Below are 72089 nucleotides of genomic sequence, written 5' to 3'. Positions count from 1 at the left end.
AGAACTAGTACTTATGCATATAGCACCGTCGCTTCCAAGTTTGTTAAAAACTACTGGGTTGATAAAAGTAAAGTAGGAAGCCTAGGAGTTGCAACATTATTACTGCAATAATGGAGCTCACCAAAGATTGTGCAAATTTTACTGAGAGGTTGGGTGAATGGCCTCCAGAAGTGCGCAAAAGGTAGTATGGGCTATCTGGGAAGTGGGAATTACTCCTAGATCTGCGAAATGCGCAATCTAGTCAGGCAGTTGGCTGCTGGGATTGTGCAATGTGCAATCCCGGCTCGGAAGGACTGCTGGCCTAGGTATAGATTTGCGCAATTTCTTGGGCCAAGCAGCCATTGTCCTCCATAAATGTATAACACAGTCTTGGTGCCGGGTAGGAATGTGCAAATCTAGAGAGGAAGGTGAGCCTTCCTTTCCTAGATTGTGCAATGCAACCTTGGTGAAGGGAGAGCCCGAGCCAAGTTTGGCCCGACTCGCCGACAGGAAATTGAAAGAAAGTAAGACAACGAATGCATGGCCACACGAAGCGATAGCATAAGTAGTTAATATTTCATGAAAAACATGAATGAAAGATTCAGCAAACAGATCAACATCCATGTAGGTGAGGCAGTTTGTCGATCCGATGAATGTCCATGCAAAACAGTTTTAAGCATGCGAAAGTAGTGAGATAGCCACGAAAATTGAAATAGAGCTTGGAAAAAATAGTATACATGCAAACAATAACAAGCATTCAAATAAATCAAGCAAACAACACTCACACAAGAAAATACACAAAAAGTGACAAAAATGCTAAAAACGACAAGTTGAGGCCACTTACCTGTGAATAGCTAAGTCGGATGTACTGAAGATTCCTCGATATATTGTGGGATGGAAGATCTCTAAGATCAATGTGAATGAATGAGCTCTAATACGAAAAATAAATAATTTTGGTCGTATGATGCGCATGCCTCAAATCTAGGAAAAAGTGATACTTGGAGGGAAACTTCTAAAACAACTTTGCATGTAACCCCCGACTGCTAAAACTAGCTCCCTGAATCATGGGATACCCTTTGCTTGTTGTATCTTGCTATTCCGAGAAGAGAAAGTCATGGATGCATGCAAGTCAAGTTTCCTCAGTCCTCGCTAGAACTAGTCAACCAGACTACCCATGTATGCAGTTGCTCAACTTTTTGGGAAAAATTTGCATTCCTGATTGTGAGCTGGGCTAACTACCCATGAGATCTACACAATTTCTGTGCAGAGCAGCTGATTGATGTCCATACTTGAAAAAATCCTGGGCTGAGCAGACTCTGCTAGGAAAATTTGCACAAATCTTGCTCGGAGTGTTGGTTGGTAGGATTGCACAATCTTGAATCCGAGGAGGTTGCCAGAGAGGATTGTGCAATTTTTTGAGGGAAGGCTTGTTTCCCTCTGGAAATGCACAATTTTCAAGGGGAATTTGCTCATCCTGTAGTTGGACTAAGTCTAGGTGAGTAGCCTATGAGGGGGAATGAATCAAATGTGATCGACAAGCAACCTTTATGCGAGGAAAACACTGAAGCTTGAGTACTTGGTGAAGCAAGACAAACTGTTGTGTAAGGTTGATAGGGAGGCTCCAAAACAGGCCAAGGTAAAATTTTGGAGGGTGGTTGTAGCCTCTACAAAACTTCGCTACACCATCCCTTAGAATGGGTCAATTTTTGTTAGTAAATGTCACCATTTCACCATAGAGTACTTTTACAAAAACATCTTGTCATCACTGAATTGAATTAATTATATATTATAAATAAAATTTATAACTTCTAGATTTCAAAAAATAAAATTTTATTTTTTGAAATTTATGTTTAATAATATTATTAATAATTAAATTTTTTAGATGATTCACTTGGACCTCTCAGATCGCGAGCGGAATGGTGAACCCTAGCTCCCCCGTCTCCTTGCCCTCGGCCGCCGTCAGCTCCTGGATTGAGATGCGTGAGAAAAGGTTTGAGAGATCGGAGCATAGACTCCGGGGCTGTCTCTCTGCTGCAGATCAGCAACAAGGCCACGCCATTTTCAATGGCTCGAACCCCAGCTTTGATGCTTCCAGGCCCCAGGCCGCCGTTGGGTCACAAATCGCTCCGGCCGCGAAGGGATTGCAGAGATCTGGGCAAAGATCATGGGGTCTTCTCTCATCGGCAGGTACTCAAGATCTCCATGCCATGATCACTGGGGTTGTAGATCTAGAAGAGCCTGCTATCCTCTTATCGGAGAGCTCCGGGAAAACATGGCCCCGTCCCCCTGCTTCCACGGCGCGACGGAGCAGCCCCCTTTCGACTGCTGAAGCAGTGGACAAGGAAAATCGTGTGGCTCCCTTAGCCTATCCTCGGATCAGCGCTTCCAGAAAAGAAGGGACGACACTAATCAGATGCATGCCGACCCTGCACACTAGACCAAGGCCGGATTCGAAACTCTATCAAGGCATCTGCCTTCCCGCTCCTCAGATCGATTGGGGAAACAGGCCTTCAGAATCATCCGCAGCTTTCCAGATTCAAATCAGGCTTCTTTCAGGAAAAACTATGCTTCAATGGGTTTGCCCGGCGGATCCAGTGCGGAATCTCAAGCATGCATTGGACATCAAATTGGGAATCCCTTCGGCAGATCAACGGCTGCTCTACCAAGGTAAACATCTTGAGGATCTTTTTCCCATTTCCTTCTATGGCATTGAGAAAGATGCATCTATTATCCTTTCCCTTCGTCTTAGAGGAGGAGCTGGGGGAGAGCCTTCCTCGGCTAAGGTTTTTTCGTACAAAGATGCAGTCCATGGCAAGCAGGCTGAAAAAACAGAGCCACCAATACAGACTTCACCCAAGCCCTTTTTGGTTGACAAAGTGGAGGAGATCCCAACAGTTGAAATCTCCTACCCTGATCTTGAAGACGATACCCAGAAATTTGCTGAAAGAGCCATCATCTGCAGATTCAATGGGCTCTGGCCGCGCTCACAGGATCTTTATGACTGGATCAAAGACAACTGGACTGATCGTTGTAAGGTTTATTTCTGTGCAAAAGGATATTTCATAGTGTTGTTCGATGACCTAGAGCATTGCTACAATGCCCTAGACGAAGGCCCTTGGTTCATGGGTTCAGCTGGTCTCTTCCTAACTCCATGGTTTCCTGACTTTGACCCAGCTTCAGCAGTCATCACCAAGGCTCCGGTATGGATCAGGCTTCCAAATCTCCCAGTTCACCTGTGGCGTACAGAAGTATACAGGCAAATAGGCAATGCCCTAGGTAGCTTTTGGACGGGAGACTACCAGAGAGAGAGGCAGGGTCTCTATACATACGCCAGAGTTTGTGTAGAGCTTGATTTAAGTAAGGGATTGCCAGAGTACATCAATCTCAAGATCAAGGACGCTATCTGGACCCAGTTTCTAGAGTACGAGAACACTGCCTTCAGATGCCGTCACTGTCACCAAACAGGGCACCTACATATCTCTTGCCCATCGCTATCAGCAAGAGCAAAAAAGGGCCTCTCTGCTCATACTAAGCCCAAGCGTTGGGCCCCCTGCCCTCCGCCGCCAACCAGAAGCTCCAGCTCCCCTAGTATGGAAAAGGCTCCAAGTATGGAAAAGGAGGAAAATCAGTCAGAACCAGATCAGATGCCGCAGACGATGGATCCGCCCACGAACATTATGGAGCACACCCATGTCTCAGCAAATTCTCAGAAACGACCCCATGAGACTTCCTCCTCTGATTCAGAGAAGGAGTCCCCAATGATAGAGAACTCCAGTCTCCAAGTTGTTCTTGCCCATCCTCCTCATGAGGGCTGGACAACAGTTAACAAAAAGAAAGGGAAAAAACATTGTGGTGTAATCACTGTCCCGCTGGGGTAGCAGCCTGACAGTTAGTATTTGCTATCGAATCTTCAGGGGTAGCAGAGTTTGTTTCTTCCTTCCGAGACCGAGGTTGATGAATTTATCATTTCCGGTCTGTCGGTCTTTTGTCTTTCCTGTAGCTCTGTGATTGTTTCTCTCTTCCGGGACCGAGGTTGATGTACCTATCATTTCCGGTCTGACGGTCTTTTGCCTTTCCTGTTTGTACCATATTGATTTCTCTTAATAGATTTAGTCTTTACAGATTAAAAAAAAAATAATTAAATTTTTTAATATATTAATAATAAAACTTTATTCATAATAGAAACTTTTGGATTACATTTTAAGTATAATTATTCCTCTTTATTAATCTATATAAAAAAATATTTAATTTTTAACATTTAAATGAACTTTTAATTCTTTACTTTCATTGCCTCCTAAAACATGTTTTAACATCTCATTACCATGTTTCAACAAAATTTGAAAAATTTCTCTATTAAATCTCTTTTTTTGGTAGGTAAGCACCCACAGGGGATTTGAACCAATGACTTATAGCAAAGAGTGCCTTAAAACTGCACTCATCCACCATAAACCCAAATCCCCATGAGCCTCTATTAACTCTCAATAACCTATAATTTTATTACTACTTTTATCATATAGATAGTACCAATGAAAATTAAATAATATGCATTTAAATATATTAATAAAATTTATAATTTATTAAGCAAATTTTCTTAATTATTATTGAAATATTAATAATAAATGGGAAAAAATTTATATTAGTTTATAAACTATATAGTTTTCCACTTACCTTGAATCACGACTTCATAATTGGAAAGTAATTGCATACAATTATTAATGAACAACTCTTAATTACACCCTAAAGGTTTCCCTTTGAGAAAAACTTCCCCCTTGCCCACCTGTGATCATTTTGCCTCATTGGATTATATGATTATATGTTAAACTATTGGAGTGTGCTAAACCATTTTATTATCACCGACTAAAAGTAGTTAGCATGAAGGGGTTATTAAGCCATAATCCCTTTACATTTTCTTACAATTCTTCTGCTTATTTTACAGGTATGCGGAGGAATATTGGATCATATAACATGGTTCACGTTTCATATCAAATTCGGGCTTAACAAAACACCTCGTTACCAGTCCGGCCTCCTTACAGTTGCGCATTGGGTTCAAACCATTTCCCCTTCGGTACCGAGCCTAAAAAGACTGGGATGGAACTCAAGTCCCTACTATTCACTAGTTTCTAATTGAAAATCTCATTAATTCACTTACCTTTAGTCTAAATCCATCACATAGATTTAGTCTAACTCTAACATATTTCCGTAGTACATTCACCATGTGGTTATAAATGATTTAGTGGCTTTCTTGTGGGGTCACTTAAGTTAATATTGCACTGGATAACTATCATTTCTCTTCACAAGAACATAGTCTTTTATGAACCAATTATTTGTCATTTAGTATATTGACTCATCTTTTTCTGTTTTATCGCTTTCCCCGCTCATTCTTTTTCTTCCATCTTTCTTGTTCTTTTTCTTGAACTAACATAATTTACGTTCTATTTCTTTCCCACTCATCATTTTCTTGCATCTTTCTTGTTCTTTTCTTGCATCTTTCTTGTTCTTTTCTTGCAGTAACATAAACTTCCCCTAAACCGAGCGCCTTTATCCTCATAGATTGTTGTAGTAGTTAGCATATTCCCATCTAAACCGCTACTTTTGGTATGCACCTAATGGCCGAAGAAATATATTACTTATTTACTATAATTGCTCGCATAGTATCATAAGTTTGAACGCATTCATCAGTTCTAAAAAATTATCAAACGTCTCAGAAGATCTTTTCATCTTGTTTATCATTGTTTAAAATCTCATAAGTAGTAACAAGCATCCCCTATCGTTCATATTAATCTAAATACTAAAATTTGTAAAATTACGAATTTAATTTATATTTTTAAAATATTATTTTCACTAAAATTCACCAAATTAAATATCTCATATGAATTAACTGTCCCCATTTTGAAAAGACTAAATTTAAATATATTTTTATATACATGCTTGTAAAATGATTGGGTCAAATAATGTCCATAGGTACAGATTTCCTTGTTAAAAGGCTAGAGTTACCTATGTTTACCAACCCCTGAATAACCATTTATTTTAACACTAAACGAGCCTTGAGGTTGACAATAGCGAGACTTAATCTTCTTCTTTTTATTATATAGGAATCAAGAACTGGAGCAGCCTCGCAACTCGCGTAACACGGAGTTGATTCTCACTGCTACCACTATAACCCCTCGGAACTGCGCTTGCCCCTCTCCACAGCTCCAGGCTACTCTGGGGGATTTGAACTCATGACCTTCAGTACAGAGCCAGCCTTTCTAAGGAACTTCACCGCATTGTGATTACCAACTCGCCTACCCCGTGGGGCTGCAAGACTTCAATCTTCATTTTCAAGATAGTCGTGAATATATTTGTTGAACTAGATTCATATTCTTCGTCCACAAAGGTTACACAAAAGATATCGACGCTAAACCAACTTCTGGAAAAAGGCATGACAATTGACCGTAGCAAACTATTACATGTGAATCATGAGTTTCATCAGTCTGAATTTTGAATGAACAATGTTTTTGTTCTTTTCGAGAAGACTTGCTTTTGTACTAGTGTAGCTGATCAGATTGATATCAACTATGAGGTTTGGATTTAAGTAGGTGCTTATCAGGAAGAAATATGGAATCGTAATCCCCTTTATATTTAAATGGAATAATATATTTGTTGACTCCCCGTTAATGGCGGTGTAGAAGGTCAATGCTCCTTGTATGTTTCGTGGCATGTGCTTAAATCTAGCCATGTGTCTATTTACTAACACCTGCAGGTTTTGGTGTAACGACAATAGTGACTCCAAAAAGTGGTATTAGAGTGAGATCTCTCGAGTTCGAAACACATTGGGCTCACGTTGGGGGGGAGATTGTTGGCTCCCCATTAATGGTGGTGTAGAAGGTCAATGCTCCCCATGTGTTTCGTGGCATGTGCTTAAATCTAGCAATGTGTCTGTTTACTAACACCTAGGGGTTTTGGTGTAATGACAATCATGACTCCAACAATATTGTACTTTAATAATAAAAAAATTATGAGTCCAATAAAGAATAAAATCTTAACAAAGAATAAAACCTTTTAAAATATTAAAAGAAAGTTATGACAATTAATTTAACTGTCAAACTTCATCTTTGGATCCAAGGAATACCCTTCGAACAAAGAAAAGGTAGGATGTTTTAGGAACATTTCAGCTCATGCGATACTTTAGTCAAAATCGTTAACCTTTAATGAGCCTCTAAATATTGTATGGTTGTAGGGGGTAACCAAGTTGTGTGTAGTTGAAAAGTCAACAAAATCGAACCCTTTCAAAATGTTAAACCACAAAGATCGAAAGGAAGAGGAATATTGCATATAAACAAGGCTCTCCGTTGTATGCATTTTTATAGTTTAATTGTAACATTTTTTTTTGCAGAGATGCCCACCTCCTTGAATGCTTCTCAAAATAAACGAGTGAGAGCTGGGTATTAAAATAGTGGATTGGCTTTCCCTAATGCAAAAATAACTAACAGCCTAGGGTCAGTGCAAGGTAGTAATACCATGGATTTACGTAAGAAAATTGATAATATGGATTTTATTAATGATAATCGAGATGAAACCCATAGTGAGATTGAGCTTGATAAGGAGAGGCTAATTGGGGTTATCAAATCTCTAGAGGATGAATTCGGCTTTAAGGGACATGAATATGATGTTCATGCGAAGGGGAGTACTAAGATCGATTCAACTAAACAAATCATCGACCATGATCCTAAAGATACCTTGGTTTTCTGATACACTACACATGCATTCATATGTATATTTGACATATTACAACGAGGTTCTTCGTGGACCTATTGTGCTATTCAACAACCTCGCATTGATTTATATATAAACGTCTTAGGAAATTATTATATAAATAATGGGGACCCTTTAAATTCTTAAAACATAGAAAAATAAAACATTTTTGTGGTTTAAAAGGATAAATTTTAGCTTATTTGAATAGTAAATCCAAATTTCATTAGCCTGAAGAACTCAAATGAGCATGCCTTAAAGAAATCTCAACCTTATCGCACTTCGCAGGTCCCAATGAGAAATTCCCCATTTTATCCTTTTGATATTTTCAATGAGATAAAGTACCCCCCACCCCGCGAGAAAAAATACATACTTAAATTTTAAAAATCTTAATTATTTTTAACATAGTCACTTTAGAACACAGCTGATCCACATCACAAATCTTATAAGAAGCATGATATATAAAATCTATATAAAATCCATGAGGACCACTCCAATTCTAATATGTGATAAACCATCGAGACCCAACATAACAATTAATGCACCACTATAGATATAGCACTTCCAGATGAATCGCAAATTGGCAGAACGCAAGCTGCTCCATTCACTTCTGATCTTCTAATTGCAATGAAGCTCTTTATTAAAAGGCACAATTTTAATAAAATAATGACAATGAATAAAACAAAGGAAAAACACAATTAGTAAATCATCAGTCGAGCCCACTCCAGTGCCACATCATTCCTCGCAAGTTCACTATCACAAAAGGGGTTAGGTCATTTCGATTATCCTTCACTCCAAACCCCCCTTGCGATATTATGATCAATGCATCGCGGACTTTCGATACCCAAACCGCCGATATAAAGGTATCGCTATCGCATATCGGGAAAAAAGAGGGAAACATGTTTTAGATTACCATTTGTAAGGTTCTTGTGATGCAAATCTATTAATGGAACAATAAATTGTCACGTGAAGCCATGATTTCAGTTATTAACAACTTCTAACATTATTTATGATTTAGAGACCCAAGGTGATTTAATGGTCTATATATAGATATTTCATATTTTTCGCATTTAAACTATAGTCTCCATCATTTCAAACCTTGTATGTTCAAATGCTCCCACATTTCAAACCTATTGTTCTTCATTCCTCTTTTATTCCAATTGTAGGTTAAACATGAGAAGAAATAGTGTAACACCATCACCAAAGCAAAGAAAGGAAATAAAGCCATGGAAGATTCACAACCCACATGTTCTGCTTTCGATGTAACAGAAATGCCCCCACTTTTCTTGGACACTACGTGCATGATAGAAAGTCGAACATACTCATGGGAAACCATGTATCAATTGATTGAAAGTGAAGGACCCAAGGTAATTCAAAGAGTGATGATAGCGGACGCTGCTTCATCTTCTGAAGCCTCCAACTATGAAGATGCCAGCTCTTCTTTTCATAGGATCGTTGCACGAGCCAAGATACTTCCCTTTACCAATATGATGAAATGGATAATTGAGAACATCAATATCACCGATAGGACATTCCTCACTTTAAGAAAAAATCATCGGGCCTTTTACAGATCAAGATTTGAAGAAAATGTACCATATACCCAACCCACATAAGATGTATTACATAGATTTCCTCCAACATTTTGCAAGCGAGAATGAGGTGGAGTATTATCCAACTAAGAGATGGAGTCCTACCCAAACAAACACAAACATGAAAAGTTGGGTATGTACTCTCTATCTTCTCTAGCTCGTCCCTATTCTTATATCGCAGCTATGATGTTAAGGTTGTTTGACTACCCTAATATAGCTAAATTTTCAGTTGAATGGGTTCCTCTTATTGAGGAAGTGGTCGATTCTTATATAATGGATTGGGGCTTTATCCTTTCAAACAACATTTCCTCTCGAATCTAAGAATTTAGGTGAAAATGGTATGTTACTAATAGAGTATTTCCACGATTCTTTGTGAGTGCATATATCATGGATGTGGTCTGTTTCACTTCAAATTTCCCAACCATGGGATGGAAATGGACCATTCAAGGCCCCACTTCTATCCATATATATCATAAAATCCCGTGGGAATCTAATTTCCAAGCCCATTTTTATAAAAATTGCCAAGGATTCATGCTACCAATACACTAAGACATTTTTTATTAAAGAGCCCAAAGACTGTACGAAGGGCAAAAATTGATTTCATACCAATAGGAAGGTGGTTTGGTTAAGAGCTATTTACCTATGTTAGAGTCTATGGAGGTCTACCACCTCCTCATGTTCTGCCATTATATCTCCCTAATAAACTACTCCCTAGGGAGATTTCTTATCAAACTATAGGGGATGGATTGGCAAAGACCCTAAAGGAAGCCAAGAAATATCCTTAGCCTTCATTCCCTACACAATATGATATTACATGTTTAAATCTTGATACTATGCCTAACAGATAGTTCAATCTAAATAAATTAGCACAGAATGTCACTACCACAGTAAAAATTAGGCAATTCAGTCATGAAAATGATGACTATGATGACCTACCTTAACTTTATGAGATATTTTCACAAGTACAACACTTGGCTGCATTGAAACTGAATCAAGAAATGGTAGAAAAATTAATAGAATATACTGAAAGAAGACTGCAAAACATCCCTTTGGATCCGTTGAGGATTCCTCAATCGATTTCCCAAGAAGAGCCAGATTTAGAGAAGTGTTCAGAGCAAGGTTCAGAAGAGGATTTAGAGAAAAATTCAGAGAAGAATTTAGAACAAGACTCAGAGCAAGTTTCTAAAGATATTTAAGTGGAAGATAAATCCACATAAATTCATACTGATAAAACACCCTTCAATAATGAACTGGATGAAGCTTAGAAATAGTTTGATCAACAACTTAAAGTACAATAATGGACATAGAATATTAAGATGTAAAAAACATTCAGCACGGCCCAGAACACTTGACAGAGATCATTTACTATTAGGGATTTTGATAAAGATGTTACTACAAAAGAAATTGAAATCATCTCGGCATTCCCTTCACACAAAATTGTCCTTAAAGTGGAAGAAATACATCCTCTTGAGGTGTTTTACAGTCCCAAACATCAGGTTGTTACGAAAATACATAGGAAAAGAAGAATAAGAGAGCCATCATGAACAATCATTCCCAATTATATACCAATGGAGATAGTATGGAAGGATACACAAACTTATCCTTCACAGAATTTAACAAGGTTGTCATAGTTTGCATGTGCTTATGCATCTGCTACGATTGATAAAGAAGCAGAAATTTGACAACTAATCAGGGAAACGGAAGAAATAATTCAATAGTTGGAACAAAAAATGGTAGAGGAAAGGCAAAGTATTGATGAACAAGTCAAGACACAATTGTCTCAACTCGAGTAGAGCTTTCATAAATTAAACCTCCAACATCAGGAAAACATTAGTACTAAGGATACTCAAATCCAGCAGCTCCAATTTTCACTTGATCAGATGAAGGACTATCCTAAAGTGGAATACTTTATAAAGGAAGCATTATAATTAAACACTCTATTATCAAACAAAAAAGCGATTTTCTGTGAGATGTTATCAATCATCAATCCACTATTTGTTAAAAGTGATTCATTGATGAATCAATCATCCGATCTAATGATGACTTTCAATGAAATTGATTAAAAAATCTCAAGATTTATAACATGGAAGGATACACCAGAAGGCATAGCAGTAGCCCTTTCCAAAATAGATGAATCTCACTAGGAAATCTTCTTTACATATTGGGACATTCAGTTGAAAAAGGTAGAAAGAGCAGTCTCCAAGGAAAATGATGATGCTAATAACATCATTGAAACATCAATGATAACCTACATAATTCAAAATTGATTCAAGAATTACTACCTTGTAGTATTCCTGATATTAAAGTTCTAGAAAGGAAATGGCAGGAAATTTCAAAAGAAAAGGAAGAAGCAATTAAAAAGTTAACAAAACTTGACTGGGACATGTACTGGAAATATCTAGTGGAAACACACAATCAGTGGCTAATGCTCTACTTCCTTGATGACTCATCCACTCATATGCTTCCTACAATTTCAAATGCAGTGTACACTGGACAACTATGTATGAGGACAGGTCAGCCCCTTGAAGTTAAGCCAATGATGGATATTTATGAGCTCAAGTAGCAAATGAAAGAATAGACACAATTTCATTCATGGGTTCATCATTTCAACAACTTCTATTTATGTCCTATCTTATTTTAAGGAGAGTTGTTGCAAATTCCTCATCACTTTTTACGTATTGTCTATTTTTATACTTTATTTTTTATATAAACCCTTTCATGTCGACAAAGAACGGGTCTCCAAATTTTATAAGGAAATAATTTGGGAGATTTCACTTCTATACTTTTAAGTTTATCTTAGTATAATGATTAGATCAAGGTCTTGAAATTTTGTAGAGAAGGCTTTGGAAGATTGAACGTTTTTACTTTTGAAACTATCTTAATGAGAAATACTAGACCAAAACTATTTCTTTGACGAGCAGAGTAACATGCATCGTGTACTTTTATCATTGTATTTATGTTTTGTTTACGAATTGATACTCATTTCTTTTTATATCGTTTATTATATGTATCCTTTCTAAGGCAGTTTTGCATTAACTCACTTATAAACATGTTATAATTGTCATCTTTAATACATAGAGAAGCGATTTGTTAATGTTATTTTATTGCGATACAATTTCATCAATTATTTTGATTAAATATCTAATCAAAATAATTATCTTAAATTCTTTTCATTTTTGTAAGTGTTTGATTAATCTTTATTATCAATGCGTTAAGGACAATCATTTGAAATTGCATAAACATAAGTAACTGTTATCGGGAAAAGTGTCTATTCAGAACGACCCTATCCCACTGGGTTGTGACAGAGACCTCAGAAACAAACAGGGAAAACTACTCTTGTTTTCTACTTTATGAACTATTAACGAAGAGGAATAGGATGAACCAACTTGTGTCTTGCGCTAGTCCTTTGATCCAATCTCTCTTCTCTTTGACAGCTTCCAACTATCTGGTCCCTTACTTGCTCAGTGTCACCAAGTTCCTGCAAGATCACAGAAGAAGGAAACTACACAAAGACATGGATTTATGTTCATAAAAAGATTAGGATCAGATTTAAGCTAAACATACAAATATAACAAACATCAGTGATATACAAGCATGTAGGAGAAACTCAAATAGTTTTATTGATAAAAAAAGAAGATCCAGGAGGAGTTACAACCGATGATTCCTGATCCACCATCAACCTCCTAGCATAGAATCCCCTCTTCACCTCCAACAAAGCATAAATCACCCAATACTCTGATATCTATCTGAAAACCAACAACAATTCTCTGCAATGTACAAAATTCCATCCCCTGGATCTCTTGGTGAGGGATCCATATATAGATGTATGCAAAGAGGATGAGTCAGCTCATGAATTGATTAGTGGCTTCTCTCTGTCAGTTCTTGCTTCCACTTGGAGACTGAGAGCCTCTTACTCATCACTGGTCGAATTCAGTGAGGCAAGTGTCATTGGGGAAGATTCTGGAAGCTTCCATTGTCTCTCCACCTCGTGGAATGACTCTCCCACTTGTCATTTCCCGCTCAACGCACCCTGGTAGTGCATTCAAGTGCGTTGCAATGCACCAAGCCAGTGTATTTGGGTGCTTTGCAACACAACTAGCTAGTGGAGCATCTGAAATGATCCTGATTTGACTAGTTTTGAGTAATTTCTGGTGGAGAACTTCTGGGAGAAGCTGTAATTTGTTGACCTTGTTTCTTTAGGAGCTGGAACAACACTTTTAGGGACTTAGGATCCCTTGGTTTATGGAAATTTCATGCTTATAGCTGTAAGGCACAAAAATGTCTATAACAGTTTCCCCCTAAAGTATGAGGCCGTTTATCGGGTGAAATGCTTTATTAGGAGGATCCGAAGTTCTTCTAATGTTGGGGAGGAGACCTGTAGTAAGATACAATACGATACATTATCTTCATACTGTTTTCATGATCTAGCTGAGGCGGGCATTCCCATGCTCAGCTTTATAAATTCATTTTCATGTACATAGAACAGACAATCGTCTGATGGTAGACTGATGATTCTGATGAAGTCATCATCCTTTCGGTAGGATGATTATCTGTGCTGCAATGTTGTACATTTCAATGTCTTTATTTTTCCTGAATATATATCGCAGCCCGGATGGATGAAACTAGATCCGGGGTCTTCAATCTCGTCCGATCTTCACTCGAAGTACAAGTCGACCCATGTGAGAAATGTTTTGAAGTCGAACATGGAAAGACATCGCTTGATTACCAGTCAATGATGTAAACTATTAACATGCGCGAGAGGAATCACCGATAATGAAAATGACCCTCAAGGTACTGCAGTACAATTCACGTGGTGTGAATAAAGGACTTGGCGTCAAACACCACGCAAAATATTTCAGTCGAAGGTCATTGATGTATACCTGTCGCCGGAAGTGAGAAACTTGCCATTGAGGCATGCAAGCTTCAAAGTACTGAATGGGGTGTTCCTAGATCAACTTCTTGGATAATGAACTGATGTCGACAAGAAGCGATCCATGAAAGGAGGGCCTTAATGAATCCCACATCAATGACACGGAACGAAGCAAATGATTTTGATGGAGATGAAAACGATCTGGTGATATGGTTCAGGGTGGCGGTCATGAAAGAATGAAGTATAATGTATGGTAGTGGATGGGACACGAGTGACTTCTCTGGATGACTTCTCTTGAACATGTCAGTGACACTTATTTGATGGATCGGTAGCATTTACCCCAAATGTGGATGGTATGGCGTGACCATGGTGATGTGACCGGTGAATGAAACAACCCAACCCGACTCAGGCACGGAGTGGAAGTGTCATGTTCAAGAACGACTTGCTACCAATAAAGTTTCTTTGAGTTTTCTTCCCAATTTTTCCCCAGTCATTGCTGACCAGTACCTCTTTATTTTTGTCAAGCTTGAGGAGGATAACATATGCTTGTTCTATAATTTGCCCTTCGGGCAAACCCATCGCTATGTTTTAACGAGCCTAGCGATAGTGAAACTCGTTCTCGCCTAAAGACAAGTTTGTCGCTATTAATCTTTTTAACGAGTCTAACGACAAAGATAACTCGGTCATTTTCATTTTTAGAGAGTCTGAAAAGGTAACTCTGGAATTCCTTTTTCATCATCTAATCCCTTAAGTCTGAAAAAGTATAAAACAATACAGAAGGGATGAATTTTCGATAGTTTTAACGAGCCGAACAAAACAAGCGCTCGATCTTTTTGTGCAATAATCCCTCAGGTCCAAAAAGATTAAAATCTAGAGGAGGGATAGCGCTTCCGGTCGCTTTAACGAGCTAGAAGGCCAAAACTCAGAAATCTTCTCATATTTTACGAGTCAGATGAAAAGAGCTTAAAGAAGACTCGTCTTTTGAGGAACAAGTGATAAAATGGGTAGCAGCTGATTCCAGGTAAGGTTTGGAATTTTCCAATCACAGCAGTGTCACAAGGATGGCTAGTGAAATCACTCTTCGCAGCTGTTCCTCAAAATGGGTAAACAATCAAATGGAGGTGAATGATCGTCCAATGGAAAAGTGGAGGTGACGGTGCAAACACGACCAAGGCTTTAATAGCTGAAATGCTTCATTCACGGTGGTTATTTACCGGGGAATAGTTCATTTTTTAATGAGCTTAAACGCGGGTGGAAACATTTGCTCGGTCCGGGTTTATTTTTTTAAACGAGCTTGAACCTCGCGGTAAACACTGCTCGATGCAGGTTTATTTTTTAACGATCTTGAACCCTGCAGTAACATTGCTCGTGATAAGTTTGCATGCCCCCAGCATAATAACGCAAATCGAGGTGCATGCCCCCCAAGCTTCATTGCATTCAACTTGGTGGTTGGAATGAAGGTTTACCTTTGAGATTTGGAAAGGGGATTTGTTTCATTTTTTAATGAGGTTGACACGAGACAAGAACCATCCTCGAGATTCCTTGTTTCATTTTTTAACGAGGTTGACACGAGATAAGAACTGTCCTCGGAGTCCAAATTCATTAGATATAGAAGGTTTCATATTCCACTGTGGCCACTTCCGCCAGATTACTAGGAGGCGGTAGGGCAAAAGTACCCATTATGGCAGGGTCTTTTAGGAGACCTACTCCGATATTTTGGAGCGAATGATTGCTTCCATGGATCATTGGAATGCTTCCCATAACTTGTGGACTATTGGGGAGAAATGTTTGTTGGTCGACGACTGTAATTCCTCCTTGGAAGGGAAATGCAATCTTCCTGAAGTAGGTCGACACAACTGCGGCCATGGCATATATCCAGGGTCTTCCCAATAGGATGTTGTAATCAAGGTTTCTGTCGATTACTTCAACATCAATTTCTACTGTTTTCCCTCCTAGTTCAACTTTCAAGTTACTTAGGATACCATATGGGGTATATGTCCTTCCGTCGAATGCTTTTAATGTCATCGAAGATCGCGACAAGGTTGGAGATCCTAAAGTTTTCCAGCAACTCATCGACATAATGCATGTAGATGCCCCCTCATCAATAATTGTTCGATGAACAGTTTTGTTGAGGGCTTTCACTTGAACAAGGAAAGCTAGTTGAGGTGGTAACTGAGGGTCATATCCTTTATGATCAAAGGCCACAAGATTGGAATCCATTGGGTCAATCCCACCTATTTCTGATAATAAAGCTTGCTCTTGGGAGAGGCAATTTTGCGGTACCTCAAGTGTCGACATAGCGGACGGCAATTAGGCCAGGTCCTCTATTATATTATAATTTTGTGTTATTTTTGCACGAGGATTAAATGTCGATTTGTCTACTACTCTCTTTGGCGACTTTATCATTTGTTCAGGAATGATGGGTGGCACAACTTCGGTCAAAGTTGTCATCGAACTACTAGGTTGTTCATTAGCCTTGTTATTCGACAACTGTGGATTCTCGTAATCTGTATTCCTTGTCAAAGCATCATTTTGATGCTTTGAGATAGACAACATAAGCACTTGGGATCTAGAAGCATTTTGATTAGCAACCAGTTTGGTTCCCGGGTTTGGAAACGGATCAGTCAATATTGCTGAGGTTTTTGAACTCTTAAAGAGTTTCTTAACTTCAACTTTATGTGGACAATCTCTCGTCCGATGATCCTCATCGCATATATGACACCCTGCAGGGGTTTCTTTTTTCTTCCTTTCTTTTTCTTCTTGCCCCCTGGTTGCTTCAGTTGTTTGCCCTTGTCGGCCGACACGGCATTTACTTCCGAGGCAAGAAGTTCCTCATTTGCATTATGACTAGAAATCTTACAGGCCTTTCTAGATGTAGCCTTTGTCGATTTCGTGTCTATCGTGCCAATCACGCCATCGCCGGCATGAGAGTCTTTTTTTGATTTAGGAGGAGGAGGAGTTGAGAATTCCGATCTAGGGGCGTCATGTATTTTGTCGTAGAGTGTTGTTGGGAAAAGTATCCAATACAGAATGACCCTATCCCACTCTAAGCGTGATAGTACCTCATCAACAATCAAAGCAAAGCTATTCGAGATTACTTCTTTATGAGATGTAAGAGAGGGGAGAAAGAGATCCACTAACCGTTGTCTTCCGCTAATGATTGATCCAATCTTCTCTCTTTGCTGCTTGCTCCCAGCTCCTTGCTCTTTCACTGGCCCAGCTACACCAAGATCCTGCAAAATAACAAGAGAGGGAAACTACAAGAAGCATAGATTCATAATTGATTCAAGGATTAGAATAAATCAAATATACAAGTATCAATACGCCATTGAGACACGTGCATATAGAAGAACTTCAAATGCTTTATTAATGGAAGAAGTAAAGTTCAGGAAGTGATACAACCATAATAGGCCCAATCCAGCATCACCTCCCAGCATAAAGAAATCTCCTCTTCACCTCCTTCAAGCAAGTCACCCAATAGTTCTATACTCAAACCAACAGCACTTCCTTACATTCACAAGATTCCAGCCTCCCTAGACCTCATGAGAGAGCTCTATATATAGGAGTTTTGGAGAAAGGATGAGTCAGCTTGAGGCTGGCATGAAGCTGACTAGTGTCCTCTCCCACTTCAGTTATTCTTCAGTTCTTGAGTCCACTTGGAGGTTCTTGCTTCCACTTGGAGATCTAGACCCTCTTACTCATCACTAGGTGAATTCCCTGATCCAAGTGTCATTTTGGAAGCTTCCTGGGCATTGACACCTTGAGGAATGACTGTGCCACTTGGCCAAACTCGCCCAGCGCAGGTAGCCTTCATTACAGTTGACATTCAGCAGAGGTACAGAGTGGAGCAGTTGACATTCAGTGCAGATGCTCAGTGGAGCAGTTGACATGATCCAGAATTAGCTTGTTTTTGAGTGTTTTCAGGTGGAGAACTGATATTCAGTGCTGTGGTTTGCTGACCTTGTTCCTCTAGGGGTAGGAACAACATGTTTAGGGACTTTGGATCCCTTAGATTATTGACATTTCATGCTTCATGCTGTAAGGCACAAAAATGTCTATAACAGTTGCCCCCTAAAGTATGAGGTCGTTTATCGGGTGAAATGCTTTATCAGGAGGATCCGAAGTTCATTCAATCGCTGAGAGGTGACCTGTAATAAAATACAATACAATACATTATTTTTCATTCTGCTTTCATGATCTAGCTGAGGCGGGCATTCCCATGCTCAGCTTTATAAATTCATTTTGGTACATATAACAGACGATCGTCTGATGGTAGACTGATAATTCTCTGCTGAAATTATCATCCTTTGAGTAGGATGATCATCTGCTGTAATGATGTACATATCAAATGTCTTTATATTTCCTGAATATATATCGCAGCCCGGATGGATGAAACTAGATCCGGGGTCTTCAAACTCGTTCGATCTTCACTCTAAGTACAAGTCGATCCATGTGAGAATTGCGCTGAAGTCGAACATGGAAAGACATCGCTTGATTACCGGTCAATAATGTAAACCGTTAACAAGCGCGAGAGGAATCACCGATAATGATAATGACCCTCAAGGTACTGCAGTACAATTCACGTGGTGTGAATAAGGACTTGGCGTCGAACACCACGCAAAATCTTTTGGTCGAAGGTCATTGATGTATACCTGTCGCCGGAAGTGAGAAACTTGCCATTGAGGCATGCAAGCTTCAAAGTACTGAGGGGGTTGTTCCTAGATCAACTTCTTGGATAATGAGCTGAAGTCGACAAGAAGCGATCCGTCAAAGGAGGGCCTTAATGAATCCCACATCAGTGACACGGAACGGAGCTAATGATTTTAGTGGAGGTGAAAACAATCTGTGAAATATGATTCAGGGTGGCGATCATGGGTGGATGAAGGATAATGTATGGCAGTGGATGGGACACGGTTGACTCTTTCTGAACAACATCTCTTGAACATATAACGACACTGATGCGATGGATCGGTAGCATTACCCCAAATGTGGATGGTTTGGCGAAGACCATGGTGATGAGACCGGTGAATGAAACAACCCAACCCGATGTGATACGGAGGAAAAGTGTCATGTTCAAGAGCGACTTGCTACCATTAAAGCTTTGAGGTTCTCCCAATTTTTCCCCAGTCATTTCTGACCAGTACCTCTTTATTTTTTTCAAGCTTGAGGAGGATAACATATGCTTGTTCTATAACCTGCCCTTCGGGCAAGCCCATCGCTATGTTTTAACGAGCTTAGCGATAGGGAAACTCGTTCTCGTCTAAAGACAAGTTTGTCGCTATTTAATCATTTTAACGAGTCTAACGACAAGGAAAACTCGGTCCTTTTCATTTTTAGAGAGTCTGAAAAGGTACATAAAGTTAACTCCAAAATTCCTTTTTCGTCATCTAATCCCTTAAGTCCGAAAAAGTATAAAACAATACAGAAGGGATGAGTTTTCGATAACTTTAACGAGCCGAATAAAACAAGCGCTCGACCTTTTTGTGTAATAATCCCTCAGGTCCAAAAAGATTAAAATCTAGAGGAGGGATAGCTCTTCCGGTCACTTTAACGAGCTGGAAGGCCAAAACTCGGCAAACTTTTCATATTTTTCGAGTCAGGAGAAAAGAGCTCAAAGAAGACTCGTCTTTTGAGGAACGAGTGATAAACAGGGATAGCAGCAGATTCCAGGTACAGGTTGGAATTTTCCAATCACGGCAGTGTCACAAGGATGGCTAGGTGAAATCACTCTTCGCAGCTGTTCCTCAAAATAGGTAAACAATCATATGGAGGTGAACGATTGGCCAAATGGAATGGAGGTGGCGGGTGCAAACACGACCAAGGCTTTTTATGGCTAATAAATTTACGATCACAGTGGTTATTTACCAAGATGGGTTCATTTTTTAATGAGCTTGAATGCGCCAAAACACTGCTCAATGCTTATGTTTATTTTTTAACGAGCATGAATTCCGCGTTAAAACTGCTCGGATCTCGCTTTTCTATTTTTTAACGAGCATAAATTCCGCGGTAAAACTGCTCGATATACCAGTCATAAGATAAGAAATGTCTCCTGTGAGATAGCTATTTTTTATGGAGCTTTATCTCACGAAGCTATGCTCCTCATATCCTTTCTTCATGCAAGTTCGGAAACGGCTAATCTAAAAAACAGATAAATAACCGCTCTTAGCTTGCACTCCAAAAGGTTTGCATGCCCCCAAGTATAAAATACAATTTCAAGGCTGCCCCTCCTCTCCTAAACTTCTGCTTTTCTTTGGGTGTTCACAGCTACTTGTCGTCTTGCTAGTCTAATGTTAACGATACTTGTCTTCTCGTTATTTTTAACAGGTCTTATGCGGTACTTGTCTTCCTGTCAGCCCAACTTTTGACAGCTCTTTTCAAGATCGCAAGAGAACAGCTACTTGCGACAAGAGAGCAGCTACTTGCGACAAGAGAAGAAAACTACTAAAAGATAAAACATTGGTGTTATTGAGGGAGGCTTGCCTCTTTCTGGTTACCCAAAGATTGTTTTGTTAACACCATCAAACGAAAACATTTCCTCGGCATTGTCTACCGAAGTAGACAATGGTGAATGACCTTTGTCAAACAAGTAACCTTAACAAAAGAATCTTGTTCTAGAACAACCCCTCTTCCATCCACGGACGGGGTACGGACTAGTCATATTCTTTCGCGGAAATTCTACCTTATACCCAAGGTTTCCTCTGCCCGAAGCAGACCAGGATGCATGCCCCCTGGGTTCCAGTCCCATCTTTCCGAATCACTCGCACTCATCGGGAAGGAGGACTGGGGGTGGAGACATTTCTTGGTGAATAGACCATTGAGGGTTGGTATGTGACTATTTGCGATGCGTGATCCCGGAAATGAAAGTTGGTCTACGAGCTTGACCATTCTTCCTTCGTGTGGAAAACACATTACTCTAAAGAGTGAGGAGACTATAGCTCCCATGCAATATATATAGTCTCGTCCAAGGAGTAGGTTATAATCCAAGGGTCCTTGAATGACCATCACGTTCATTTGAACGGTCTTCCCTTTCAATGTAACAGGTACATTGGGGAGGATCCCTAATGGTCGACTGGTTCCTTTATCAAAACCCGAGAGATTTCTTATCTCAGGCAAAAGCTCCGGGGAACCCAGTGCTTTCCAAGCAATAGAGGAAAGGATACTCACAGATGCCCCTTCATCAATGATAGTTCCAGCCATTACCATTCTATAAATTTGGACTATGATTCTGAATGGTATACTGGCTGGCAACCGGGGTCTGCCTAGTTGGTTCCAATCAAAGGACACAACCAGGTTGCTTGGTGGTGGGACCGAATACACGGCCGGATATGACCCTGACGATGTTCCTTCCTGCGATAAAGGAATGGGCGCATTGCCCTGATGCTCATCAGAATCTGTGTTGATGAAAAGAATCTGGATGGTGTCATCCTTATTCTCTTCAGTGAGGGTGTCATTTGAAGATGAATCTTCAGTGACGGTGTCATTTGAGGATGAAACCTCTGAAGGAAGAACCGGGTCAACTGCCGTATCGACCTTTAGACTTTCGTCTGGTCTGGATTCAGTAGGTTCATTTTCAATGACTGACGCTTCAGCTGACCACTTGAGCGGGCCAGCTGTATTTTCAACCAACGAAGGACTTGGCACGAGTTTTTTGTATCCAGGAGGAAGTCTCAACGGTGAAACCGGGCGATCTTCCAAAACTCTCTTCGCTTCGTCTAAGAAGGGACAACGGTGGATGGCGTGATCGCCTTCACACAGTTTGCAGGGGGATCTTGCTCCCCCTCTTTGTCTTGAACCTTCACTTTCGCTGGTTGACGGTAAGCATTCAACATGGCTATCAGAGGTTGATGCTCCCGAATTGTGCAAACGAGGGGACCAGTCCCTTAGTATCCGGGGAATACAGGGACAATCTCTATGGAAGTGGTCTCCTCTACATATGACACATGGCGATTTAGGCCCGGTCTGTGCTGTGTGTGGATTTTTTTCAGATGTCTTTTGCTTGCCCCCAGTCGCCTTAGGCTCCTTCTTCTTCTTCTCTCTCTTCTTCTTCTCCTTCTTCTCCATGGGAGCTTGGCTTTTGCCGGCTCTACCTTGCGAAGATGAAGGATTGGAGGAAGAGTTATAGGAAGTAGAAGGCTGGTGGGCAGCTCTAGACTCATCTAACTGTTGACTCGACTGTTCAGGAACCATGGTGTTCTGAACTACATTGGTTGAGAATAGCCAAATAGGCAGGCCAATTGTCAGTCCTGGAAGCGACAATGTGGCCATGTGGGGCGCACCAACTTCTCCCCAAGAGGAGAAAGGACTAGGATTTCCATCATGTGGAATTCCTTGGTTGGGGCGTTCCATGTTCTCAACCTACAGATCAACGCAGGAATAGGAGGTGATTATGTTCCGTTTAAAATAAATTTTATAACGACGCTTTAGACACAACTTGCTTTTTCACTTTTTAAGAGTCGAGAAAAAGCTAAAGATGACTCTAGTCTCCTTCGATGTTTTAACGAGCCCGAAGTGACAAATGCTCGGATGGACTTTTTCAGTTATAGAGTTTGAAAAAGGCCAAAAGAAACTGCTCTGGAGTTCTAGGCAGAGGGTGTGCCAAACTTTTCGCAAAACCACAGAATACGTTTTACGGTACGAGTGGTCGATCTTCGTGAATGCTGTGTTCACTGCATTGCGATCAGTAGGGCGGCCGACACGGTTTCCTATGGATAAAGGCTTTGTTCCTATAGGGGTCTCCCAATATATACGCGACGGTACGTGGGAGCACAAGTCCGTATTGATACTTATCGCTTCACCGTGGAGGAATCACCCAACCACTCAACGCTAAGATATCACGTTTAACGACGCCGGAACACGTCTCTAGCTTAGACCTCTATGTGTTTGCGTTATGTTTCAATGCGTTGTTATGTAAATTCAATTTATTTTAAGGTTGATCTTGTTTAGCAGTTTGCCTTTATGGATCACCACGAGATGTATAGTAACACTCCTAAATGCAGTCTAAGATGATAAGCAAGCTTTTCAATCTTTCAACTTTGAAAATCTTAACTACTGAGGGAAAAGAAAGACAACATCTTTTCACACAGATCATAGAGCACACACTAATGCACTTTTTCCTAAATCAACATGCAAGCTGTCAAAATGCACATGCACAATGCAGGTATTTCTTTTCTCTTTCTTAATGTTTGTGCGATACAAAAAGAAAGCTGTTGTATAACTTTGAATTCAATTTCAAGTGAAAGCAAACAAGCTTGTCCAAAATCAAAAGACACCTTAAGATTTACTTGTTTCGACACTAGAAATATATAAATTCAAACCATATGACGAAAGAAAAAGCTCAATCAGCTATGAACAGCAAATAAACTAACTCTTAAGATCAAAACGACACTTTATCACAGGTCTAGATCTAAGAGGCCACAGCAAGACTAGTTCACTTTCGTTATGGGAAACTGTAAATGATACAAGAAATACACAAAGAACAAATACAGTTTCTTTATACAACCGAGGCGGAATAGTGGCAAGGAAAGTTGGTTTCAGATAGGTACATTGACTGGTAACAGGCTGCAAAAACAAGGGTGAAAACAGGGCAATGAACAGCAGGGAACCCCAGTAGCACTAGGCAAGACTGGTTCAGCGCAGGTGGTACACTGTCAGTTTGACATTCAGCGCAGGTAGCCCCTTCGGGAACTGCGCTGAAATGCAGACATCCTTCACACAGCCTGCACTGAAGAACGAAACTTTCGTTTCTCTTGGTTTCCGGGTCACAGATTGCTCAAAAATTCACAGTTTTTGGCCAAATCAGAAGCTATCAGTCAAGTACACACTAAGGGATGAAAAGGAGGATGAAAAGCTATCACTAAGAGCTATTTAGAGTCCTTGTGGATCAGCTCTTCAAATCATAAACTTGCCCAGAAACTGAGCTAGAGTAGCTGCCCTCTACTTTGCATTTGAAAGATCCAAATGCAGTTCGATTCGGTACTCCCTTTGTTTATGAAATGAATAGAAAAAACACAAACAACCAACAAGATACGATCCCCAGCGGAGTCGCCAATTTGTTGTTGGGAAAAGTATCCAATACGGAATGACCCTATCCCACTCTAAGGGTGATAGTACCTCAGCAACAATCAAAGCAAAGCTATTCGAGATTACTTCTTTATGAGATGTAAGAGAGGGGAGAAGGAGATCCACTAACCATTGTCTTCCGCTAATGATTGATCCAATCTTCTCTCTTTGCTGCTTGCTCCTAGCTCCTTGCTCTTTCACTGGCCCAGCTACACCAAGATCCTGCAAAATAACAAGAGAGGAAAACTACAAGAAGCATACATTCATAATTGATTCAAGGATTAGAATAAATCAAATATACAAGTATCAATACGCCATTGAGACACATGCATATAGAAGAACCTCAAATGCTTTATTAATGGAAGAAGTAAAGTTCAGGAAGTGATACAACCATAATAGGCCCAATCCAGCATCACCTCCCAGCAGAAAGAAATCTCCTCTTCACCTCCTTCAAGCAAATCACCCAATAGTTCTATACTCAAACCAACAGCACTTCCTTACATTCACAAGATTCCAGCCTCCCTAGACCTCATGAGAGAGCTCTATATATAGGAGTTTTGGAGAAAGGATGAGTCAGCTTGAGGCTGGCATGAAGCTGACTAGTGTCCTCTCCCACTTCAGTTATTCTTCAGTTCTTGAGTCCACTTGGAGGTTCTTGCTTCCACTTGGAGATCTAGACCCTCTTACTCATCACTAGGCGAATTCCCTGATCCAAGTGTCATTTTGGAAGCTTCCTGGGCATTGACACCTTGAGGAATGACTGTGCCACTTGGCCAAACTCGCCCAGCGCAGGTAGCCTTCATTACAGTTGACATTCAGCGCAGGTACATAGTGGAGCAGTTGACATTCAGCGCAGATGCTCAGTGGAGCAGTTGACATGATCCAGAATTAGCTTGTTTTTGAGTGTTTTCAGGTGGATAACTGATATTCAGTGCTGTGGTTTGCTGACCTTATTCCTCTAGGGGTATGAACAACATGTTTAGGGACTTTGGATCCCTTAGATTATTGACATCTCATGCTTCATGCTGTAAGGCACAAAAATGTCTATAACATAGAGCGTGCTGGACTGAGTGTAAATCAAGTCCAGATATTGCGCACGAGCGATAAATTTCTCTTCTGTTACGACTCCCCCCTTTGCCACATCTTCCGTGATGGAAGGTAATAATGACTTGATAAACCATTCAGCTAAGAGCTGATCGAGGACGTACGTTTTTACCATCCTACGACGACGTCACCACTCATGTATATGATCAGATATGTGAGTGTCTGTTTGAAGTTGGTAAGAAGTTCTGTTCCCATTTCGTACCTTATTGGTAACTGAAAATGGGTTAAAAAGGTTGTGGCTAAGGTACTGAAGTTGTCGAACGAAGCTCTAGGCAATTCGATGTACCATTTTGCCGCCGGACCTGTTAACGTCCTCTGAAATAGGTGAAGTCTTATCGAATCATCATTTAGGCTGTTTGATGAACACCACAGATGAAATGTCATCACATGATTCGACGGATCTTCACCAGGATTTCCATTAAATTTAGGAATATCTGACGGAAGTTTATGCGGAATCGCTGGCCACCAAGGGGCATAAGAAATTGGATCATTCGTCAGCCGGTTTAGATCTAGTAATTCTAGAGTTTCTACAAAGGGAAACTGTTGATTCAGGTTAGGCGAAGCATACCCAGGATAAGATGGAATCACCTGAGCAATGGGTCTTTGCATACCAGCATAATGTATTTGATGTTGGCAACTTTGACAAGGTTGATGGGCATAACCATCATAATATGGTTGTTGATAACTGCTTTGGAAATGCGGTTGCCAATTACTTACAAAGACTTGTTGCTCAGGTCCTTGATATGATTGCTGGAATGGCGGTTGTTGAGATTGAACCAGCCCTGGTTGTTGGACCATTTTCTGTTGTCCGATACTGGATGATTGACCAAGATGAGAAGTCATAGTACTTGTTTGAGCCTGAGTCGTTCCGAATAAGGAGGCACTAACCTGAGGTTGTGATTGAGTCATTGAGACAAGAGGTTGTTGTATTGCAACATGAGGCTGTTGGGGTTGACATACAACACGTAGCGCTTGTACTTGCGATGCAGTCACCATAGCAGGTATAGTGGGAATATTCGACACAGGGTGGACTCGTTGCATTGAATATACAACCCTTGGTTGTTGAGGCAATATTGGTACCTAACCGCTGGATGTAATTCCAGTTTGACCTAAAATTTGTTGTAAACTCCCATATGGTTGTTCTCCGGGAGGGAACAATGAAAAGGCATATTGCCCTCCATATGGTGGAAATCCAGTACTCAAAGGGTAAATTGGCCTTTGAAGACACATTGGATCAGTTTGTTGAGTTTCAACATAAGAAATATCAGATGATAATCCAGATGAAGAAATAGGAACAGACCATGTCGTCGAGAGAGTCCCTGATTGGACTCCGGCTTGTTGTTGATAACTTGCCGGGACAGATGGTATACCGCCGAACATTGTTGGAGTAGCAGCAGGAGGTTTTGCTGCTGCTGTGTCAGATGACACAGTCCTAGATGTCGAGGGTTGTTCAGACATATCTAGTCTATCCAAGAGATTTCCTAGCGATTCTACAAGAACTTGCGATGAAGGGAGACTAACTTCGAAGACGAACATGGGAAAGGTGATGATTATTCCGTTTAAAATAAATTTTTAGATGCTTTGACACAACTTGTTTTTTCAGTTTTTAAGAGTCGAGAAAAAACAAAAGATGACTCTAGTCTCCTTCGATTTTTAATGAGCCTGAAGTGACAAGTTCTCAGATGGACCTTTTCCGTTAAAGAGTCTGAAAAGGAATGAAAGGGACTCCTCTGGAGGTCTAGGTAGAGGGATTACCAAACCAATCGCAAAACTGTAGAATACTTTTTACGGTACGGTAGTCAATCTTCCCGAATGCTGTGTTCGGTGCATTGCGATCAGTAGGGCGGCCGACACGGCTTCCTATGGATAAAGGTTTTAAGCCTATAGGGGTCTCCCAATATATACTCGACGGTACGTGGGAGCACAAGTCTGTACTGGCACTTATCGTCTCAAAGTGGAGGAATCACCCAACCATCAGTGAGGACGACAGTTACCAAGCTTTACGACGCCGAAATACGTCTCTAGCCTAGACCTGTAAATGTTGTGCGTTAAGTTACAAAGCGTTGTTAAGTTCATTGAATTTATTTTAGGTTGATATTTCTTATGAAGTTTTCCTTTTGGGTTCACCACGAGATGTAGATATAATTCCTAAAATGCAATCTAAAGATGATAAGCAAGCTTTTATCTCTTTTCAGCAATGAAAATCCTAGCTACAAGGGGAAAAGAAAGACACAATCTTTTCTCAAAGAGCAAAGAGCACACTGTAAATGCACCTTTCCTAAATCAAGCCAAACAGACTGTCAATATGCAAATGCACATGTGCATGTATCTGTTTTTCAATTTCTTAATATTGATGCCTAAAAAGAAAGTTGTTGTACAAATTTGAATTCGCTTTCAAGTGAAAAACACAAACAAGCTTCTTTTTGAAATCAAAAGGTAGAGACGATTACGACACTTTATGATTTTGAAATAAACACTTGTTTCGACACTAGAAATTCACAAATTCAAGCCAAAGGCAAAAGTAAAAGCATAATCAACTGTCAACAACAAATAAACTTTCTCCTAAGATCAAAATCGACACTTACGACAGATCTAAATCAAAGGACGACAGTATGACTATTCTACTTTTGCAATGGGAAACTGTAAATGACGCAAAAAACACACAAAAACAAATACAGTTTCTTTTATACAACTGAGGTGGAATTAAGGCAAAGAAAAGGGGCTTTTAAACAGACACACACACTGATCACACGCTGCAAAAATCAGAGGCAAAACTGGAAAAAATGAGCAAAGGACCTCAGCTGCACAGGGCTAAGCTGATCAATGCACCTGGTACACAGAGAAACTGGATTGCAATGCAGGTTGCCCTCTCGGGAACTACACTGAAATGCAGGAACTCTTCACAGCACCTGCGCTGGGGCAGAAACGAGAATTCTATCCAGGTTCCGGGTCACGGTTTGCAGTTTAATCTATGGTTTTTGGCCGAGTAAAAGCAATCAGCAATGCACAATCAGAGGGTTGATTTAAAAGAGGTTTAAGAGCTATCACAAAGGGTAATCAGATCATTTTTGAATCAGCTGTTCAGATCATAAACAGATCCAGTGAATGGATTGAAGTAGCAGATGTCTACTTTGCATTTGTAAATGGCAAATGTAGTTCGATTCGCTACTTCTAAGTTTATGAAACAAACAATCAAGAGAAACACAAACAAACTAACTGGACACGCTCCCCAGCGGAGTCGCCATTTTGTTATCGGGAAAAGTGTCTATTCAGAACGACCCTATCCCACTGGGTTGTGACAGAGACCTCAGAAACAAATAGGGAAAATTACTCTTGTATTCTCCTTTATGAACTATAAACGAAGAGGAATAGGATGAACCAACCTGTGTCTTGCGCTAGTCGTTTGATCCAATCTCTCTTCTCTTTGACAGCTTCCAACTATCTGCTCCCTTACTTGCCCAGCGTCACCAAGTTCCTGCAAGATCACAGAAGAAGGAAACTACACAAAGACATGGATTTATGTTCATAAAAAGCTTAGGATCAGATTTAAGCTAAACATACAAATATAACAAACATCAGTGATATACAAGCATGTAGGAGAAACTCAAATAGTTTTATTGATAAAACAAGAAGATCCAGGAGGAGTTACAACCGATGATTCCTGATCTAGCATCAACCTCCCAGCATAGAATCCCCTCTTCACCTCCAACAAAGCATAAATCACCCAATACTCTGATATCTATCTGAAAACCAGCAACAATTCTCTGCAATGTACAAAATTCCAGCCCCTGGATCTCTTGGTGAGGGATCCATATATAGATGTATGCAAAGAGGATGAGTCAGCTCATGAATTGATTAGTGGCTTCTCTCTGTCAGTTCTTGCTTCCACTTGGAGACTCAGAGCCTCTTACTCATCACTGGTCGAATTCAGTGAGGCAAGTGTCATTGGGGAAGATTCTGGAAGCTTCCATTGTCTCTCCACCTCGTGGAATGACTCTGCCACTTGTCATTTCCCGCTCAAATCACCCTGGTAGTGCATTCAAGTGCATTGCAACGCACCTAGCCAGTGTATTTGGGTGCTTTGCAACGCAGCTAGCTAGTGGAGCATCTGAAATGATCCTGATTTGACTAGTTTTGAGCAGTTTCTGGTGGAGAACTTCTGGGAGAAGCTGTAATTTGTTGACCTTGTTTCTTTAGAAGCTGGAACAACACTTTTAGGGACTTAGGATCCCTTGGTTTATGGAAATTTCATGCTTATAGCTGTAAGGCACAAAAATGTCTATAAGAGTAACCCCAGTAGTAAATATATTAATATACATGTATTTCTATTTATAAATCACCCCCATCTATTACATAGTTTCTGGTTAAGAACACTCTATCCATTCTATGACATGTTTATTGGAAATTTGATCCCATTATATCTAGTGAGAGCCACAATTCCGAATGGAAAAGGGACAGTATTCAAGTCCCCGAATAGGTGGTTATCCCCCATGTTGTTGTAGCAAATTTTCAGACCTCAACATTTTGGCACTAGAAGTAGGGCTTTTAACTATGAATGGAAATAATAACTCTAACTAAATTAAAAACCCATTCCAAGAGTCACTCCCCCTAAAGACCACCCCAAAATTCTATATCTTCATCTAAAACTCCTATTTCTAGATAAGGAGTTGGGAAATTACCTTCTAAACCTCCTAGAACATTTCCGGAAGTACTCTCTTCAGATTATAAGCTAGAATCACCTGAAGTCGAGACTTTAATAAATAAATTATGAGAAATTTCTATTTCATTAGAAAATCCTGTGTCATCTCAAGATTTTGAAGGAAGTGCAAATTATATTTTACAACCTACTCGAATTTTAACTCGTTCTCAGAGTGAGAATATTTGGAATCCTCCATTTGAGCTTCCTCTTCCTTTTTTTTGGAAAAAGACTAAGAAATTTGAGTCAAAAACATCTACCAATGAAATTTGTTCAAATTCACCACCACAAACTCCTCATTTCCCTCCATTCACTGCTATTAATATGCCTTCTTCTCAAAGTACTTGTGCCAGTTCATCCAGCACTAATACACAACCTTCCTCTTCTTTGACACAATCAACCTCGATGACCACCTCTTTCCAAACCTAAATAACGGCAGGAAGACAACAACAACAACCCCCATCCATAGTCATACCATGAGCCAATCTAGGAGCCATGCAAATATGATAACCTCTCCATGTTTTACCTAAAAATCCTAAAAGGTAGCTACCAAAATTTAATCCTGATGATGGATTACATGCTGAAGAGCATCTCCACAATTATATGTTAGCCATTAATCTTAATCGAGTAGTTGAAGAAGACTATGTCATAAGATGTTTTCCCTACACTCTTCAAGGGTCGACAGGTTCATGGTATTTTTCATTACTGCCATGATCTATTACTAATTGGGACAGGTTCGAGGAATAATTTTTAGCTAAATTTGGTGATTATCACACAAATACGTCCCTTATTAATGATCTTTCTAATTTGAAAGCAAAATTAGGTGAAAAGATCAAAGATTTTAATTCCAAATTTAATAAATTGCTAAACAAAATCCCAGCTACATCAAGCCCTGGTGTTGATGTAAAAATTGAATGGTACATTTCCTCTCTAACTTACAATATAGCGATTTTTGTGGATAGAGCCAATAAGTCTGCTTTAATAGAAAACATGAACGAAGCCATGTCTATAGAAAAGATAATAATTTCATTAGAAAAGAACACTGCCCCTATGGATGAATCAAAGAAGAAAGCCCCTATGGATCCCATCAATCTTGAAGGCTCACAAAATGTCCCTGAAACCATGTCTAATAAGATGGTAGAAATTAAGAAATAGGTAGTTGAGTCCTCTTCTAAAAATCCTTTTAGATCCTTCAAGGGAAATTAGACATCTAATCCTCAACCTCCAAATACAATAGCTAACGATGAGTCTGATTTGGATGAAGATGATGAAGAAACAACATTATCTACTAATGAATCTGAAGATGAAAAATTGGTTGAAGTACATGGCATGTGGAATTTTATCCTACCTTCTTCTGATAATGAAGATGAGAAAGAAGATTTACCCATTAGCACTAGGAGTAAAGTCCCTACTGATTATTTACAATCAACCCAAAATAAAAAGTCTTCAACCTCTACTACCAAAGATAAAGTGGTCAATAAAAACTCTTCTTCTACATCTCCTCAACCGACCCCATCATCATCTAATCCTCCATCCTCATCTGAAACCTTGGTAGTTGCATATACTATGGAATATAACATAGTGGAGGACATGAAGAAAGCTAGAGAAAATATCTCTCTTGGTCAGCTCAGTAAGCTTAAACATCAGTGAAATATTTTACTCAAATAATTGAATGTAGTTCCCGCTTCTCCTATTCCTATTGTTGTTATATCCAAATATTCTAGAGGAATGGGTTAGCCTCCTAATGATTCATCAAAAAAGGTTGATTCCATTGATGTTATCTTAATTTGTGATAGATATAACTCACACACTCCCCCTTTCCTCTTGACTTATGAAATCATTAATAAAAATATGAACAACATCTTAATAGACTCACGGGGTTCTTTAAACGTAATGAAAAGATCATTCTGTACAAAAATAAATGTCTCACCCCAAAAGTCTATTGTTCACATTGTCCAACTTGATAGAAAACAAATTGATGTTTTAGGGGAAATGAATTTAGTCAACATTAGACTCTCTTATAATCTGAAAGTTTGTCAAGTAATCGACATAATAGTTGTTGATATTCCTGAATTTTATGGTTTGATTTTTAGTAGGGATTGGTACAAGAAGCTTCATGGTTATTTTGCAACAGACTACTCTCATAGCTGGCTCCCTTACAATGGAAAGCTAAATCAAATCAAAATTGACCGAGAAAAACATTTGAAGCATACAGTAACTGATTTTGAAGATGAAAATGAACCAATAGATTTTAACAATACACCATTGGAAACAACTCCATTGAGTCAGTTTTTAGGAAATTTCAATGCAAAAAAGTCACTTTTTTGGATAACTCTATTAATTTTCCGATTGAGAACTGTTCACAAACATATTATTCCAAATGTATAAATCTTGTAGATAAATCATTAGTTATATATTTATTTTGGACATTAGATTTTGATGGGTCTAAATCGAATGATTGTGTGGGAGGCAGTTGTAGATTAATTAGTCCAGAAGGAGAAAAAAAATGTTAGCATGTAGGTTGGAATTTGAATGCACTAACAATACTGCTAAATATAAGTCATTGATCGAAGGTTCGTATAAATAAATAGGTCTTGATATCAAATATATTTATGTATTTGGAGATTATGAAATTGTTATCAAATAGGTAAGAAACACCATGTTTGTCTCTCTAGACACTTAAAACATTACCAATCATTGGTTCAGGACCTTACTTCACATTTTTTAGCATTTAACATTTCTCTTATTCCTAGACTTCAAAATGCAAGTGTTGACATTCCCGTTAATATAGCATCGAAGCTTATAACATCAGAAGACTACAATCCAGATAGGTTTTCTATAGAATTAATTTTTCAACCATCAATTCCTGATAATATCACCAATTGGCAGGTGTTTAGTGACGATGAAGATATCTTAATATTTTTAACATCTGAAGGATCATATGATGATCATATAATTGATGAAACCGAGCATGACATTCATTTGAAACAAAAATCCAATGAAAATCCCATACCTAAATCTATGGTGAATCTTAAATATCTTTATTATCTAAAATGCATATTTAAGAAGGTTGCTAATTCTAAACTCCAAATTTCAATATTAATGTTTGAACTAGTAAACCTTGGAACTGATATCAAACCGGAAAACATCAATTTAGGACCTGGTCTCTCACCTCATGAGAGATTATCCTTCATTCATTTATTAAAAAGTATAAAGGTATATTTTTTTGGACCTACGACGATCTTAAAACAAATGATACCTCCGTCATACAACACACCATACCGATGATGTCTAATGACAAACCAGTAAAAAAAAAATTAAGGAAAAATCACCCCAATCTAGAAAGCCAAATCAAGTATGAGCTAAATAAACTCCTTAAATCCAAGATTATCTTTCCTGTTAGGAAATAAAAATGGGTTTCATACTTAGTACTTGACAGGTAGAAAAATGGTGATATTTGTATTTGCATAGATTTTAGAAATCTCAATAAAGCTTGTTGGAAGGACAATTTCCCATTACTGACCATAGAACAAATACTACAATTAGTAGCTGGTTCCAAACTAATGTTTTTTCTTGATGGTTTTTAGTGTATAACCAGATCATGGTCCACTCAAATGATAGGTTAAATACTACGTTGAAGACTAAATGGGGATCCTAAGCCTATCTGAAAATGCCTTTTGGTTTAAGAAACATAGGGGCAACCTTCCAACCAGCCATGGGCATAGCCTCCAAGGGTATGATAAATAAAATTGTTGTTGTTTACTTGGATGACATAACTGTTTACTCCAAGAAAAGAAGCAACCATTTTCACGACTTGAAATAGATCTTTGAACGTTGCAACAAGTATGGAAGTTCACTAAATCCAAATAAAACTTATTTCACTCTAAATCAAGGAAATATTTTAGGGTCTATTGTATCCAAAAATGGCATATGTATTGATCCTCATAGAATATTTCTGATATTTTGTTTCCCCATAATAAAAATCTATGCAGTCCTGTCTAGGTTAGATAAATTTTGTTAATATATTTGTCCATGAATTTTACTAATTTTTTTTATCACTACAAACCATAATTAATAAAAATTCGGTCTTTAAGTGAGGACATAACAAAAGGGAAGCTTTTGATTTAATCAAACCAGCCATTATGAATGGTCCCTCTTTAACTACAATTTTTTCTAATCATTTCATTGTGTACACTTTCTCTTCTCAAATATCTGATGTTGTTGTTTTAACACAACTTAATGACTAATAAACTGAATCACCTATCTCTTTCTTTCGTTCTAATTTTCAAGGTGTTGAAATAAATTATTCAGAGGTGGAAAAGTAATTTTTTCTTATTTTTAAATATGCAAAGAACTTCAGGACTTTTCTCCTAAAAACACACACTAAAAGTAGTAGTCTCATTATCAGCAGTGAGACAATTGTTTATGCAAACAAAATTAGGAGAAAAGAGAGAAAATTGGGTAACAACTCTGCAAGAATATGATATTGACATTAAACGAGCTAAAATTTTCAAAGGGAAAGGTTTTTGCGGATTGCTTACAGGAGCTTCCAATCTACCAGCTGATGAGGACTCACATAATACTATACACATATTTGAGGTAAGCCTAAACGACTCTGAGTCCCAATATGTTGATCTCATTTTCTGTTTAAAAAATGGATATTCTCCCCTTGAACTCAATCGGAAATGGAAAATGGATTTAAGGTTAAAAGCCAATGAATATGAGATCATTAATGATGTGTTATTCAGAAGAAATTATGATTCTATATTATTAAGATTCCTAGAAGAGTTTAAGGCACAAAAGGATTTGCAAGAGCTACAGCACATAAAATCCTGCAGGTTGGGTACTATTGGCCAACTTTGTTCAAGGATACCCATGAATATGTACGTAAATGAAAAATATGCTAGATCGGTATTGGAAGACAATAAAAACCAACCTTACCTCTACAACTAGTCAACAATGAAAAACCTTTTCAACAATGGGGGTTGGACATCATAGGTGAGATTGTTCCTCATTCTTGAAAGCAGAATAAGTATATCATTACCACTACAAACTAGTTTACTAAGTGGATTGAAGAAATTCCACTAAAGGTACCAAACTTTGATTCCATCATTGAATTCATTGATCATTTCATTATTACTCTGTTTGGGTTACCAACTGCACTTATGTATGATAATGCATCTTACCTTTTAGTAAATAATATGACTCAATTTTCTCTTAAGAGAGGTTTCAAACTTAAATACTCTCCTAACTACTATCCCTAAGGAAATGGTCTAGCATGATCAACTAATAAGAACCTCATAATAATTATTAAAATAATTGTTGATCAGAGGAAAAGAATTGGCACAAATCTTTGACATTTTCACTATGGGAAGATCGAATACCAACATGCCTAAATAGGCACTTCTCCCTTTAATCTAGTATGTGGGAAAGATGTTATCATTCCTTCAATCTTATCTCTTCCATAATTAGTGCTAGTTCAATTTATCAAAGAAAAACCTTCTTCTTCATTACAACTAAGATAGTGTCAAATACTTAGATCAGAAGAAGAAAGAGAAAAGTTCAAGCTTACACATGCTCGCCATCAGCAAATAGTCAAATATCCATTTGATGCAAGTTTGATTACCCCAAAATATTTTCAAATAGGATATCTCTTCCTTAAATGGGACACGTACATGAGGATAAAGGAAAGCATACTAGATTCCAGAAAATGTGGCTTTGACCATTTCAAAAATTGTTGAATAAATAGGCCCATCAACATTCATATTTCAAGATTTATAAGGAAAAAGAGATTATCTTTATATCAATGGGCTTATTTTGAAAATATTGTTTTCTTATAAGATAATATATTATAATGTAGCATTATCGCATTTACATTTTTACTTATGTTAGAAATAATGGTAAAAATCATACTTTTGGCTTTACATTAGAATCTCTTAAAAACATTTTATTATCTTTCGCTTCCAAGTTATGAATTCTTAAGAAAGTGATTACAACTTTGAAAATTAGATAAGTGTCATAAAACTTTGAAATTTTATTTTTCCATTGAAGTTGTAAATTCTTTGGAGCCTCAAGATTTATAAAATCCTTTTATTCTATTAGCAGTCAAGAAAGGTTATCTTTAAAAAAGTAAACACTATTTATAACTAAGAATATATAACTCTAAAATTGTAATCCAAAACTCTTAAGAAGTCAATGATTCTCCCCATCCATTAACTTTACTTTTTTTAGAGTGTAATTTAAAAATATATTAAACTTAAAATATAAGGGGTCTCATCACAAGCCTTCTTACTATGATTATAGGGAAATAATAGATTGACATTACCAATACTGAATATCAAACAAGGGTAATGGCTTATCATTATTTCAATTATAAGACAAGGTGTCTCATCATGAGCAAGATTTTTCAGTTCATTTACAACTAGTGAATGACATTTTCATTATATGGTCACCAAACGAGGACAATGGATTTTAGGTATTGCTACAAAATCATAAAAATAAGAGTAAACAAATAAAAAATGAAATATACATATACTTTTGAAATTACCTCTAAATACTAAACTCTTAAATGGATGGGATTCTCAATCATTGATGGTTAAGGAATAAATGTGTCGAGGCTATGAACGTTTGCTCGCAATGGCTCTACCTATGAAAAATTAGTATATTAAAAGGCTAAGTTGTAGAAGCCCCATACTTTATCTTTACAACCAGTTAAGGAAAAATATATATAATAAGTATTTTCATCTATAAGAGGATTTAAAAGGAATCATGATTAAGTGAGTTTTTTTTTTTATATTTAGAGTAATTTTACTTATTTAAAATATTTCAAAAATAGTTTTACTTTCCTGAATTATTTTTACTTAATAAACTCCTAGAAATTTCATTATTATAAATCAGAGTTAACTAGTTCTTCGAGTGAATTACTAATTGTTGTTCTATTCAACAACCCCTCATTTATTTATATATAAATTTCATAGGAAATTATTATATAAATAATGGAGACCCTTTAAATTTTTAAAACATAGAATAGTAAAACATTTTAGTGTTTTAAAAGGACAAATTTGAGCTCATTTGAATAAAAAACCCAAATTTCATTGGCCCAAACAACTTGAATGAGCCTTCCTTAAAGAAATACCTAGGTTATCACACTTTGCAAGTCCTAATGAGTAACTCCCCGTTTTATCCATTCGAGATTTGCGACGCAATAAAGTAAACTCCAAGAATAAAATGCATACTTAAACTTTAAAAAACTTAAGTATTGTTAACATAAGCGCTTTATATAAGACCTTACCTGCATCACAAATCTTATAACAAATGAGATATATAAAAGCCTCGAGGACCACTCCAATTTCGATATGTGATAAACCATCTAGACCTGATATAACAATTAACATAACCCTACAAATATATCACGTTTGGATGAATCACAAATTGGCAGAACGCAAGCCACTCCATTCACTTTAGGTCTTCTGATTGTGATAAAACTCTTTGTTAAAATCTGTGTCTTTAACAAAATCATGAGAATTAATAAAACAAAGGAAAATCACGTTTAGAAAATCGTCAGTCGGGCCGGCTCCACTACTACATCAATCCACTTGATTTCGCAGTCGCAAAATGACTTTGGTCATTTCCATTGTCCTCCACTCCAAAACCTCGATTGTGATATTATAATCATCACATCGCAAACTTATAATACCCAAACTACCGATATAATGGTATTGCCATCACATATTGGGAAAACAGATGGAAAATAGTTTTAATTTTTTGTTAGAAAGCTTTTTGTGATACGATCTATTAATGGAACAATAAATTATCACATGAAGCCATGATTTTAGTTATTAAGAACTTCTAACAGTATTTATGATTTAAAGCCCCAAGGAGATCTCATGGCCTCTATATAGAGATTTTATATTTTTCACATTTAAACTATATTCTACATCATTTCAAACCTTGTATGTTCAAACGCTTCCGTATTTCAAACTTGTTGTTCTTCATTCCTCTATGTTTCCAATTATAGGTTAAAATCGAGAGCCAAAACTGTAACAGGATGACGAAAGCAAAGATAGGAAAGAAATCCATGGAAGCTTCTTAATGCTCACCTTCTACTTCTGATGTAATAAAATTTTCCCTAGTTTTATCGAACACTGGATGCATGATAGACATTGAAACATCATCATGGGAAGCCATGTATCAATTTATTAAAAGTAAAGGACCGAAGGTAATTCAGAGGGGTGACAACAGATGGTTTTTCATCTTCCGAAGCCTCCAATTCTGAAGTCGCCAAATCTTTTCTTCACAGGATCAATGTTTCAACCAATATCCTTCCTTATACCGATATCGTTAAATGGATAATTGAGAACATCAACATCACCAATAGGACATTCTTAACATCAAGAAAAAAAGTCATCAGGTATTTTACAACTCAAGTTTTGAAAAAAATGTACCATATACCCAACCCACACAAGGTGTATGACAAATTTTTCCTCGAACATTATGCAAGTGAGAATGAGGTGAAATTTGATCCAATTAAATGATGGAGATCCTACGAAAATAAACAAAAACATGAAAAGACGGGTATGTACTCTATAACTTCTCTAGGCGCTCCCTATTCTTATATCACATTTTTGATGTGTAGGCTATTTGGGTACCCTGATATAGCTAAATTCTCATTTGAATGGGTTCCTCTTATTGAGGTAGTAGTCGATTCTTATATAATGGATTGGGGTGCTATCCTTTTAAACAATATTGCCTCTAAAATCCAAGAATTTAGGCGAAATTGTTATGTTACTATGAGAGTAGTTCCACAATTCTTTATGAGCACATATATCATGGATGTAGTATATTTCACCTCAAATTTCCCAACCATGGGATGGAAATGGTCCATTCAAGACCCCACTCATATCCATATATGTCATAAAACACAGTGGAATCTAATTTCCATGCCAATTTTTATAAAATTTTCCAAGAAGTCATGATGCCAATACACCAGGCCATTTTTTATAAAAGAGCCCCAATGTTGTCCGAACTGACCATAATTGATTTCATACCAATCAGCAGGTGGTCTAGAGAAGATCTATTTACATATGTTAGAGTCTATGGAAGTCTAGTACGTCCTCATGTTCTTCCATTCTATGTCCATGATAAATGAATCACTAGGGAGATTTCCTATGAAACTGTAGGCGATGGATTGAAAAGAACCCTATAGTAGGTCAAGGAATATACTTGGCCTTCATTCCCTATCCAATGTGGTGTATATTCTCTACACGATTTCAAGCTTACTTTGCTTGAAATTGATAATATTACATGATTAAATCTTGCTACTATGCCTGGAAGACATTTTGATCCAAACAAAGTAGCACAAAATGTTACTTCCCAAGTAAAATTCAGACAATTTAGTCATGAAGATGGTGACTATGATGACCTACTTAAATATGTCTAGACATTTTCACAAGTACAACACTTGGCTACATGAAAACTAAATCAAGGAAAGGTAGCGCAATTCAAACAATACAGAGAAAGAAGACTACAAAACATCCCTTTTGATTTATTGAGGATTCCTTAACCTATTTCCCAATAAGAGAAGGATTCAAAGCATGGTTGAGACATGGTTCAGAATCAGTTCCAGAGAAAAATTTAGAGAAGAATTCAGAACAAGACTCAGAGCAGGTTTCTATATATATTTAAGTGGAAGATAAATCCACAGAAGTTCATACAGATAAAGCACCCTTCAATAATGAACCGGATGAAGCCTGGAAACAATTTTATCAACAACTTAATCAAAAACAAGGGGAAAAAATATTGAGATGGAGAAAAAATTCAGCACACCCCAGAACAATGGACAAAGCTCTTTTACTGATAGGGCTTTTGATAAAGCTGCCACTACAGAAGAAATTGAAATCATTATGACATTCCCTTCATCTAAAATTGTCCATAAAGTGGAAGAAATCCCTCCTCTTGACATCTTATACAGTCCAAAACATCAGGCTATGGTGAAAAGACAGAGGAAAAGGAGACTAAAATAACCATCATCAGTAGTCATTCCTGGTGATATACCAATGGACATAGTATAAGGATACATAAATTGATCCTTCAGATAATTCAATAAAGTTGTCATAGTTTGCAGGTGCATATGCATCTGCTACGATTGATAAAGCGGTAGAAGTTTGACAACTGATTAGGGAAAAGGAAAAAAGTATTCAACAATTGGAACAACAATTGGTAGAGGAAAGACAATGAGTTGATCAACAAGTCAAGACACAGTTGTCTCAATTCCAGCAGAACTTTGATCAATTAAAGCTTAAACATTAGGAAGACATCAGTACTAAGGATACTCAAATATGACAGCTCCATTTTCCACTTGATCAGCTAAAGGATAATCCTAAAGTGGAAGACTTTATAAAGGAATAATTGGAATTAAACATGTTGTTATCAAATCAACAAGTGATATTCTGTCAGAAGTTAACAACCATCAATCCACTATGTGTTACAAGTGATTCAGTCATGAATCAATCATCCGATCTGAGGGTGAATTTCAATAACATTGATGATAAAATCTCAATATTTATAACATGGCCAGATACACTAGAAGGCAAAGAAATATACCTTCCTAGAAGAGAGGAATCTCACAAGGAAATCCTCTTTATTTATTGGGACATTCAGTTGAAAGAGGCAAAAAAAGTTATCTCTAAGGCAAACCATGTTGCGAATAACATCATTGAAACTATCAATGATAACCTACATAATTCCCACCTCTTAGTCTTCTTGATATTAATGTTATGGAAATGAAATGGCAGGAAATTTCAAAAGCAAAGGAAGAAGTGATTAAAAAGTTAACAAAACTTGACTCGGAGATGTACCGGAAATATCTAGTGAAGCCACACTGTCAGTGGCTAATGGTCCGCTTCATTGATGACTCATCCACTCATATGCTTCCTACAATTTCAGATGTAGTGTACATTGGACAACTATGTATGAGGACAGGTTAGCCCCTTGAAGTTAAGCCAGTGATGGATATTTACGAGCTCAAGCAGAAAACGAAAGAATGAAATAATTGCATTCATGGGATTGTCATTTCAACAACTTCTATTTATATCCTATTGTCTCTTATTTTAAGAGGATTTGTTTCAACCTCCTCATCACTTTTTATGTATTTTCTACTTTTATACTTTATTTTTTTATATAAACCCTTTCATGTCGACAGAGAACGAGTCTCCAATTTTTATAATGAAAATCTTTGGAAGCTTTCACTTCTGTTCTTTCAAGCTCATTTTAGTAGAATGACTGATAAAGGTCTTGAAATTTTGTAGAGAAGACTTTGGAAGATTGAAATCTTGTACTTTTGAAACCATCTTAATGAGAAATACTGGACCAAAAATATTTATTTGCTGAGCCAAGTAACATCCATCATGTACTTTTATCATTGTATTTATGTTCTGTTTATGAATTGATAGTCATTTCTCTTTATATCATCTATTATATGTATCTTTTCTAAGGTAGCTCTGCATTAACTCGCTTCTGAATATGCTAAAATTGTCATCTTTAATACACAAATAAGAAATTTGTTAATGTTATCTGATTGTGATACAAGTAGAGTTGTTTCAACCTCCTCAACACTATTTATGTATTGTCTATTTTTATGCTTTATTTTGTTATACAAACCCTTCCATGTCTACAAAGAAATGTCCCCAAATTTTATAAGGAAAGACATTGGAAGCTTTCACATTTGGACTTTTGAAACCATCTTAATGAGAAACACTGGACCATAACTATTTCGTTCATGAGTAGAGTAACATACATGAGGTACTTAAATCATTGTATTTATGTTTTTTATTTAAGAATTTATAGTCATTCCTCTTTATATCGTTTATTATATGCATCTCTTCTAACGCAATTCTTCATTGACTCACTTTTGAACATGCTAGAATTGTCATCTTTAATACATAAATAAGAAATTTGTTCATTATTTTATTGTGATACGAGTTTCATCAATTATTTTGATTAACTATTTAATGAAAATAATTATCTTAAATGCTTTTCATTTCTGTAAGTGTTTGATTAATATTTATTATCAATGCACTAAGGACAATCATTTTATATCGCATAAACATGAGTAACCCTAGGTAGTAGATAGATTAATATACTTGTATTTTGAGTTTATAAATCACCCCCATCTATCACTTAGTTTTTGGTTAAGAACACTCTATCCATTCTATCAATTTTTTATTGGGAAAATCGTCCCATTATATCCAATCGAAGCCACTATTCCAAATGAAAAGGGGATGGTATTCAATTCCTCAACCGCGTTCTTATCCCCCATGTTGTTGCAACGAATTCCAAGTCCTCAACATGACCATACTACCATCGAACATGGAATCATCATGAACTTTCTGGATGGAGATTCAATTTCCAATATGCATTTAGATGTCATGTATAATTATAATGAGACTATGACGGTTTTCTTTAAGGCTTGGGAGGATGATATTTGGATGTTGAATGGGAATCCAGATTGTGAAAATAATTGTCACTAACTACCACAGAAACTATAATTTGGTATGAGTGGAGCTGAGTTTCATGAAGTTTGAAACAATTGCAAATAAATCTAGTGTGTGAGCACCACTATAGATGAAGGCTTGTATTGTATCATTTCGTATGAAAAAAAACCTCACAACTGGGAATGTAGCATTATTTCGGAGATATTTTGGTAGCACTGTCGTGAGTGTGAATTTGCAGTGACATTATTTTTTAAATATATTTATGCTATAAGGTGTTCCCTTTGATAAATTTCCTCCTATCCACCTATCATCATTACGCTTCATTGGATTATAGGTTAGATGATTTGATAATTTTCATCCATTCGATCATCATAGATGAAGGTTCTATGAAGGTAGCTAGAAATAAGGGGTTATTAAACCCTAATCCCCTTACATTTGGTTAAATTTTTTCTCATTCGTTTACATGTATGCAGAGAAAGCATGGATCATTTTCCATGGTTCATGTTTCATATTATTTTCAGGCTTAACAAAACCCCTCGTTACCAGTCTGTCCTCTTTACCATTGGGTGTTGGATTCAAACCCTTTCCCCTTGAGTGTTGATCCTAAGAAGACTATGGACTAGAATCCCAGTCCCTACTACACATAATTTTGTCATTGAAAACCTCATTAAATAATTTAACTTTCTTCTCGTCCTATGGGTTCAAAATCCATTTCCTCTCCCAATCTCTTTCCCATCACCAAGGTTCTATCTAGTTGTTCGAGGTTGGTTTCAGACTATTTGAGGTAAGTTTACAACTTCCATTTTCATTTCATCCTATTCTTAAAATTGCTTGCTCAACATGGTTGACCATTCTTATATAGATTTTCAGCTTGAAGTTCACATTTTGATGCAAAACCCCAAAATCTCTTCGAGGACTCAAGCCTAAAATGACCATGGTATTCTCAACAAAAAATGATAGATTCACTCTAAATCGATTCAAACAATCTTACTAACATCAAAAAATCCAACAATATGTTGTGATGTGTTTATCTTAGACTACAACTTAATAAATTTATATAAAACATTATATATTGTTAATAAATTAACACAGTTTTTCTCTTTGGTATAGTGCAATACACACTATTATTTGGCTCTATAGATTAAGATAAATCTCGCTCAATATTGACTCGGTTTATCTCGTATATCTTTCTGTTGTAGATTAGGTTATAGTTGTTTTCACAATCTAGAAAGATACTAGAAGCGAGTCATGGGTGCACATGGTACTGAATGCAAGGTTGACCATGAACCATTTGAGGGCATCATAGTGCTACACCTATATAGAAAAACGAAAATAAACCGGAAAAAAAACTAAACATCTTCATTAAAAGGGTGTTTGATACAGAAAACGAGGATGCATGTCCTCATTAGAAGGTGGACATATAACCATATCTGGTGCGAAAAAAAAAAAACTTAATTTCTAGAATACGCACTAATTCCAATAGTTCTGAAATACATGTTTATGGCTGCTCCTAGATTAATCAGTGTGTTTGTGATTTCAATTCCACTGATGTGAATTTTTACAATGGGGTTTACTAGATCTTTAAATTTTTGAGATGTCATTTTCCCCATCATGATGTCTGCAAATTTTCCAACTAATTTAATTATTTTTATGTCCTTTCTTTTTCTTGCTAATCTTTGAGTACTTAATTTCTTGATTGTTTTCGCAAGGATTTGTATTTCTTTTATGGATTGTAACAAAGGAATTTTGATGTAAACATTTCTTAATTCATCCAACATATCATAATAAGGCAATGTAATTTGTTTATCTACTCCATCGATTTCAATCGTTCAGGGAAAGGTGCCCTAATTGATACTGAGGGTCATTCTATGATAGTAGTATTTATTAGAACATTTTTTTCTTTGATTATTTTCTTTTTGAGAGAGAGAGTTCTTTCCTTCTTCAGATTGATTTTTATCTTTTTGAACATTTGGCCTCATTTCCTAAAAAACAATAGGGGTTTTCTTTGTAACACTCTTTATGACCTTAATTGAACATTATTTAGATCTAGTCAAGTTATTATATAGGTTTGAGGATTTTTCCCTTCCATGTTGTACACATGTTATTGTGGTATTTTATTATTAGGGTTTGGAAGTGGTTCAGCTTGTAGTTGATCTCGTTTTTGTGGAAATGGTAGGGAGAGATGTGGGTTTTGATTTTGAACTTAGATTTGAGGTAGTTTATTAGCTTGGGGAATCTGATTAGATTAGGGTAGAAATTGTGGTGGAAGATAGGATGGTGAATATTGTTGATATTGATCATAATCCCCATAAGGACTTTGCCATCCTTGATTCCAAGATTATGATTGTGGCTAAGCCCAAGGCTTCCAAGAAGGATTCCAATAATTTTTTGAAGGCTGAGCAAATTGTTGTGGTCTAAAGCCTTGTGGTTGATTTGGTTGAGAGTTTTTCCATGGTCTCTTGGTCATAAAGTAGAGAGTGTCTACTTGTTCTAGTATTCCTTCCTCAATAAAAACAGCCTTGAGACCTGGTAAAGAAGGAAATTCCTTAGTATCATGCTTATTTGCACATATGACACAAGGTTTTATAGCCTTTGAGTCTAAGGGACACTCTCTTAATGTGTGTTTCTTTCGACCTCTAGGACGATAGATAGATAATGTAACATTTTCAGATTTTTGCTTATTCCGTATTTTAGGGGTGTCTATTTGTTCACTTAGACTCCATAAAATATTTCTCTCAAAGGTATCAAGAAAACTTCTTAATTCTGCCCTACTGACTGTCCCAGTGACAGATTTATTAATTCTTGATAAGAGAGGGTCTCTATGACTCTTTCCAACTCGTGCTTTAACCCTTGAGATATGTACACATAAATTGCAAATATCTGCAACTGGTAATTGAGAAATACATCCATTACAAGTTAAGTTAAGGAGATCAATCCATTCATCTTTAGTAGCTTTAGGCACGAGGGCTTTTAGAGTTTCTCCATCCAAATTGTACATTTTTTCTCTTTTAAGATTGTAGACAAATCTCTCTACTAAGTCTTGAAGATTTTCATCTTTGTTTTGTGTCATTTTGAAGACTTCATCTTTAATGTTACTAGGCATAAAATAATCTCTATATTTGCCTAGAAAATCCTCTTTCATTTGTTCCCATGTTCTTATAGAATGCGCCCCTAGACTCATGAACCATTTTAATGCTGCATCCTTTAAGGTAAGAGGGAATAGTTTTATCTTTTTAGCATCATGCAGATAGTCATATTATCTGCATAATACTTCAAATTCGAAGAGAAATGTATCTCAGTCTTCATTTATTTTTCCATGGAAATTAGGAAGAATCGAGGGTGATATATTCTTCATTGTGAGAGTTGTATCTTCATCGAGAATAGGAAATCCAAAAAAATCTTGGTTTCCTTTACGTCTACCTCCTCCAATCCTATTTTCCTCACCATTGACATTGTGTACCTCTCCTTCCCCTTCCTTAGCCATGACATATTCTTCAAAATCAATATAGGGTTCTTCCAATTGTTCTGGTTCTTCTATCAATGGTTGCTCAAAATAAGTTTCCTGTTACTCTTCTTCACTAAGAACTTTTAATTCTTCTCCCAAAATTTGTTCACTAGTGCAGGATAGAAAAACTACTCCGATAGTTGGGGATATAGGATTTTCTTCAATTACAGCTTGAGTATATGAAGAAAGTGAAGTTCTGTATTGGATTTCTAATCTTGAGACTTCAAGAAGTCTTTGTCGAACTTTAAATGGAATCTCAGTTTAAGTAGGTGGTGTGGAATTTTGAAATCAAGGTGAAGTGAGTGGATTTGTGGGAAATAAACTTCTTCCTCATCATAAAAATATACCTCTAGAGTCTCTATACCTATGCATATCATGTTAATGATTTTTTTAACTTCTATTTTTACCTCCCTGGCAATAATGCCGAAATGTTTAGCCAATTTAATGTGCTTAAATTGTCAACATAAATTATCGACCAGGAAAATTATACTGATGGAGCACAAGTGCAGTACATGTGATAGAAGTTAATTGATGTCATTAAGATATTTATGTTCTTGTTAAAGTCTAAGTTTAGAGTTAATATGAAGATGGTATTACTGATTATATTAAAGAATTGTGGCCTAAAGTTGTTAGCTACTTATCTTAGAAATTAGTTTCTATTGAATCAGTTTATGGATGGTTTAAGTGTGATTCTAAGATTTACTCTTGTTAGATTGTTTTGGATTTTATCTCTGAATTTTATGTTGCATCCAAGCCTCAATTACTATGTGCTAAAGAGATATATTCTATGAGGTTGTCAATGAATGATGTTTCAATTTTGTTGTCAAGGAAATAATTGTGACTCTTTTACTCATTCAACTTCATCCAAACAAGCCATAAATCGAATAAACTGAAAAGGAACTATTATATGAAAATGAAACAGTTGACTACACTAGGTAGAAAGCAAGGAAAATAATTAAAATGTACCAGATAAAAAACAAATGAAATAATAGAATTAAGCTAGGTATAAAGCGAAGGAAATTTCTGATGTAGAGAACGATTCAATTATGAATTCCATCATACTCCATTTCAAACACAGAATAGAGCATCTACGATAAAGAAATTAACGAAATCTATGTGCAATTGGTTAAAGACCTGTACTGGTCATAGGGGCCCTCCACAAAACAGTTGAAAACCTTCAATCAACATAGTATGGAAAACATAAAACAATTCGATTACTTGCAAACAAGTGTAATAAGATGTTCTTAAAATTTATATGTATCGGTGCGCACCCAAAACACAGAGCGGCCATTGCTTTTATAATACTTCTATGTATAACAATACAAGAGTTTCAAGCCTATATATATTTATTCCGATCCTACTAAATCAAACTATATCGCTAAATAATCGATTTGCTATTTGGAAAATAAAATCGATAAGATTTCGAGAAAACTCAGTCTCTGTCCCGACGATAATCTTGCAGTTGACTTTGAGGTTGACCGTGTTGTCATGCGATCTTCTTGAAGGATTGGCTCAAGAGAATAGGAAAGAATCCATGAGGGAATCATTCCTCATCCATCCATATCTTCCTTGGCTGAGCTGGAGCATCTGAACCCTGTTAACAAAGGAGATAGCTACAAAAATATGGATTGGCTGTGGAAATCTGGATTAGCTGTAGAAACAAGCCAATTCCGTAGCCAAATGCATACTTTAACAAAACAATAAGGTATATAGACAAATATGAAGAAGAAGACATTTAAATGCTTACCTTTAACAAAACCTTGTGTCTATTGCATTATTTAGGTGATAGGTATAGGGAAAAAGGAAGAAGTATATGGAGAAAGGGTATGAAGGTAAGACAGTTTGTGGACTCTACAACAAGTTGGGATCAAGGACAACTGATGTTATTCATCTATTAGAATACATTTACAACATGTCATATTTGTTTGCTGAGGGAGGCTTACCCATACTCAACTCATAAGCTAACATAACATTTATAATTATCAAAAGACGCGTCCACAGATGCAATTGGACCCATGACTGGATGATTGTGTATATGATTATGAGCATGATACATTGTGATCTTTGGTTAACTCCTGAAATTTTACCCTAGATCGATGAAAATAGATTTTGGGTCTTCTATCTCATTCACACAACCAACCAACATACGAGTCTAATCATGTGAATCAATGAGCTGGATTCGAACATGGTAGACACCATCTAATTACCAGCAAATGATGTAAGTCATTAAAAAATGTGAGAGAAACCATTGATGATGTTAATGGCTATCAAGGTATTATAGTACAATCTATATTGTGTGAATAAAGGAGTTGATGTTGAACACCACACAAATATTTCAGCAGAAGGCCATTGATGTAAACATGTTGCTGAGAGTAAGGAATCTTACCATTGATGTATGGAAGTACCAAGGTACCAAAGGTGTGTTTCTAAGTCAACTTCCTGGATGATGTTTTGACGTTAACATGAAGTGACCCATCACAAGATGGCTTTGATGTATCCCCCATCAATGACAAAAAACGAGTATTGTGATTTAGATAGAATGATCATAATGATGTTGACATAGATTCGTGAAAGGTCGACATGAACTTAAGGCTTAAGAGTATTCTAGCATAGATCAATTGAATGACTTCTCTTGAACACACCAACGACACTAAATTGAGTTGGAAGAATTGACCCAAAGTTGAAATAGAGGCTCTGAAACAATATGATAACCAAGAGACAAGTTGATTACCTAACCCAACAACGACAAAGATGAAATGGAAGAGTGTCATGTTCAAGAGTGACTCACTGTAATTAGAAAAATGGAATCCCTTGTTTTCCCAATTTCCCCAATTATACTCCTTAGTATCTCTTAATTTTTTAACAAGCTTGAAGAGGATAACATATGCTTGATCTCTAAGTTCATCCTTCGGATGAATCCCTCTGAGTATATTTAACGAACCATGAGAAGGAATGGTTTGGATTCATCATTGTAGATGAGTCATTAATTATTTTATGTTTTAATGAGTCCACGGAAGGTCAAACTCAACATATTTTTCATCTTTAGATAGTTTTAAAAAGAGGCGAAAAAGAAAACTCCAAATTACCCTTTTCGTAGGTAGTCCCTTATGTCTTAAAATGTATAAAACAATACCGGAGAGAACCCCTTAGCCATGTCTGACTAAGGTATTCCTTTTTCATAGTTGGTCTATCTCTATCCAAAAAATGGTTAAACTTTTATTGAGTAGATGTCTTTTCATTTACTTTAACAAGTTCGAAAAGAGAAGTGCTCGACAATAATTTCATATCTTAGGAGTTTCAAAAGAGCTAAAAAAGGACTCTTCTTAGAGGAATGAGTGCTATAAAGAATAGAGATTGGTTTCTCTCATGAGGGAACTGCTCAAAACACACAGAGCTCAAGAATCTGGCTGATAAGACTACTCATCACAGTCATTCCTCGCAAAAGGGTAAAAGATAATTGAAAGTGTACGATTGACCAAGCCGATTATGATAACAGAATGAGTAAACCAAGGCTCATATCGCAAAAAATAGGCTGATAAAAATGGCAATCACGATGGGTAAAATTGGAATGGTTTCATTTTTACAGAAGCTTGAGACATGGGAAACTATGCTTGAAATTGGTTTCATTTTTCTACAAGCTTGAAACAGAGGAAAAAATATTCCTCAAATAAGTACATTTCCCGCAAACTTCATTTGATGCACCCACGTAGAATGTTGGGTACTAACAGGTGGATTAAATGAAGGTTCATTTATGAGATAAAGTGAAAAAATCAACTAGGAATTTATGAGACATAATTAAATACTCAAGTTGGAAAAGGGAATTGTTTCAATTTTAATGAGTGTGGTACAAGAAAATAATTATGCTCAGGACAACTTTTTTCTTTTTAATGAGCTTGAGAAAAGGTAAGTAACTTTTCTCCGATCCTGATCACGACCGCCAAGAGTCGATGACTTCTAAGAGGTTTTCATCCGATGGAAAAAAAATTATGGAAGGTATTCCCTAGTAAGTGTTTGACCATATGACCTACCCAACCTAGGTCAAAATAAGTTGAGAAAACAATGAAAGGCTCATCTTTAGTAGTAGGTACATGAATGGTATAGGTTCCCACATAATTAACCTATGGTGCATGAGATACCACTTGCATATAAAGACCATTTAGGGAAACTGGTTGGTGGGGAGTCAAATGAGGACAAATTAATGAAAATTGGTTAATGGTCACAATTCTTCCTTCATGCGGGAAACACATCACACGAAAGAGTGAAGAGATAAGAGCTCCCATGAAATATACATAGTCATTCCAAAGGAGTAAATTAAAAGCCAAAAGCCCTTAGACTACCATCACACCGATATAGACAATCTTTCCTCCCAAAGTAATAGGAAACTTAGGAAGGATCCCTAATGGATGACTAGTTCCTTTGTTAAAAGCCAATAGATTTTGGGCAACGAACGCTCGACCACCGGGCCGCCATCGAAAGATGTGAAAACCTCCGCAAAAGCATATATTCTCTCGGGCACAAGCTATGGAGAACCTAAGTCTTACTAAGTAGTTGAGTACATAATACTAACACATGTGCATTCATCTATGATTGTGCTATGCACGACCACATTATAAGCATGCACTATGATCTGAAAGGAAACGTAAGGTGGAAGGAGATATACTACCAGTTGACTCCAATCAAAGGAAGTGACTATAATACTTGGAGGGAGGACTGTAGGAATGGGATAATTGCCCTATTGTGCAATGAGAATGGGAGAACTATCCCCCATTTCATTGGAACTTGAAGAAACGAGAAGAACTATAGTGGTATGAAGTTCACTCTCTGCGGGAAAGGTATGATCAAATGAAGGTGGAATCGATTCAACATTTTTCTAAACCAATGGTTGGTTAGAAACAAACTTAGGGGTTTCACGTTCAGAGGGAGTGTATTTTATTAGATTCTGATTCTGATCAATCACTTCATCAACTAGTGGGGGTCTGGGAGAAAACTTCTAGCAACCAACTGGAAGTTGTGGCTGAGAAACTATAGGCTTTTCCAACACTTTCAAGTCTTCATCCATATAAGGAAAAAGGTGAATAGGATGATTCCATTCACATTAGTTAAAGGGAAATTTGACTTTACCCTTTTTCCCATGGACCTTATATCACTAGTTGAGTGTTTATCACCAACATGATCTCCAGAAGTTGACGACAAAGGCCGATGTGGCCTATGGACAACACTTCTAATAATTTGGGAATAACAGGACAATCTCTAAGAAGGTGGTCACCCTTACATTAGATGCAAGGGAATTTAACTTTGTGGGGCTGACTAGAAAATTTGTCTATACTAGTTGTATCCATAGCAATGGTTTCTTGGTTGCCCCCTTTCTTATTTTTCTTCTTCTTCTTCATCCTTTTGTCTTCTTCTTACCTTCCTGGTTACTAGAATCAAGACTCTCATGAGGAAAAGAGGAATAAAGGGATGAAGAAACAATTGTTGATGAAGGAAAAGGGTTAATTTTAGGATCAACATGAGGTTTATGTTGTTTAATTGAAGGAGAACTCGGTTGAGAAGTAGTTTGGACATTGAGAACCATAGGAATTGACAATAACCAAACTAGAAAGCCAATGTTAAATATGGGGAGGGACAACATTGCCATATAGGGGGCACCAATATTTCCAAAAAATAAAAAGGACGAGGATTCCCATCATAGGGGTTCCCTTGATTAGTAGACTCTGGAATTATTTCATTATTCTCAACCTAAGATCCACTAAGGAGTTGTTCCATGGGGAGGATGTTGTTCTGTAGTTAATTAGAATATTTTGTAAATTAGAAACATAGGAAAAACAAAGCGGTAACTAGGCGTAAAGTTTTACAACGAAACCTTAAACTACAATATACACCTTGGTGAACTAAGGACTGGACATACACGTAGACAATCTATCTGAATGTTGTGTTTATGTATCACGGTATACAATGCAGTCATATCAATTACCTAGGTTCCCATTAAATGAGAGCATTCGCATATACTTACCAGGTGAGGAGAGCCATCTGATATACCCAAAGGTGCGTGGGGAACGATCTTATGCAATCACGTATGTGGAACATGATTTCACCCCTCAAATACAACATTGGAAAACAACGAGAACTCCTACATTTAACGACACTGGAACACATCTCTAGCCTATACCTATATGTGTGTCATTAAGTTTCAAATGCTCCTTAGGTTAAATGAGATGAATTTTAAAGTTGATCTTGAATTATCTTTCAGTTTCAATGCTCAAAAATCGATGTCACCTGAACACACCTATGATGCAACTAATATGAAAAAAATAACTCTTTTCAATTTCGATGAAAGTTATCTAGTGTAGGGAAGAGGTGAAAAAAATGTTGCAACAATCAAATATGCAGCCAACAAGAGCTTCCTAACTAGATATTTCAATTTCATTATTCCAATTCAATTTAAAGAATTAAAAGGTGTCAAACCGTGCACTGTAATCTATGCACGATTCCCTTGAAAACTATGTCAATGTAATCTATGAACACTTTCCTTTCATGTTGTGAAAATGATAATTCTAACTATGAAAATGTGATCTATGCAAGATAAGTCTTCGAAACAGAGTTCTCAAAGTGAAATTGGGTGAATATTCCAAAAATTAAAAGAGATTACATTCAAATTCGATTAATACTCATTGTAAAAATGAAAGAAAAAATATGCAATTTCACACTAGGGAGGTCCAATTTCATGGACAAAACCTAGATGAAAATGAATATAGATTTTTCTTTTCAACACAATTTTTGAAATGAAGAAAAGTAATATGCAAATGTTCAATTAATGATTCAATTACACTTTTCAGAAATGGGACTAAAACAAGGAATCATCTAAGCGATCAGCAATAAACAAAATCATTTGCAAGCGACCAAATGATAAGAAAAAGTAAAAATCAAAACCAATTCTTACCAAAAGAAAACAACAAAATGGAAAACTAAATGGAGGATTGAGACAGACCACAAGGCACTCAAGACTTAGGGAATTTCAACTGGAAGTAGGCTCACAAAAGAGAGGCTCAAGAACGAAAGAAAAAATTATGCAAAAACAAGGACTGATGCTAGTGCACAAGAGGATCAATGCGTTACAACGCTGGTACGAAGTGAGCTTGGGTGAGGTACAATGCTATTTCAAACACAGGAGGGGTTCATTCTACTTGGAAAATAGTAATTGCAAAGAAGGCTCAATGAAATCACTTCCTAGGTTTCTTCTTCGTTGGATGATACAATAAAGTTTAGTCAAGGAGGTAATCAAACACAAGGAACAAGGAAACCACCAAGGTAATACTCCATTCCCTAGTATGGTCGCCAATTTGTTATAGAGGATTTACGAGTTTGAACAAAAGTATATCCCCTACGTTGATGGCTAACCTAGAACAAAAGAGAGATAAGGGGCACAATGATTTTCCTTAAATTAAATAAATGCTAGAGTGAGGCCTACCTAGAATCCTTTGCACACTTTGCTCCTTCTTTAGCTTGGATGCTCCAATACTAGCATTGACTTTGAAAATTAGAACTTGCACAGTGAGATAACGCAAGCTAAGAAACTGCAGGACCTATGCAGTATCGTCTAAATAATTCATTCAATAGATAAACACGATATTGAAATATATGAAATAACAACATCATGTATAAGAAAATAATGAATTTTTTGCACTAATATAAATGGAAGGAGATTACGATTATAAGTTGTTGTGGCCAGCAACAACCCCCCCTTTTTTTTGTTCAATCTAGTATTAGCCACGATGCTAGAATGAATGGGGACCCTTAGTTAATTTTTGGAAACGCAAAGATTTCATTCTAAAGTACAAACATGCACTTAGAAAAGGTTTCTTGAGTGACTTAAGCCTAAACCAGTGTTCATGGAAGCAAATCTTTAAGGTTGCATCACAAAAGAATGAGAAACACCTTCATTTCCCTTCTAAAGACCAATATACGTACCGCCTCAGTATTAATAACAACATCGCATCGCAACATGCTAGTACCCATAGAGAAAAGCTTAAAAAACCTGTCGATTTGCGATATTGTGATCGCGCGATCGCATATCGCAGAAATAAGGCAGGCGGAGATTAACAAGCATTGAGTTATTGCGATCTGCGATATGGCGATCTGCGATATTGCGATCACTACTGTTTGCGATTGCGCGACATGCAAGGGTACGATGGCAGATCATTAAAGCACCTTAATACGAATCCCTCGGGTGCGCCACCCAAAGAAAAGCCACTTAGTATAACCTGACTTGGAGTTATGCACTTTTAATGATAGTAATAATTTGATTGTCAGTTATTAAGTGGAATAAAGACGCGTGCCTTAATGCGGATTTGCTTCACGTAAGGTGGCGTATCTGATTTATCTCTTGCATTTAAAACTCTCCCATCACCTTTCTGATCAATCTTTCCATTTCACTCATAACCTGCAGGAGCAAAGTGCGAAGGTAAAATCAAACAGAAAAGCTAAGCGAGAAGGGAAGAGCGCCAATAAGACAACAGAGAGAAGATGCCTCCGCAATTGGATGCCGCATGTAGCAGAACCGCGGATTCCAGAGTATCGCCCAACAGGCACTAATGAAAATAGACTGTCTAAGACTCAGAGTCAAAGGCGCAAAAAAGCAACGTGTTTACAAAAGATCCTGAAGCTCAGACTTGGTAAAGCAGAGAAAGAAGCGCAAGAGAAGAAAGACGCTCCAGAAAAGCCTGGAACAAAGAACGGAAACAGTTCTCGAAATAGGGGATTGTCCATACAGCGCAGCTTCTAACTCGCTGAGTCATTCGCATGACCGGAAACCGAAATAGCAACAGCAAAATCAGTTCGAAAAGAAACTGGGTTGTACTAAGTGTGCGCACAGCGAATACACCCAGCTAGAGAAAGGTTTTCGAAAATATCTTCTAATCTAACAGAAAGAGGTGCCAGTGCTTGTTGTTTCTAATTTTCAAGCTCGAACAAAAGGAAAGGACAACCAGCTGACTCTTTTAGGGCGAACAACGCATTGCTTACAGCACTAAGGAGCAGATACAGAAACGGTTAGAAATTAGATTCAGTTTTTAGAAATAAATTTGTTTTTAGTAAAAGGGCTGTCATTTGAAGCCGTTCCCTGAATTTGTGTAAAGTAAAATTAGTCGGTTACTAGTATTTAACCCTTCTCGTTGCATTGGAGAAGGGTCCGAAATTTTGTCAAAAAACTTGGCCTCAGAACATGCACTTTTGCACCCTCGGATGGGGTTTTTGATGAATGGACGGATCAAGATTTATTTATGTTTGCATTTTAATACCTGCTACTGATGTTGCACTTCTGTACTCTTAGTAGGCATTAGAAGCAAGTAGGAATAGATCATTATTACTTAAGGTCTGTAAGTTTAAAATGAGTCATAAATGGTACTTTTATCTCTTGACTAGTTTCTGCTTGCATTCTTAGAGTAATATACGCTGATGTTATTTATATGTTAACGTATGAATGAGTGGACTACCATTTGGCACTTTTGTACAGTGGAGTCATTGATTTGTGCTTAATACATGAATAGCTGATTATGAAATATGCTGTTCACAACCGTTTTGCTTAACTTCTTACGCAATATGGTTCATCTTAATTGATTTATATTTTCATAATAGCTGAATAATCTTCATTACCAGTTATTCTGTGAAATCTTTCTAGATTGCATAATGGAAAAATTCTGTCCCGGGTTAGTGTAGATTAGATGTATTATTTTTGTTGGATTAAAGTAGTATAAAGTCATTTCAGAATTTAAAATTAGATTAGTTAAGGAATAATTACTTATTTTCTACTATCATTTCCTACACACACACACATCACCATTTTCTACACATACACACACCCCTAGAACGGGAAGCTGGTCCCGTCATCCCGAGTCGGACCCGCTACACCAAACGGGCATGGAGCCGCCAACCAGGTTCCCGACCGGGTGGGTATCCCCCTTGTTGTTGACCTGATTTCGGGGCCCTCAACATATTTGGGACTAGAAGGAGGGCGTGAGCACATTGTCTGATTGGAATGTTTTTAATTATAAATCTTGAAACGGGATGGCTACTCACAGAATTCCTATTTGGAGTTGCATCCATGTTCCTGCCTCTTCCAACACTCCACCAGATGTGGCAAGGCTATCGTCTCAGGTAAAATTCAATGGTAAGAATAATTCTTCTGCATTTCATCATGCCCTGCAATTCATTCAAAGAGTTTTGAGTTCTGATATTCAAAAAATTGACGAAGGCATTGTGTGCAGGATTTTTACTCTTACACTCACAGCGGAAGCTAGAAAATGGTGCAGAAGCCTCCCAGTTGCATCAGTTCACAGCTGGGAATTCATTAGGATTTTCATCTTGGAATTTGATTGCTATGAATACGACCAGGTATATGATGAAATCGACTATCTGCGGAAAGAAGACGAACCCGTAAGGCATTTCAATATGCGATTTCATCTTAAGTGTCTGCAATATGACCTCGAAAACGAGCTCACAGATGAAGAATCTTCAGATTATGATGAGTATTTCCTACCTCCTGTACCTGACCAAACAAAATTCAGCCTAGGAGTATTGCATGCTCTGACACCAAAAAACAAAGGCGAAAATACCGAAAGGGAAAATACCTTAGCACCACAAGATGACTTCGACATCGAGTCAGAAAATATCATTTCAAATCAACAAATGCTAATGCCAAGGTTAGATCCCCCTACTGCTTCTCTTCCGAAAAGTATCGGCACAAAAAGGTATGATCTAAAACCCGATGCTCATAGTGAATCTGATGAACGAGATTTAGTTAATTCTGTTAAATGCGTTGTTCCAGATTTACATTTTTCTCTTTACCCCAATGTTTTTAGTGATGACGATTTTTCCCCTCATAATATTAAGCATATTTCAACGCACACAGAGGGTTATTCAAACGAACCATCATTCGGTTTTCAAAATAAAGAGACCACTTTAACACAGCCTTTGACCCATATTAAATGAGAGCTGCCTCACCTCCCTCGTCTGAAAATATATAATGAAAAAGAGGAACCTAGGGGACACTGTAAGGTATTTTGTGATAGTTGCTTTGCCGATCGTGATGATGATGAGTTATCACAAGTAACTCAACTAAGGTCAGACGATAAAAAACGTCTTAGATCAGGAATTATACCAGCTGACCCTCACCTCAAAGCAAAAGCTCATTTGAATAATTTTACTATCCAAGACGATACTCCAATCTATGATTCATATCAAGAGGAAAGTTTCATCCCTATTCACGATCATAACTCAGTTCCTGATTCACAAAAGTTGGCCAGTTCTTGTGAAAGGAAAAAAATCACAAATAACTCCCAGTTGTGCGAGACCACAATTTGTATAGATACCCAATCATTTCTTTCTCACTCAAGTTCATTTTGTACAAAATCCAATCTATTTTTAAATTTTCAAATTTTTGATAGATTAGGTTGCAGCGATTTACATATAAGAACTTTCATTTCAAACCAAATCGCTAAAAACTCAAAGTCAACAAGCAATGGGTTACAAACCATCGAAACCGAAAAACCCATTTCACAATTTGACTTGTTATCCCTCCTATTGAAAGATCACCAAATCACAAAAGAAATCCATCCCGATTTTTATGATACAATAGGTACTCAGTTAGAAGAAACCTCTCATGAGAAAATAAAATCAGACAGAATTCCAATTGAGTCCGTAAGTTCTTATGCCCTAGCCAACAAATTCAATCCAAGAAAAATTCGATTCTTTTTACCAATGCTTGGAAAATTCATGCGGCTAGGGATAATAATGAATCGTTGGTTCCATTGGAAATATCATTTTACTTAAGTTATTTCCTGTATATAATTAGAATAGGAGTAGGAGTAATTTAGCTAGGTTATTAGTTTTGCTTTCAAAATAATTAATAGGCAACGTTAGTTATATTCTCTACATGACCCTAGAGAATGTTTCCCTCTCTCAAATAAAGTTTGTTCTGACTAAAAAGTATTTGACATTTACTAAAGACGCCTCATCTCTATTTAAGATTTTGAACTTCGGCTCCTATGAATAGCAAGTCTTTTGAGAATTTGATCTTTATTATCAATAGAACTTTAACCCAGAAATGATGATAGTTTCGGCTCCAAAAAAAAAAAAAAAAAAAAAAACTATCTCAGTAAAGAATTCGTTTTAGGTCAGCACAATGAAAGATATCAATATTAAAATAAAGATTCTCTGTGAAAACAGCCACTACCAAAAGCAGCCCCATCATTGTCGCCCAGAACTTTTTTAAGGAAAGAGAATTTGATTTCCTCCCTACTGAAGGAAAACACGACATTCAGAAGAATGACCTAAAAAGATGCTATATCTCAAGGAATAAGAGGTCTCATCATGAGCCGACTTATCATGATCACAGATATTATAACTTGCTGACGTTGCCGAAACTGTCTACCAAAACAGGGCAATGACTCAAGATTGTTGCAATCAAAAGACAAGGGGTCTCATCACGAGCCAGCTTGTTCAGCAAAAGTGTAAATCAAGTGAATGACTGTGTCATAATTTGGCCACCAGACCAAGACATTGTTCTTTAGAGAATAAAAAAGGAAAAGGCATCAAGAAAGGGATTTTTTCTGAAAGAGTTGTAAATAACCTTAAGCAGGATAAAGGATCATTCTTGGATAATAGGTAACCCTGTCGAGGCTATGGACGCCTGCTGGCAGCAGTGGCTCTACCTGCGACAAAGGAGCATTCTTAAAAAGGGTTGATACATAGAGAACACTTTATTTTTATGTTTTTTACAAGACCAAGTAATAACTGACCTGAATTCGAAAACATTCTGGAAATGCAAATAGTTGAAATAAAATGGGGCTGAAACAAAACATCATTGACGCTTTGAGGTATCATTTGTTTTTATCTTTTTATAATAAAGTTCAAAATTCCCGAGAAATTTTTTTTGTAGGAGTCTGAAAACGTCAATAGAAAAAGAACAGAGATAACTGGTTCTCCCAAGTGAGTCGCCAATTGTTGTGGCCAGCAACAAACCCCCCTTTTTTTTGTTCAATCTAGTATTAGCCACGATGCTAGAATGAATGGGGACCCTTAGTTAATTTTTGGAAAAGCAAAGATTTCATTCTAGAGTACAAACATGCACTTAGAAAAGGTTTCTTGAGTGACTTAAGCCTAAACGAGTGTTCATGGAAGCAAATCTTTAAGGTTGCATCACAAAAGAATGAGAAACACCTTCATTTCCCTTCTAAAGACCAATATGCATACCGCCTAAGTATTAATAACAACATCGCATCGCAACATGCTAGTGCCCATAGAGAAAAGCTTACAAACCTGCCGATTTGCGATATTGTGATCGCGCGATCGCATATCGCAGAAATAAGGCAGGCGAAGATTAACAAGCATTGAGTTATTGCGATCTGCGATATTGCGATCACTACTGTTTGCGATTGCGCGACATGTAAGGGTACGATGGCAGATCATTAAAGCACCTTAATACGAATCCCTCGGGCGCGCCACCCAAAGAAAAGCCACTTACTATAACCTGACTTGGAGTTATGCGCTTTTAATGATAGTAATAATTTGATTGTCAGTTATTAAGTGGAATAAAGACGCGTGCCTTAATGCGGATTTGCTTCACGTAAGGTGGCGTATCTGATTTATCTCTTGCATTTAAAACTCTCACATCACCTTTCTGATCAATCTTTCCATTTCACTCATAACCTGCAGGAGCAAAGTGCGAAGGCAAAATCAAACAGAAAAGCTAAGCGAGAAGGGAAGAGCGCCAATAAGACAACAGAGAGAAGATGCCTCCACAATTGGATGCCGCATGCAGCAGAACCGCGGATTCCAGAGTATCGCCAAACAGGCACTGATGAAAATAGACTATCCAAGACTCAGAGTCAAAGGCGCACAAAAGCAGCGTGTTTACAAAAGATCCTGAAGCTCAGACTTGGTAAAGCAGAGAAAGAAGCGCAAGAGAAGAAAGATGCTCCAGAAAAGCCTTGAACAAAGAACATAAACAGTTCTCGAAACAGGGGATTTTCCATACAGCGCAGCTTCTAACTCACTGAGTCATTCGCACGACTGGAAACCGAAATAGCAACAACAAAATCAGTTCGAAAAGAAAGTGGGTTGTACTAAGTGTGCGCACAACGAATACACCCAACTAGAGAAAGGTTTTCGAAAATATCTTCTAATCTAACAGAAAGAGGTGTCAGCGCTTGTTGTTTCTAATTTTCAATCTCGAACAAAAGGAAAGGACAACCAACCGACTCTTTCAGGGCAAACAACGCATTACTTACAACACTAAGGAGCAGATACATAAACGGTTAGAAATTAGATTCAGTTTTTAGAAATAAATTTGTTTTTAGTAAAAGGGCGGTCATTTGAAGCCGTTCCCTGAATTTGTGTAAAGTAAAATTAGTCGGTTACTAGTATTTAACCCTTCTCGTTGCATTGGAGAAGGGTCCGAAATTTTGTCAAAAAACTTGTCCTCAGAACATGCACTTTTGCACCCTCGGAGGGGTTTTTGATGAATGGATGGATCAAGATTTATTTATGTTTGCATTTTAATACCTGCTACTGATGTTGCACTTCTGTACTCTTAGTAGGCATTAGAAGCAAGTAGAAATAAATCATTATTACTTAAGGTCTGTAAGTTTAAAATGAGTCATAAATGGTACTTTTATCTCTTGACTAGTTTCTGCTTGCATTCTTAGAGTAATATACAGTTGATGTTATTTATATGTTAACGTATGAATGAGTGGACTACCATTTGGCACTTTTGTACGGTGGAGTCATTGATTTGTGCTTAATACATGAATAGCTGATTATGCAATATGTTGTTCACAACCGTTTTGCTTAACTTCTTACGCAATATGGTTCATCTTAATTGATTTATATTCTCATAATAGCTGAATAATCTTCATTACTAGTTATTCTGTGAAATCTTTCTAGATTGCATAATGGAAAAATTATGTCCCGGGTTAGTGTAGATTAGATGTATTGTTTTTGTTAGATTAAAGTAGTATAAAGTCATTTCAGAATTTAGAATTAGATTAGTTAAGGAATAATTACTTATTTTCTACTATCATTTCCTACACACACACACATCACCATTTTCTACACATACACACACCCCTAGAACAGGAAGTTGGTCCCGTCATCCCCAGTCGGACCCGCTACACCAAACGGGCACGGAGCCGCCAACCAGATTCCCGACCGGGTGGGTATCCCCCTTGTTGTTGACCCGATTTCGGGGCCCTCAACATAAGTATAAGTTGATCTCGTAGAAGAGCTCCTCCAAATTATTGACTTGTGCTTTCCTTGTCAAAATATGCACCTTCAATCACCCGAAATGCATGATATGATGACCACTCACTACAGGAACATAAGGGCATAATTATTCTCTAAAATACAACACTAAACCACATAGAATGTTGGGAATATATAGAGAAGTAGGGTAAGTTGGGATTTCTTATCCAATTACCAATCTAAGGTTTTAGATCGACCTTTGATGGAGGGATAAGAGCAAAGGATAAGTGGATAAAACTCCAAATTATGATAGGATAGGATCTAAATGTTTTATCAAAGCTAAATAGTTAAAACAACTTTTGGAAACTCCTATAAGGCGAAGCTTCTCGAATCCCGATCATTCTCCCTGATTCTAGAATCAACACAGATGCAAAGGGGAGAAACATGTTAGTGACCAACACAAGCCGTAATGGAGCAACTTGTAGGTGAACACACCCAAGTAGCCTTATCAAGAGCGATGGTCCTCAACATTGCTCAAATGAAGCAGTTTAGGGCTGAAATCGTGGGGGATGAAGGGAACATGCTTAGGGCTTTGTGAAAGATGGTAACAAGGGATAATATGATGTTGATTGATCCCATTAGGATGCTTACTAATCATACATGACAAAATGGCCTATAACAGTTGTTAATAGATAATCCTAATTCAAACGAAAGTTGTCTTTTATGATGTGAACGTCTCTGTCATGATTCACCAAGGCCATCAAGTTATCATCTCTCTCTCTCTTCTCTCTCTCTCTCTCTCTCTCTCTCTCTCTCTCTCTCTCTCTCTCTCTCTCTCTCTCTCTCTCTCTCTCTCTCGCTCGTTCATGTGCATTTGTTAATTATTTGTTGTTTAAACCTTATTAAATCAACATTTTCAATGTGATGAGACTGGTGATTGTTACATTCAAGTGAAGTTTTACAACATACATCATCTCTACGATTTGGATTTAGTGCATTTTTTGATGTCTTTTGCTTGAAATTAACAATGTTTTCGAAAATTTGTATATTTATTAACGAAAAATCGAATTTATGCTTGAATATGCCTATTTATTACTCATGAGTGACATAAAATATGGAGTAGTAGGCTTCAATAGATTCCATCACCCAATAAATATTTATACAAGTCTTCATTTCATTGTTCTTAGTGGTCATTGTATTGTAGCCTAGCTTTAATGTGGATTCTTTCATATTACAAACCCATAATTTTTTACCCGAACGAGATTTATTTGATATCAAAGAACTCAAGTTTTGTAATAAATGAAATATTTTGAGAGGTTTCATGTAATTTCTTCAAAATTTTGTTTCAATTCATGTTACTTATTATGCATTTTTTTTTGTTTTCATATTAAGATGCAAGCAACATGCACCCATTAAATCCACTATGGTATATGTAATTTTGGACCAACATGCAAGTTAGATCATCTGATGACAAGTCTTTCTTATAGTTTGTTAGCCTCTTACCTTTCAAACATACGAGTGGATCCATATCTTAGAGGTTGTCCCCCAACAATTGCACATGTTCAGTCCATTTCGAAACCCACACTGGAAATTACAAAGAGTAGAGATCAACCGTCAAGAGAGCCTAACACCTCCGAACAAGATTCAGATATTGTTGTTTCAAGAAATACAAAGGAAAATGCTTCTACATATTGTGATGCTGCTATTTCATCCAAGTCTACACAATTATCGTTGTGCTAAATGCATCTTGTCCATGACATAGTTTGTGAAAATTATAATTTCTATTTCGAGAAACATCATAGTTTGCAAAGATGAAGTCCTTAAATTAACATATGTAAATATTTTGAAATTTCATTACCTTGCTCCTATCTAGGATGAAAAGGTCTAGTCAAATAACGCTGAAACTTTAGCCACCACACCTTTCTTTAAGTCTAGAATTATTGTTAATGTAAATTGTTGTTACTGGATAATATTATACTGATTCAAATGAAAGTTATATTTTATGATATGAAGTGTTTCTTCATGATTCCATCAAGCTATTTATCTCGCTCTCTCTCTCTCTCACACAAACACATGCATGTGCATTTAAGCATTATTTGTTGTTTAAACCCAATTAAATCAACAATTAAGTGTGATCATATTGGTGATTGATACATTCTTGTGAATTGTTAGACCATACATCATGTGGATGATTTTGACTTAGTGTGTTTTTCCATGTCCTTTACTTAATCTTGACAATGTTTTAGAAATTTTTGTATTTTTATGGATAAACAATGGACTTTATGTTTGAATTTGTTTGTTTACTACTCATGAATGACATAAAATATGAAGTAGTGAAGTAGTCTACTTCGACTAATACCTTCACCCAGTAAAAATTGGTCCATGACTCCATTTCATTGTTCTTCGTCGTCATTGTAGCTTAACTTTAATGTGGATGTTTCCAATTAGGAACCAATAAGTTTGTATAAAATGAGAGTTGTCTAGACTCTTTGAGAATGATGACATGCATTTTTCAGTCACCATGCAGTGCTTCTTCTTCTCATATGACATACAAGTTACAAGTAACCCCTTAGAGTAGCATGTGGACCTTTGTACATGGATGTCCCATAGTTCCGTGTGGACAATATAACGTTTTAGGTGTTCCTCGTCCTTGGCTAACCAAATCTCTTAATTTTTGATCTCCTATGTTACCGCCTTACAATGTTTCCTTTGCAACATCAAGTCCAATTATTAGTTATTATTTAACTATTAATAATAAAGTGAAAATATTTATATTAGTTATAAACCACATAGTTTCCCACCTACCTTGAGTCACAACTCCATAATTGCAAAATAATCCCACAAATCACATAAATGTTGATAACAAAAAAGAGGTTAATGATTTACTTTTAAATATTTATAATATTTATAATTTAGTAGAATATAATCACATAGTCTAACTTATACACGAAATGACATTTTCACTACAATTTTTCTAGTTAATTTTAATCCAAATCTTAATGAGATTTTTAAAAACTTGAGTTTAAATTGTTTAATGTGTGACCCAAGGGTTTTTCATAGTGTTGTACATTGAAAATTATATTTTAAATAAGAAAAAATCACATTTTTACAAAAAAATATATTACCAAATTTTAATCAATTCTTATTTCATCTATGCTAAATATAATAATAATTAATTTAAATTTAATTATCAATAATTAAAAAAAAATTAAAACAATATTTAAACACATATTAATCCAACAAATTAAATTATTTGAATAAATCACTAATCCATTAATGAACTTCCAAAACACCTATACCTATATTTATAAATATAATAATAATAATAATAATTTATTATATATTAAAAATAAAAATATTAATTATAATAATAATAATAATATATTATATATTAAAAATAAAAATATTAATTATGATTTCATTAGTAACCAATTGTAACCCAAAAAGTTCCTCTGGCAATCTAGTTAATACATAGCAAAGTGAACTCGCCCTTTCCATCACTTTCTAAGCCCAATAATTCATTTATGATAGTGAGTTAATACATAATAAGCCCAGTAGTTCATTTATGATAGTTAGTTAATACATAACAAATTCAACCCATCCTTTAACCTCGAGAATTTAAACTTACACATCCGGACTCAAAATATTTGTTACCTTTATTAAACTAAATTCAACCAGCCATATCTCTACATAAATAAAATTTAAGCCTCCATACCTTGAGCATCGAGAATATCCGGGTCCGTAAAGTCCTTATTCTCATTGCCCTCCATTTTATAGGGATGTTTCACCAAAAAAATATAAATATTTGTTACATGTATTAAACTAAATTCAACCGGCCATATCGCTAGTTCAATAAAATTTAAGTTTCCACACCCTGAGCGTCGAGAGTCTAACCCTAAATCCCGGTGTGTAGAGTCCTTGTTCTCATTGCCCTCCATTTTTTAAGGACGTTTCACCTCTCCAACCCCTTGCCCGCCCCACCCCAAACAAGGGAAAAGTAGGTCGCAAACCCTTTTATATATATAATCACATGTAAGATAACCTCCGACTCTACATTCTTCAAGTGTTCGAGGTATTATTGTGAATGGTGCATTGTCTGAATTTTGCACTTCGTTACCATATACCCTACTTGATTCTTTGTTATTCCATAGAATTTATACGCTGCACATTCCTGGGAGAACTAGCCCAGCTATTCGAACATGGACCGCCGAGCTATCCCGCACAGCTATTTCAACCTCTCTGGTGGAGACATATCGCAGAGTGCATTGAACTGTTCTAGTAGAGATATGTCGCACGGTCCTTTCAACCTTTCTTCTGGAGATCGGCAGGAAAGTGATAACGATGGGGGCTCATCTGCTCTTCAACCCATGAAGATTGGAGAGGTAGGAATCCCCGTGGCTGCTGATGGTGATGGGAGCTCTATTAGTCCGCAACCCTATCAGACAGAGGCCCCTATTGGCTCTGGAGATCATAATGCAAACACTACGGGAGGAGCCTTACAGAAATACTTAGGTGTTTCGCGTCCTACGGGAAGGTGGATTTCTAGGGTTTTTTATAGAAGTCCTCAGGACGGAAGAAAAACCCACGTCTATCTGGGAACGTTTCCGACAGCAGAGATGGCTGCGATTGCGTTCGACGCAGCCGTCTTGCTCCTGAGGGGAGACTCAAATGCTAATCGTTTGAACTTTCCAGAATATTCTGCTCACATCAAAAGCATACTAAAAGGTTGTTCTCCTTCAGATACTGTCCAGAATATTAAGTATGTAGGGTGGAAGGTTGCAGAAGAGTTAGCCCCGATCATTAGTGTGGGTAATAAGGTTCGGGGATTCGAAGTTTCGCCACACGTTATTGTACAGCGGAAGCAGAAGGATCATGGATTACAAGTTTCTGTTCCCATTCCAGATGGTACCTCTACTGCTCCTCCAACTTTATTGGTCTCTCCCACAAAAGGTATGCAAGGTCAATTTCTTTTGTTGTCTTTTTTTTTTTTCTCTCTCTGAAGGATTTGCTTAAATATTCGAAGAGTCTTAATTTATATATATATATATATATATATATATATATTTATTTATTTATTTAACTTAGTGGTATGCAGAATTAATGGGTATAATTATTATTAATATAATTTTTAATATTTGATTTTTAAAATTACATTTATTTTAATAATTTTTTTATTTAAGGATGGGAAAAGATTGGGCCTAGAGTATGCTCTAAATTTTTTTTGGGACATAAAGACTCAAGAGTGAGAAGCCCCCTTACTAGCCTTTTTTTGGGACATAACCGCTCAAGAGTGAGAAACCCCTTACTAACCATAAGCTGAGGTTATTCAAAGTGGCCTGGTTTGAGTCAGAGGCCTCCTTACTCACCATAACACCATAACAGGGGGTTATTTAACATGACCTCGTTTTCTTTCAATAACAGTAATGAGTAAGCCTGTGTTAGCCTATAGTAAAGAGAGGTAATTGTCTTCAATACACATATGTTTTCCCACCCTACTAAAAATGGAAAAGAATTATAATATTTTTAAATCTTAATTGTTTTCCCCTAATTAGGTATTAAATCAATAACTAAGTATGACCCATCTCTTTAAATTTGATACGTGTAGATATTTCGGATTCGATTCGTAAGGCTGATTTCCAACTAGTACCACTGCAAGGAAAGCAACGAATGAAGGCCTTGGCAGGTGCTGAAGGTAACATTACAGCCGGTATTACCAGCGCACCGAACTTACCAACAAAGATACATGATGATCAACCAGAGACTATGACTAGAATTAATCAGCAAATTCAGCATGGCCAACCAACCAGTAATACGAAAGGCGCAGCAGATAGTAATAATATTTCCAGTTTCTTGTTGGTGCCTGAACTTCTCCGTAAGTGCAGTAGTCCAGTGGACACTACACAAAATCATTTCGACCAGCCGATCCAGCGTGGTCAATCAAGAAGTAAAACGTCAAGCGCAACAGATAGTGGTACTCCCAGTTTCTCGTTCATGTATAAGCTTCTCCAAGAGTCCACTACTGTCGCCAGCACTGCACAAAATAATAATAATCATCAGATGCAGCATGAGCAACCATTCAGTAATACACATGGCGCAGCAGATAACATTATTTCCTGTTTCTCGTTGATGTATGGGCGTGTCAACGAGGGCAGCACTCTGGTCGACACTGCACAAAATTATAATAATCAGCATATCCAGCATGACCAACCATTCAGCAATATTTCCAGTTTCCTGTTCATGGATGAGCCTCTCTACGAGTGCAGTACTGAGGCCAGCTGGGCACAAAATAATAATAATCAGCAGATCCAACAAGAGCAACCATTCATCAATATTTCTAGTTTCTCGTTGATGCATGGAACTGTCGACACTGCACAAAATGATATTAATCAGCAGATCGAGTCTCTTCATGAGTTGAGTACTCTGGTCGACACTACAGTACAAAATGATATTAATCAGCAGATCGAGCCTGTGCAACGAAGTGGTAATACGTCAAGGGGCACAGCAGATAGTTGTATTTCCAGTTTCTCCTTGTTGAAGAACACTCTACATGAGTTCAGCATTCCGGCCGGCAGTGTACAAGATGGTACATTTCCAACTTCAAATGCTCATTGTATGCCAAAAAAGGTTGAGAATTTCAGTGAGTTAATCGATGTAGAGAAGGATTATTCCATGGACTATGGGATATTGATGGAATATCCACTGAGGCACTGGCCCGAGTGTGTGCTCCTCAGGCCCGTCCCGGGAGCCAATACCCACCCAGACTATCTCTGGAAAAAACAGCAGTTGGGGCAACTGATCCCTTGCTCCAAAAAATAAATCTATTAGTTCTCTTGCTTGACATAGCGGTTTTTCAAGGTTGTCAGCAAGTAGACTCAGTATTTTGCCTGCATTACACTTCCAGTAAGTCGTGCCTTCTACCGTGCAATCTTAAGTTGTTCCTCCACTATGGTGTTTCTATATATTTTTCCTCACCCATAGTTTCCTCGTATCCCATGTTTTTGGTTAATGAATATTCTGGCAACGACTGTAAGCTATTCGCGTTGAGATGGTTCCGTTCCTATTTGTGTCGCCAACTAACTAGGGTTTTTGTCTTCCTGGTTACTCTTATACTCAACTATTAAGGACTTAATTTTCGGATGGTTTCACCATATGTCGTATTGGCTTCTCTTCTTAATTTGTAAGACCTGTAAGGTCTATATGAGGATTTGGTTTCTAAGAGGAAAGCCTGGTCTACCTCTTCTAGGGTTTTAACAGGTTATGACTATGTATTTATATTGTAGTTTTCTTCCTTCCAACATCTAAAAGTTCAGCCACTCCTATCGGCTTATTGTTATGTTATATATGTTATTTGGCAACTTTATTCTTTGAATCACATTTAGGAAGTTTATGGGTCTATATGTTTAAATCTCTTAATGCTCTGCAAGACATCAATTATTAATTATATGTTGAATGGCCATGGCTTTCTCTGTACTTGAATATTGTTCCTGTACAAGGATTTTAAACTGGTTCATTTCGTTATGAGAATTGGGTCTTCTTCAGATTCAATGATTAGGTTATACAGTTTTGATGTTAATACGTAGATTAAATTTCCATTAAATACATATTTTTCAATTTTATTGTCCGGGGTTCCAACTACCATTTTGGGTTGCCATTTCCATTCAGCTTGGTCCGGGAACTAAACCGTTCCTGCAATTACTAGATTTTTAGTTCATCGAATATAAATTCTTTAATGGGTATTGTCTATATTTGCTAGAGGGACATGCGTAGGGTATTCTAGACTCTGTGCATGCATCCTCTCGAGGCTTTACCCATCTGTGATAGTATTACTTATCTGGACATTCACTTAATTGCTCACCTTACTATTTCTTTTAGCCACAATAATTGTTATTCATCATAGGTTGAAAGGTTACCTACCCCGCTAGGCTTTGTCTCTCATATTTTATATGGGTTTCTTTTTCTCTTCTTGGTTGTCGCTATTGCATTTCAATATTACATGGCCAGAATGTTTTACCTTCAGCTGCTTACACCTTCATAAAAAATACAGACTTAATAGAGTATTTTCTTATTTGATTCTGTATTCTCAGTTCTATTATTCCATTCAGTATCGCTTCTAAATTTAACTCTAATAGTTTTACTACTCTTCTTTTTTCTAAGCAATAAAACCATTATATAAAAGAAAATTTTAACTCTGCAACCTACAAAGTAGATATATCTCTTGATTTCATTGGTTTTTATCCTAGGAACTTATTGAGCAGATTCAGTTTGAGGAGGAGCCATGAGAGCTATTCAAAGGAGACAAAGGGAAGAGAAAGATAACAAGTAGGTACCTTGTCTTATTTATCTTCTATAGAAAAGGGTTAAACTCTTTAAATCTATTGTTCTAGGTGTAGCTACCCACCTAGGGAAATTATATTTATCCATAAATGCAAAATTCCACATAACAAATTGGCAACCCTACTCCGGAACTACCATAATTCCAGGTAGTTTATCACCATCATAGTACACCCTAGTAGACTTTGCCTACTTTCATTGATCTTATTTTAGTCATTTTGAAGTGTTTTTGGTCAAAAAAGTGATGTTAGATGTCTTTTGATTGGCATCTTTGGCACCAGCCCAGGCTTGGTCAGGGGACAGTGCTCTGTAACGCATGCTTGGCTTAGAGACAATCCTCTGCGGTGAAGTTACTCCCACTCTGACCCGCGCTGATCCTCCTTAAGCTTAAAAGGCCATCTTTGTCTTGGATCTTTTCAATTTTTCTTCTGAAGTTCTTTGTTTAAAGATCAATCTTTTCTATGGTTCTGAAATCAACTTGTATCTCTTCTCCTAGCCTTACTTTGACCTTGATTGTTTAGTGTTCCTTAAAAGTTTTATTTATCATTATCAATTCATTGTCAAAGTTAGTTTATAGTTGATTAGTCTTTTCTTAAAAGAAAGTGTCGTGAAGTCTTCATTTCTTTGGAAAAGGAACTACCCTAAAGTCTTTGTTCTTGCAAAAGGATTGATTGATTGTATGTGCATTAGTTTCCTTTTGTTCATATAAACACTACACGGATTGAAAAGAAAAACTTTCATTTGGGATATTGTAGTTTGTGAATACTTGATAGGAATAGCTAGGGAAATTGCATTAGGTGTGAGCTTTGCTTTTTGTCAAAGATCTAATTGCTCCATCCCTATCAGCTAAGGCTTTCATTGTTCAAATTGACTGAAAATAATGCTTATCATATTAGTTGTATTCTCAGAATTACAAGCATACATCAAGTGGTGAACCTTGAAAGGAAAATTTTTAAGAAGATCAACATAAAAGTTATCTCAATTAACCTAATGGAGCATTGTAACTTAACGCATAACATTTATAGGTCTAGGGTAGAGACGTGTTCTAGTGTAGTTAAACATAGCAGCTACCACTAACTTGTTTGTGATACACTGTGAGTGTGATACCTCATTGCAAGTACGTAAGTATATCGTAGCTTGTCCATGTACCTTCGGGTATATAGGGAGCTGTTACAGTATGTAAAGTATAAAGGAATTCTCTCACTATGTGGTTTCGCATCAGACATCTCTAACATAGATTGGACCTCCACGTGCTTTTGGGTATATATGGGAGGACTACATTAGATTGCTATCCATCCTTAGGTAACCTACTTAGACGCCATGTACACTGTGATACACCGAAGACAACATTCGGGGAGATTGCCTACACGTATGTTAAGTCCTTGGTTTATCGAGGCAGTTCACATTTGCTTGGTAATCCTTTTACCTAGATTATCCCTTTTCTGTTTTTTTATGTTATTTTAATTAAAATAAAATTAATTGACTACGGATAACAACGTCCATGCTCACTCCTTAGTTGATTTTCGGTTGAGACATATGTCAACAACATCGGAGTCCACCGATTAAGGAATTCCTTTTGATGGGAATCCTAGTCCTTTTCCTCCTTTCGGATATATTGGTTCTCCTTATGTGGCTACATTTTCCCTTCTCAGATTTACCATTGGCTTGCTACTATGGTTGTTTTCAACCTCCTTGGATAAAAATTTCGTGATTTCTACGCAATCAAGTACTCCTCCAATTGGACAAAATCAACCTGCAGTTGATCTTAGAGCTGACCGTTTTCCTTCTTTGTCACCTGTTTCTTCCTCCCCTTCTTCCTCTTCGCCTCGTGAAAGTATTGACACTAGTAAGCAGGTTGATAAGAAGAAGAAGAAAGGGAAGAAGAAGAAGAAATTTTAGTAGGGTGTAACCAAGCAACCATTGCTTTGAATGCAACTTATGATGAGAAACTATCTGGTAAGCCTCACAAAGTTCGATATCCATGCAAAGTTTGTATGAGACACCATCTTCTTGGAAATTATCCTGATATTCTCAAATCTTAAAATAATAGTCTTCTCATTCAGTGAGTATCATATCCTTCACTGCTTGGAAAGAGCTCGGTTCACTGCCACTTGTGCCCGTTACATAGAATCTGTTGGGTTTTAATAGAGGAACCAGTCAACCATTAGGGATCCTTCCTCACTTGCCTATCACTTTGGGAGGAAAAATTGTATATCTCAATGTGATGGTAGTCCCAGGCCCTTTAGATTACAATTTACTTCTTGGGCATGATTATGTTTATGACATGGGAGCTATTCTTTCAATACTCTTTTGAGTTATGTGTTTCCCGCATGAAGGCATAATTGCCACTCTTTACCAGCTTTCATTTCCCAGTCCAAATATGTCTTCCATTCAACCATCTTCCTTAAATGGTCCTTTTGTACCAATGTATCTTCCGTGCCACGGGTCAATTATGAGGCAACCCGTTCCATGCCTACATTAACTCACGATCAATTTC

The sequence above is a fragment of the Pinus tabuliformis genome, chromosome 6 (genome assembly GCF_031772625.1).
Source record: "Pinus tabuliformis cultivar Carrire ecotype Pingquan chromosome 6, CPIR1, whole genome shotgun sequence".
NCBI classification, from domain to species: Eukaryota; Viridiplantae; Streptophyta; class Pinopsida; order Pinales; family Pinaceae; genus Pinus; species Pinus tabuliformis.
This window is presented reverse-complemented; position numbering follows the sequence as displayed.